The sequence below is a fragment of the Zingiber officinale genome, chromosome 4B (genome assembly GCF_018446385.1).
Source record: "Zingiber officinale cultivar Zhangliang chromosome 4B, Zo_v1.1, whole genome shotgun sequence".
NCBI lineage: Eukaryota > Viridiplantae > Streptophyta > Magnoliopsida > Zingiberales > Zingiberaceae > Zingiber > Zingiber officinale.
The window spans coordinates 37,766,120-37,838,208 of record NC_055993.1 but is presented as its reverse complement, the minus strand read 5'-3'; positions in this window follow the sequence as shown (position 1 = coordinate 37,838,208).

The following is a 72,089-nucleotide window of genomic DNA, read 5'->3' as shown; positions in this document are numbered from 1 at the left end:
TTCCTCCATCGCAGCCAATTCAGTATGGAGGCCAGCCAGCTCAGTTACATCAGATGCAGGCTGCGTTAGAGGGACCACACATCAGTCAGGGCAGACTAGAAGCTCCCTCAACCATGACCAATGCGAGGATATACTCACTGACCAGAGATGACGTAGCGAACGTCTCGACAGTTGTTACAGGTCAGATTAGTATTTTTCAGCAAATAGCAACTGTCTTATTCGATACTGGGGCAACCCATTCTTATATAGCCAGGGCATTCGCAAACAAGTTAGCAATACCTCCAGAGGTACTCAGTAGTAAGTTTCTGACGACCTTACCTTCAGGAGAAATTATGGCATCCACGCACTGGCTCAGAGCAGTGCCAGTCATTATAGCAAACAGAGAGCTCTTTTGTGATCTGATAGTGCTAAATATGACTGACTACGATGTCATCCTTGGAATGAACTTCTTGATCAGATACGGTGCCTCCATCGAGTGCCGTAAACAGAAAGTCATATTCCAACCTGAAGCAGAAGCACAGTTCAAATTCGTCAGAGAACCCAGGAGAAAGGCCAAGAAGTTTCTCTCAGCTATGAAGGCACAGAGGTTGATGGATTCAGGATGTACGGGGTTCTTAGCACACGTAGTCAGCACCAGTCAGGACAAGGACCAATAGCTAGCAGAGGTCCGAGTCGTATGTGACTATCCAACAGTCTTCCCTGAAGAGTTACCAGGCCTAGCACCAGACAGGGAGATCGAATTCGAGATAGAACTCATTCCCGGTACAAATCCTATCTCCAAAGCACCTTACCGCATGACTCCAGCAGAACTGAAGGAACTTCATGAGCAACTACAGGAGCTGCTTGACAAAGGCTTCATACGCCCTAGTCACTCACCATGGGGAGCGCCTGTATTATTCGTGAAGAAGAAGGACGGAAGCATGCGCCTATGTATAGATTACCGGGCACTGAACCAGGTCACAATCAAGAACAGGTATCCTCTTCCCAGAATAGATGACCTGTTCGATCAGCTAAAGGGAGCAGCAGTGTTCTCTAAAATAGACCTTAGATCAGGTTATCATCAGGTGAAGGTGAAAGAAGGGGATATACCCAAGACAGCATTCAGGACCAGATACGGACATTATGAGTTCGTAGTCATGCCCTTTGGCGTGATAAATGCTCTAGCTACTTTCATGGACCTCATGAACAGGGTATTCAGGGAATATTTAGATACGTTTGTTATCGTGTTCATCGACGACATCCTTATCTATTCCAGAACTTAGGAAGAACATGCAGAGCACCTGAGGACAGTATTGCAGACCCTTCAGCAGAATCAGTTGTACGCCAAGTTCACGAAATGTGAATTTTGGCTAGATCAGGTGTCCTTCCTGGTTCACATCATCTCAAAGGATGGTATCATGGTAGACCCCAGTAAGATAGAAGCTGTGAGCAATTGGAAAAGACCCAAGAACGCAGTGAGATCAGAAGCTTTCTGGGATTAGCAGGTTACTACAGGAAACTGACAGCTCTTACCAGAAAAAACAGAAAATTTCAGTGGACAGAGGACTGCGAGAACAGCTTCAGCGAGCTGAAAAGGAGATTGACCAGTACACCTATTCTGACTCTGCCAGAGAACGCAGATAGCTTTGACATATATAGTGATGCCTCGAAATTGGGACTAGGAGCAGTGCTGATGCAAGATGGCAAGGTGATCGCCTATGCCTCCAGACAACTCAAGCATTATGAGAGGAATTATCCTACCCATGACCTTGAGCTTGCAGCAGTAGTGTTCGCTCTCAAGATTTGGAGACATTACTTGTATGGAGCTCAGTGCAGGATGTATACAGATCATCAGAGTCTGAAGTATTTCTTCACTCAGAAGGATCTGAATATGTGAGAACGCAGATGGCTAGAACTGGTCAAAGACTATGACATAGATATCCTCTACCATCTTGGAAAAACAAATAGGGTAGCAGACGCCCTCAGCAGAAAGTCCAGCGTTACCCTATTATCTTTAGCAGCCATGTCACCGCCCTTACAGAAAGAGATCACAAATTTCGGTCTCGAACTCATAGTCGGACAGCTCTCTACTATGACATTAGAGTCTACCTTGCTCGGTGACATCCAGACAACTCAGGAGCAGGATCCTGAAATTCAGAGAATCAAGCAAGGTTTAGCAGAATCAAAAGGTGGAGAGTTCAGGATGTCAGATAGCGGGGTGTTGTATTTTGGTGACAGATTGTGCGTTCCAGATCAGGAGGAACTCAGAAGGAAGATTTTAGATGAGGCTCACAAGACTCCCCACGCGATGCATCCTGGCTCCACCAAAATGTATCAAGACTTGAAGAAACGCTTTTGGTGGCCTGGGATGAAAAGAGACATCGCCCGATATGTCAGCACCTGCCTGACCTGCCGAGGGTCAAGGCAGAACATCAGAGACCAGGAGGAGTTCTGCAACCTATCCAGATCCCAGAATGGAAGTGGGAGGATATTTCTATGGATTTCATAGTGGGACTACCCAAAACCACGAATGGTTTTGATACCATCTGGGTAATAGTCGACAGATTGACTAAATCAGCCCACTTCCTAGCTATCAGAATATCCTATTCCATGGAGCAGTTAGCTCAGTTGTATCTCAAGGAGATCGTCAGGCTGCATGGAGTCCCACGAACCATTATTTCAGACAGAGACAGTAGGTTCACATCACACTTCTGGGAGTGTGTACAGTCAGCTTTGGGCACGAAGTTAAAGTTTAGCACAGCCTTCCATCCTCAGACAGATGGTCAGACGGAGCGAGTAAATCAGGTACTCGAAGATATGCTCCGAGCATGTGCCCTAGACTTCAAGGGAAGTTGGTGCAAATATCTGAGCTTAGCAGAGTTTGCATACAACAACAGCTATCAGGCCACTATCGGTATGGCACCTTACGAGGCTCTCTACGGGCGGAGGTGTAGATCTCCAATCTGCTGGTATGAGAGTGGTGAACAGAAAGAACTAGAGCTTCAGACAGATCTAGTAGCAGATACCACAGCAGCTATACAGCAGATCCGCTAGAGGATAGAGACAGCTCAGAGCCGCCAGAAGAGCTATGCTGATACACGGCGCAGACCCTTAGAGTTTTCAGTCGGGGATTCAGTGTTCCTCAGAGTAGCTCCCATGAAGGGAGTAATGCGTTTTGGGAAGAAGGGCAAGCTAAGTCCCAGATATGTGGGACCATACCTTATCAGCAGAAGAGTGGGCAAGGTAGCATATGAGCTAGAGCTACCCCAGGAAATGTCGGCTGTCCACAACGTATTTCATGTCTCTATGCTGAAGAAGCATACCCCAGATGCCACCCAAGTGATTGAGCCCTAGTTGGTACAGATCCGCGAAGACCTCAGCTATGATAGTCGGCCTATTCAGATAATAGACCGAGCAATTAAGAAATTGCGGAACAAGGAAGTACCATTAGTCAAAGTCATTTGGCACAGTCACATAGAAGAAGAGGCAACTTGGGAGACAGAAGCCAGCATGAGACAGAAGTACCCAGAATTCTTCTAAGTTCGAGGATGAACTTTTTATAAGGTATGGGGGATTGTAACGCTCGAAAAATTCTCGAAACTGCATTATAAATATTCTATGATTTTTCTGGGATTTTTAGATATTTTTCCGGAATTTTCCGAGTAGCGGAAGCAGCAAAAATAATTAGAACCGCAAAATAGCTTAGGCGGGAATCGAACCCGGAACCCCTCGGATCCGATAGTGAACCCAGTAGGGCCATGCTGAAAGAAAGAGGAATCAATTATATTTATATTAGAGTTGGGTTCAATTATCCACTTAATATAAATAGAAGAGTTAGGTTGGGTTTGGTTTATTTTAGAATTTGGTTCGGCAAACTCCTCCCCTCCAAATCCTCACGCCGAACACCCTTCTTCTCTCCTTCTCTCGGCGCCAACCACAAGGAAGACCTAGGGTTCTCTCCCTAGGGCCCCAAGGACATCTTCCGGCGATAACTCCGGCACGAGGACGCTCTCCTTCGCGAGGGGAACGCTTAGACGCGAGAAGATCGTCGAGAAGTCGTCTCCACCGGAATTCTAGCGAATAGAATTGTAAGGAAATTAGCGTAAGAGGTAAGAAACCCCTCACCTGCAGTATAAGTAGCTCCGTTTGGGTTTTCTACACATTAGTTTAGCTATATGCAGATTTTTATCGACGAATAGCGTGAAATTGACCCTCCTCGCAGGTTTAGGGATTTAGTGAGCACTTCTAGATGGGCCGGACACGTAATCCCTCTTCAGTGGGGGTTTCTAGACGTTGTCGGGTGCCTAGAAGTGGTCTCCCTAATAGAGAGGAGAGTTGGGGCACACTAAGTGTTCGATAAAATAGCTAGTTAAGTAAAAATGCAAACTAGGCATTTTAATAGCTCAGCTGAATGCATTAGAAGCATCTAAATCAGTAAATCAGTTTATTCTAGCTTATATGGGACTACGGTCCAATGGGTGGGCTACCACAGTCGCCTCTGGGTTCAGACAACCTAGCTCTAGGTCCAGATACCTAGAAACAGCAATTTAGAACAGTTTAACTATATTCAGTATTTTACTTTTCAGTTGGCACTGTACCGGATTAGATATCCATTGGGTTGGACTCCCACAGTCATCCCTAGGTTCAGATAACCTAGTAAACCCTACTAAATTCAGGACTTGCAAACCCGAGTTTAGTTAGGGATGCACACACAGTAAGTACAGTTGCCGGGCCCAACAGCACATGATTATTATTTTGATCTACTATGCTATTAGTTTTCAAAACTCATAAAATCAGTTATGTTAGTTGAGTTTGATTTCAGCTTCAGGTTAGCTTCAGTTAGCTTAGTTCTCTATTATTGTTCTATGTGATTAGCCTACTATGCCATGCTTCAGCTTACATGTTCAGTTATTTCAGTTTATGCTTGCAACCAGAGTATGTCATGCCAGTACATGTTTTCAAATAACATTCTTCACTACAACAAAAACCTTCATAGACATCGGTTTTCCACCGGTGTCTATTTCATTTTCGACCGATGTCTATGAAGCCGATGTTAAAAGTCTGCCATTTTAGACATCGGGTTAAAACCGGTGTAGTATCACTTAACGACACCGGTCTTCAAATCGGTTATTAACCGGTGTAGTATCACTTAACGACACCGTTTCATCAACGGTGTAAAACCGATGTAATATTGTATGTTAATAACACCAGTTTTGGTAGCGGTAAATGACCGATGTAATATTAGTTAATAACACCGATTTTGCAGCGGTGGAAAACCGATGTAATATGTATATTTTTTCACAAATTTGATTTCCAAAACAATGAAAAACCGACAATAACAAAAAAAAATACACAAATATTCACAAATTATACAAATATTCTTCATTCAATAATATCCATAAAATACACAAATATTAACAAATTATATAAATAATCTTCTTACAACAATATCCATAAAATACCCAAACATTCTTTTTACATCAAAAGCTAGCTAATAGATATCAAAATCAAGGTAGAACATTCTTTTAACACATTAAGGTAGAACCGCACTTCAAATGTAATCTAGCATGCATTCAGCCCACTCGAACCGCACTTCATTAATTTCAACTCTGGAGTACTTGAGATTTGTAAACTGTAAAAACACATAAATCCACCATATGTCAAATAACTAAAACAAATGTGTACATGTATCAAATAAAAAATATAAGATCACAAGTGCTTGTCATAAACATGCTTACCAGCGTGTTGAAACCTATTCTGTGAATGGTGGCTTCGAATGAACTTCATGAGCAAGGCCAAAATTTGCTATCTTCACAAAGTCCTTGGTTACCAATAAGTTACCAAGGTAAGCCATTGTGGTGCTCAATCGATGATGGTTCCGTGTGTGTTTGATGCTTCAAACACGGACTAGCTAATTGATAGTATTTGTCCATTGACAGCAATACTCTCTAGATGTAAGTTGTAATGAGATCTAAAATCCAAACCAAGGCAGTGACTCCATAAATCCAAAAAACCTAATATCAGTTCATTTTTTTTTGAGGGAAAAGAAGCAAATTCTGATGGAAGTTTATTAAAACAACAATTGAATCTATGACTTCTGATCATAAAAGAAATTTGAAACCATGTGGGGAATTATTAGAAAAGGCATAGTTCTAAAAAATAGCAAGTTCAGAAATCACAAGCAGCATTTTGCCTACAATATACTTGTTCATTGGCTCCATAGAATTTGCATCAAAGGGACTTACTGTGATGGAACAAGAGGGGTATAGACAATACCCGGTTCGATAATCTCTCCGAGAACCAATATGCTTCTGCCATTATCAGATCCCTTCAAGCAATGAGAAAAGACTCTAGGTGTTGCACCTATAGAGGACAGCTACGAGATGGCCGATAATTGATGCTGCCCAAAACCAAAAATCCCATCAATTGCCCTGTCTGGCTTGGTCAAGTCCCCAGTCTGAGAGCTGCTACATCTGAGCCAAAAAAAAAAAAAAATCTCAAATCTAAGAATCTATCAACATTGAATCAACATTTTTTCAGCTTTCAAGTACGTTAGAAACTTGGTAAATATTAGGGCGCAGAAGTTGTGCAAGAACAATAGGGCACTCATGTAGCGTCTTAAACTTAGTGCATTAACTAAATCTTTATTGCGTGTTTACAAGAGACTTGGTAAACATTATGGTGTAGAAGATGTACAAGAACAATAGGACACTAATGAATTTCACAAACATGCAGATAAAAAACAAGAATATAGTGTCTTAAACTTGTCTGCATCAAAGAACAATAGACTAACCTATGGTGTCTATTGTTATTTATATTTTAACTATTTGAGGCAACAACCTAATGTTGGTTTTACCCAAAAGACTCCACAAGAGAAAAAAAAAGGAGAAAATACTCATTACAATTTTTTAATACCAAGTTCATACAAAACTAGGAAATTTTTTGGGCAATTATGAATTATAAAAAATCAAATCTTAAGAGTCAATGTTACCCAAACACAAAGGTAGCTGAGGAATTCACTCTGTTGGTTGCCTATTACTGTTTCAAAATATAATACCTAGAAATGCCACTCCCATCATCATACTGGAAAGAGTAACTGCAAGGGGAGTTTGAAGAACTAGAAGTAGAACACAACACTACCCCATTTTGAAGGGCTGAATTAAGATGTGCATTTATGATTTGCTTACATATCTTGATGAAGATACGTATGCAATGTTAGACAAGATAGTAACTATCATATACAACTACGGACTGAAGAACAAAGTTTGTCAATATGATCCTTCACAATCTATCACTCACCTGGAAAGTAATTTGACCATTCGCATCACGGCTAGTGCCACATTTCACATTAATAAATTTAACAAAACCATCCAATCACTCCCGTTCAGCCTCATAATCTTCACTAGCTTTGTTTTCCTTGGGAAAAAACTTCAAGGTAGGATAGCCACTAACTCCATACCTGAAATGCAGAAGGCATCCCGCTTAACAAACTAATTTCAGAATGGCAAAGTTGAAAATTCTGATCCTCCCACATAGGAAATGACTAAATAGTCGTTAGTATAGTGAATTTTTAGATGAAATCATTCATATCAAACCAAATTATTGCTAACACCCTATCATAGTAAGGATGATATACCAAAAAAAATGACTGAAGAGGACTTCATCATGATAATTTGAGAAATAATAATGATTAAGCACAAAATATAGTAGGTCATAATGCACATTTTTCACACAATTTTCATGTCAGATGAATGTTGGATAAGGTTGGAAGCATTTTAGCATTACACTTCTTCTCAAACATCAACGAATTCAAATATTAAATTTGTAGAAAACAAGAATTGTGAATGAATCTGATCCTCCTCTCAATCAGATGTTGATTCTGCATTTAAGGTATCAACTGACATCACACTACCACAATTCCCCAAATCTAAATCTAGTACATAGGTGATTAGAAGTACAGAACTCTCAGTTTGACAACTATTTAGCAATATGTAAGTTTCAAAATACATATAATTCAATAAATGATACCTACTTTCAACTTACTCTAAATTAACATCATATAATATTTCTCCAAAATCTAAATAGGTAGCAGAACTAATGAAGCATTCAAGGTACACAATTGACTAAATCCACATCAATGAATCAGGTTAGATCTAGTAATCTCATAATTAAAAACATGGCAAATATGACCTTAGGCTAATCTAGGTCTTAAGCCCTGTCTCAACAAAAATACTCACAGGAGCAAGATGCTTGCAGTGGCCACACCTGTTTGAAGATAAGAAACCTAGTCGTCTACAGTGGATAAGGAAAAGTATCTAATGCTACAAATGGAGAGAAAAAAAAGAACCTCAGCAAATACACTAACCATGGATCATAGAATTCAACAAGAACATCTTTATTTACATCAAGAACAATCTGATCAAATGTCTGGAGTCAATACTACTACATTAGAAGGGATAGTTGCTAGTAGTGTGCTACATTTAGACTCAATCACTACATGGCAGTATAGCACACTAGTAGTGTGCTACATTTAGATTCAAAATGATCAGAAAAGATAAAACCAAAAAAGGAATCTGAGCATGTCCTATTCAGTAAAAGAGATGATGCTTCTTGGCCTGATTTAGAACGATGCTAACCTTCCCAATCAAAACAGATTTAGCCTTTTTAAAGCTCGATCCAAGCTTTTCATATTCAGGGGCAAGCTTCTTGTAGTGTTCACACCTGCGACAAAATGGTATTAGAAGGGTTAAAATTATGCAATTAAAATACACACACATGGAGATCCTTTGCTTTAAACTGGATACTTAATGGAGTCTACATTCATCTTCTATAGTCTTGGCAAACAATCAGTTATGAGAATTGACCATATATAGTGCATTTCAAGTGTATCTTCTAAAGAGAAATACAAGTCGCGGTTTCAATTTCGACACAAGAAGAAACAATGGTGAAGAGCAAATAAGAATTTCAACATCAAAGGCACAGAAGTAGGTTTCGATTTCCAAACTATAAGCTAAGATAAATAGGCGTTTTGTCATCGACAGGCCCAAGTTTAGGCGCAAGTCCAAAATCAAACAGCTTGGGGTTGAAGTTTTCATCCAACAACACGTTTGCCGCCTTTATATCCCTGTAAATTACGGGAGGGTTTGCAACATCGTGCAAGTACGTGATCCCCTTTGCATATTCCATTTTTTGATTGGTCAGTTCACACTTCAATTTTAGGTTTTAGGTTTTAGGTTAGGCATAAGAAAAGGTGGGGCAAGGACGAAATTCTTAGAGAATAAGACAATAATCAAATTAGTTTTTTCTATGAGCAGGGGAATCAAAAGACACATAAATCACACACAGAGATACCAACTTCATACATCAAAACCTAAAATTTGTACTAGGTAAAATGTTTTCCATGGAAAAAGGAAATGCAGGAAAGACCAAAATCTCGAACCTACTTTTGCCTCCTACAAACACTAGTTCATGTTGTCACAACTTACAATCCCTGCAGCAAATGGCTTTCTAAGATGAACAGTATTGACCTCCAAACTATCTAAAACAAGACAAATTAAAGATGAACACTGCCTCAAAATAAGGAGTCCAACCTATAAAACATAATATATCGAGCGTTGTGCAGCTCCATTATTCACACCCAAAAATAAACCTTTTTCTTGAGAACACGGCGCAAAGTGCCTTAAAAGTGAATATTGAAACAATAATTACTCAAATTCCAGCCACAAATGATGAGAAACTAATACAGATGAAGATGGTTATTCACCAATGCAGCGTAAGTGCAATTTTAACCTAAAACACCAAAAGACAGATCTCGGCAGAATGGAAAATCATGCGACGAAAAAAATTTAAACAAAAAGGGAAAATAACGAATTAAATAGATTCCAAGGAGAAGAAGAAAAATCAACTACCTCTTTGAGAAGGGGCCCTCTGAGGTCACAGTGATCTTGCTCCCCTGATAACCATCCTTCTTAAGCTGCTTGATGGCCACAATCTGGTTTCCGAGTTCCGGTGTTCAGACGAAGCCGCAAGATGGCAGAAGCAAGGAGGAGGGGAGAAGGAGTGAGCAACTTGCCTGGTCTGAATCGAGTCACCCTTTGTAGACTCTCCCGAAGCCGCCTTCTCCGATTAGATTCGACTCCCTAAAGTTGTGAGTGGTCATGGCGAGATCTCTAAAGGTGAATTTTCTCACGGATTTGTTCCTCTCGCCACCATCGGATGGAGCCGGCTTCTCATTCTCTAGCGCAAAGGAAAAAAAATGTGTTTTGAAGAGAGATCGAATTGCGCCGACCAAAAGAAGAGATTTTAGGGTTTAGAGATGGCGGCCACCAGGAGGATCGGCGGTGAAATGCGAATGGGGCCTAAACGACCGCTGTCTTCGATTCTACGCCTCGCTTCTTTCCGGCGAGGGCTGAGACAGGGAAAACAGCTTAAGTGAGTAAAAGCTCCGCTGTTGTCGCCAACATGCCCTTTTAACTGTGAGCATTTCTATAAAATGAAGGGCTCCTCTTCTCAACCTAAGGGTGGAGTTGGAGGAGATGCGGTGTGGTTGGACGGAGAAGTAAGGGCATCGTATCTTGATCTTGATCGGGAGAGGAAGGGGCGTCGATCTAGGAAGGAGAAGAGGGAGATGAGGTTGAGAGAGATGGTCGAAGGTTTAGGTTTAGGCTTAGGCGAGAGAGATGGTCGCGCGGAGGAAGGGGTGCGATATAGATTTAGGTTTGGAGGGAACTTCACGGTGTTGAAAATTTTGGTTGTGGGAATATTAAAATATTTTATTTTGGTTCTTTAACATCGGATTTTAAAACCCGCGGTTAAAATCGGTGTCTATTAACGAAAAAAGGGCGCTCATAGACATCGCCTAAAAAACCGATGTCTATGAGCTAAAATCTGCGCTCATAGACATCGGTTTTTGGAAAAACCGGTGTAAAATACTCAAAGACATCAGTTTTTGCTTAAAACCGTTGTTGTTCCACTGATGTCTATGAGGGTTTTTGTTGTAGTGCTTTAAAAGCATGTTTGCATCGTTGCATGTTTTAGTGAGGTAGTTGGTTTCTTACTAAGCTTAAAGCTTACAAATACTTTTTCCTTATACTGCAGATAAAGGTAAAGGGAAAATGGATTAGCAGAGGAAGCTGAAGGTCAATGCAGTGATGGTGTGTGTGGCAGGAACCTGGAATGAAGATCCTTAGGGAGTTTAGCAAATTAAGAACTTAGTTTCTTTTCTCGAGTACCTTTATGCACTTTTAGACCTTAGAATGTTTAAACCATGGAAGATTTGTTTAAGTTGTTAGTAATTATGTTGGAATGCTAGTTAATAGATGTTAGAACTTATTTCAATTGATTTTAGAACTTTTATATGAGTTTTGGCACGAACTAGTGCTGAAATCAGAGTTTCAGTATGAAATCAGAAACCCAGATCGATCTACGGATCGATCAGAAATGGGGTAGTGCCACTGGATCGGTCAGCTGACCGATCCAGGCGCGAACAGAGAGTTTATGGATCGGTCAGCCGACCGATCCAGAGGCGAACAGTGTGTGCAAAAGCTCACTGATCGGTCAGCCGACCGATCAGTGTACTCCTGGATCGGTCGGTAGACCGATCCAGCCACATACAGAAGGATCAGTATACTCCTGGATCGGTCGGTAGACCGATCCAGCCGCATATAGAAGCGATACAGCTTCTGGATCGGTCAGCCGACCGGTCCAGAGCCTTCTTCCGTGCCAGTATCAAGCTGGATTGATCACGGGATCAATCTAGATTTCCCGCAATAGTCATTTAGCACAGCATTACGTAACGATCGGCCTCGTAGCCTAGTCAGTAGGAGGTGGGTCGTTACAAATTCACTAGGAAGCTTTAACAAGTATGTTCCAATGGCGACTGCAGCAACCTTTGCTCCATTCCCAACTCGCAGACTTGTTTCTCCCTTGACGAGTCTTCTGCTATTCCTTAGCCCCTGTATGTCATTACATATATATGAGCCACACCTAGTATCTAATATCCAAGTGTCTGAGGAAATAGCATGACAATCAATAATAAAAATACTTGAAGAGTATGGGGCATCGGATGCCTAATTCTTCTTCATAGACTTAAGATAGATCTTGCAGTTTCTTTGCCAGTATCCTATCTTGCCATAATGATGGCATGAGCCCTTTTGTGTCGGTTCTACTATCTTGACCTTTTTGCTCTTCCCTTTAGCATGATGTTTTGACTTCCTCTTAGAACCTTTCTTGGAGGAGTCTACTAACATCACAATTTTCTATTCACCCTTAATAGAAGGTTTCATAGTCTTGAGCATATTTATCATCTCGGGGATGGTCGATTCCAAGTTGTTCATCCAATAGTTCATCACAAATTGTGAATGCCTTTTTGGTAAACTATGTAGAATTAAGTCAATACTTAACTCATGATCCATCATAAAATTGTTGTACTGCAGATGAACCCTCCTGCATCTTTGAGCAAAAGAGAAGCTTGGAGACCTCGAACCTTTCGAATCTTGCTTGCTCATCAAATAGCTCATAAAGATGATAGACAATATCATAAGCTTCCAAATGCTCATGTTGTTTCTGTAATTCAGGAGTCATAGTGGCTAACATGATGTAACCAGTAAGTATAAAATCATCCTTATATTTCTTAAGGGCCAATAGTTGGTCTGCAGTTGCATCGACATCAAGACTAGTGGGAAAGGCTGATCAAGGACAAAAGCTAGCTTCTAAGCTTTGAGAACAATTTTTAAATTTTAAAACTAGTCCAAGAAGTTTGGCCCAGTCAGTTTGTTCAAGTCCAAAATCAAACGCAGATTAACAGAAGTCATAATTAAATGATTAACCTAGAAATACAAAAATGAGAATGTATAAGAGACATGATTTTATTTATGCAAATAATTTACATAAAAGCCCACTTATTTATCAAATTTAAATACCCTTATTTTGAATTCAGGAGATGGTAGGTTTTCTCCAAGTGGGTTGATATCCACCATAGATAAGAATAACTTTGACTTTGGCCAACAAACCATTCTTAGCTATAGCGGTAGATAACATGTTTATCGATTGCATATCATTTATATGCAACTATCACATTATGCTAGCAACTAATTGATCTTCACATAAACATCGGGTTGTTAACACATTAACAAATATACATCAAATGCACATCACCCAACTTCACCTCTATCCACATTGATAATGACTTTGACACAACAAATCAACGCTTCAAGTTTAAAACCAACCCGTTAATCATGAGATTGTATCTCAATGGTTTGAACATGTTTAATTTCAAGATGAGCTTGACTTTGGCCAACAACTCAAACAAGAACTTAAACTTTGGTTTTTATCATATTAACGAAAGGTGTAGGTTTTAATATTAAGTAAGGGATGTAGGTCTCATCTGTTAGAGTGTATACTAAAATCCTAGCTTTTGTAAACATTTGTTTTGAAATAAAGAATCACATTGGTCAAAATATCTACATTTATGCTAAGTGTAGTTGTTCAATTAATTTATATTGTAGATAACATGGTATGTGGTGTCACACACAGAAGATCATGTTATCGGTTCTTTATAAATTATAAACAGTAGCTCGCAACTAAGATGGAAAGGAACAAACCATTGGAATAGTTGTAGTGTAATTAGCTTTAGTTTATCTTGGCTAATAAATTACACTAGTACACTCTAAGTGTATTAAGTAGGACCATTTAAGGTAAGTTCTTTTTATACTGACTTAATAAAAGAACAAGACCTTAGTTATTATGGAAGTGTGTGTGTAACAACCCAAATTTCCTCATTACGAGTCCTAATAGTAATTATAGATATTTAGAAATGCTTTAGAAATATTCTAGAGATTTTTAGAAATTTTTAGAGTATTTTTATATAATTTTCGGAGTTCGTTTGGTATTTTTACCAAAAGAAACAAAGTTGAGGCAAAAAGAGGTCGGGCCGAGGATCGAACTGGAAACCTCTAGTTAAGTAAAGTCTTAAGTTATTTTGAATGACCAAGAACCCAGCAGGGTCGTGCTAATCAAATAACGAGCGAAAGTAAACTTAAGCGGTAGTAGATAACAGTAATATCTTAAGTATAAAGAGGGATAAGTTAAGAGAGAAGTTTAGGTTTTATTCTCCCGTGACTTAAACTTCTCCTCCCCCGATTTCGTGCGGCATCCCCTGCTTGGGCGAAAACCAAAGAGGAAGCTAGGGCTTCTCTCCGGCGACCGGCCCAGGGTGATCTCCGAGAGCCTTCCACACCATCGCGATCACCTTGTCAAGGAGAACGCATAGACGTGAAGAAGTTGCCGAAATTTGCAAGTCTCCGAAACCCTAGAAGCTGATTTTCGGTTGTAAGTCCAAGAACAAAGGTAAGTGCTTCTCACCTGCAGTAGGAGTAGCTCTCGAATTCTTGTTTTCTTCTTGTTTTCCGAAGCATGCTGTAAGGAGCGATGATTTTGAAGTTTGTTGCCATGAATCTCAAAGAAAGAAAATAAATTGTATAGATTAGGCATGTGCTTTAGATTTCTTCAGCCTTATAATTAGCATTTCAGACTTTGATTTAGGTTTCCTTTTGTTACCTTAATGGGCATGATCGGTTTATATAGAGCCTTGCAAGTTTCAGATTTTTGTTGCTAGGCAATGGACATAGAATGGTTTAGATTAATTTTTGAGCATGTAGTTTAGTTTCATTATTACTGCTTGGTTTCGGTTTGTGCTATGAAATGGGCACGAACAGCCCTTACTGTTGGTTTCGGTTTATGCTATACAATGAATATGAATAGCCCTTTTGGGCTCACTGTTTAATTCCTGAGGTATTCTTTTATTAGAAGTATTAACAAGTAACAAGTATTTTACTCGAAGAGGCTAGTAGCCGACTTCCGAGGTTGTCGTTAAACAAATCCAGGTGACCGGTTCCGAGGTCTCGACCCTGGTAAGACCAAGGTCTTCACCCTCGTAGGACTGGTGGTACGCCACCCCAGTCCCTATTAGGGAGCGCGCTTTGGTACTAAGCCTGGGCCCAAGAGGAAAATTATCATTATTTTGAAGTATAAAAGTATAAGCTTTGAACAAATGAAACTAGCTCTACATAGATTTTAAACTTCAACAGGTTTTAGTTTTGCTTGTGTAATATAGCATTCCAGTTACAGATTTTCTTGTAAATTTTGAGCATGAACAACTCTAATTCAAGTGTGCAATCCAGATCTTCTTATTTTGTATTTTCCACGAGCAAGAATAGCCACCAATTGCATGTCAACTTTAGATCCTTTACTGGGTTATAAACAGGCCTGGAAAGTTTATTTTGGTAGCAGTGCTGTTTTGGTTCGGTTGTTGGCTTGAATGAGGGGAACAGCTTTATAAGTTGGTTTTTTTTGCAGTTTTCGGTTTTTCCTTAAAGCTTACTGGACTGAACAACCTTGTTTTTTGCTTTCCAGTTCAGATTTTTATTGAATATTTCAGCTTCAGATATTTCTTTAAGCATTTCAGTTTGTTTAGTTTCTTTATAGATCTATATATGCACTTTGAGTTTTTATGAGTTAGATAGCGCTTACTAAGCATCCGCTTATAGTTGCATTTCCTCTTACTGCAGATAAAGGAAAAGGAAAGCTATAGTGAAGGAAGGCGACAAGGAGGTGTGGGATGGATGTGTGATGTCTTGACTATGGAAGCCTTGGGACCTTGCTAATGAATTTATTAAGATTTTGTATCTAGACTGTTAGTGAAATTTAGGTGGATTAAGTCCTTCATGCATTGTTGGAATTATTCTTGCGTGTTGCTGGTTGGTTCATAGAATGTTTTTATGTTTTTAGAATTCTTTCACTTAAATTGCTATGCACATTAGTCCCACTATTTGAGTTGTATCACCGTTGCATGCATGTGTAAATTGATATATTTTAATTGAGAACAAATGCTTGAGTGGAAATGTTGAGATGAGTCATTTATGTTTTCAGCTGCTACTTAATTACATGTTTCGAGTTTCTAAGAGGTTTAAGTATTACTATCAACATGTGAGCAACACTAGTTAAGTAGAGTTTATAGTTAAGTAACGGCGACACTGGTCACTGACTAGTAAGAGGAGGGTGGGGTCGTTACAAGTTGGTATCAGAGCAGTCCTCATTCTCCAGCATCACATACACATCAGCATCAGCCTTGCCGTCTTCAAGTAAGAAAGTACTTAAATTTTTTATTTATTATGCCTTTCCTTATTAATTGCAGTATAGATAAATCCTTAGAAGTATTTGCTTATATGTGTTTAAGTAAGATAAAAGTTCTTGTTTTTGTTTTCTTTCTATGTTTATATATATATATATATATATATATATATATATATATGTCTAGAGAGTATAGGGACGATTTCAAGTTTTCTCTCTCTGCATGACTAGATGGCAAGAAGAGGGCGCCCCCATACCGCTCGTACTGAGGACCGAGCTCATGAGAACGAAGAGCCCAGAACAACTGAGCCTAATCTCTCTTAAGTTGTTGCTCAACTCTAGAAACAAGTAGCAGAGTAGCAACAAGTAATCGCCAATCTGATGGCAAATCAGCAGCCAGTTCCTCCCCCTCCCCCTACTATCAATGTGGAGACCCCGGTGGTGACTGAGGTTCCACCAGCTGCCCTGGAAGTCACCATAGCACCTAAATGACAAGAAGCATACCTGATACAGTGGTTGAAGTTGAAGACAGAAAGTTTCTCAGGCATGACTGAGCCCTTGGATGCCCAGGCGTGGTTCAAGACACTGGAGACACAATGGAGCTTCTTGATTGGCCAGAAGTCGAGAAAGTCAAGTGTGCCTCCTTCTACCTATCTGGAGATGCTCGTATGTGGTGGGAGAGAGTTAAGAGCAAGAGAGCAGCTAACCAGATGAGCTGAGCTGACTTTGAGATAGAGTTTTACGAAGAATTATTCCACCAGTGGATCACCAATAAACATTATGAGGAGTTTATAAAATTCAGACAAGGTGACCTGCCAGTAGAAGAAGTAGTCAAAAGATTCAACAGGCTAGCTCGGCTCTGCCCAGAGTTAGTGAGTGCAGAGAAGGAACGAGTCAGACTGATGCTCCGAATGCTGAGGCCAGAAATAGCACTTAATGTGAGTAGTGGAACTCACCGGCCACAGACTGGTGAAGAGCTGGTCAGCAGGGCATTAGTCACTGAGCACTATCTGAATAGCATCAAGGCACAACAAATGCAACTCAAGCTAGTCAAGATAGAGGACAAGACAGCAGGGAGTCAGAAACCCCAAGCAAATAAGCAGAACTGGAAGGGCAAGGATAGCAAGAGGAAACGATGGAATACAGGAGGCAGCCAAAAGGGAGGTCCAGTAGACAAGAAGGCCAAGTTCCCTCCCCTCCCTAAATGTGGGAGACTACATCCAGGAGCCTGTCTTTTGGGTATGACTGGATGTTATTCATGTGGTCAAGAAGGACACCTGGCTAAGGCATGTTATAACAAGCTCAAAGCACCTCAGCAACAGGCAGCGCCATACGGGAGCAAGCCTCAGTTACACTACATGCCTGCAACTCTGGACGGACCTCAGCTCAGTCAAGGAAGGTTGGAAGCCCCACCAGTTCCAGTCAGTGCCAGGGTATTCTCCCTCACTAAAGAGGAAGCTGCTAGTGCCTCCACGGTCGTAACAGGTCAAGTAGTTATTTTTCAGCATTTAGATACTGTACTATTTAATATTGGGGTGACCCATTCTTTTATATCAGTGCCCTTTGCCAAGGAATTTCAGGTGCCTACAGAGAGCATGAACTCCAAGTTCTTGACAACCCTACCTTCTGGAGAAGTCATGGAGTCTAACGAATGGCTCCAGGCTGTACCAGTCATAATTTCAGACCGAGAGCTATATGTCGATCTAGTAGTCCTTGCGATGTAAGATTTCGATATCATTCTGGGTATGGATTTCCTCAGCAAGTATAGTGCCTCGGTGGACTGCCGCAGAAGGAAAGTGATTTTCAGTCCAGAAGGTGAACCATCCTTTGAGTTCACGGGAGTCCCAAAGAGGAAGACCCAGAAATTCCTCTCTTCTCTAACAGCTCACCAGATGTTAGCTAAAGGGTGTGCTAGCTTTCTTGCGTACATTGTGAATACAGAAGGACAAAAAGGACCCAAGCAGGAAGATGTTCGGATAGTCTGTGAGTATCCAGAGTTATTTCCAGAAGAGCTACCTGGACTACCTCCCAACAGAGAAGTGGAGTTTGAAATTGAGTTGGTTCCTGGCACCGGTCTAATTTCAAAAGCTCTGTACCGAATGTCTCCAGCAGAACTAAAAGAGTTACAAGAACAACTTCAGGAGCTACTTGACAAGGGTTTCATCCGCCCTAGTCGTTCACCCTGGGGAGCTCTAGTGTTGTTCGTTAAGAAGAAAGACGGATCTATGCGGATGTGCATAGATTATAGAGCGCTGAACAAAGTAACAGTTAAGAACAAGTACCCTCTTCCCAGAATAGATGATCTATTTGATCAGTTAAAGGGGGCAATAGTGTTCTCTAAGATAGACCTGTGCTCTGGGTACCATCAATTGAAAGTGAAAGAAAGTGATATACCCAGAACAGCTTTCAGGACCAGATATGGACATTACAAGTTTATAGTCATGCCTTTTGGTGTGACTAATGCACCTGCGGTCTTCATGGACTTAATGAATAGAGTGTTCAGAGAATACCTTGACAAATTCGTCATCGTTTTCATCGACGACATTTTGATCTATTCAAGAACCCCAGAGGAGCATGACACACACTTGAGAATAGTACTACAGACCCTTCAGCAAAAATAGCTTTATGCCAAATTCTCAAAGTGCGAGTTCTGGTTGGAGTAGGTGGCGTTTCTAGGTCACATCATTTCTAAAGAAGGTATCCAAGTGGATCCTGCCAAAATAGAGGCGGTCAACCACTGGTGTAGACCCAAGAACGCCAGGGAGATCAGAAGCTTCCTTGGTTTAGCTGGGTATTACAGGAAATTCGTGGAGGACTTTTCCAAGATAGCCTCTCCACTAACAACCCTAACTAGGAAGAACAAGAAGTTTGAATGGTCAGACAAATGTGAGCAAAGTTTCCAAGCATTGAAGAAAAGACTGACCAGTGCTCCCATTCTGACTGTTCCAGAGAGTGACAAGAGTTTTGACATATACAGTGATGCTTCCAAGATGGGCCTTGGAGCTGATCTCATGCAAGAGGAGAAGGTTATAGCTTATGCTTCCAGACAACTCAAAGACTATGAGAAGAACTACCCCACTCATGATCTTGAGCTGGCAGTTGTGGTCTTTGCACTAAAACTCTGGCGACATTATTTGTATGGAGTTCAGTGCAAAATCTTCACCGACCATCAGAGCTTGAAGTATTTCTTTACCCAAAAAGACTTAAATATGAGACAGCGCAGGTGGCTAGAGTTGGTTAAAGATTATGACTGTGAAATCCTCTACCACCCAGGTAAAGCTAACAAAGTGGCGTATGCACTAAGCCGAAAATCCAGTGCAACCCTGATGCCCTTGTCATCATTAGCACTGCCACTGCAGAAGGAATTGTCAGACTTTGGAGTTGAAATTATTTATGGGCAACTCTCTGCATTGACCTTAGAGTCAACCTTGCTTGAGGATATACAGAGTAAGCAAAGTGAAGATCCAGACATCTAGAAGATCAAGCAAGGGATACAAAAAGAAAAAAATTTAGAGTTTCGGGTATCAAACAGTGGAATCCTCTATCAGGGGAGCCGCCTTTGTGTCCCCAATGATGAGGAATTGAGAAAGAAGATTCTAGAAGAAGCTCATAGTACACCGTACTCCATGCACCCTAGTTCCACCAAGATGTATCAGGATTTGAAGCAGAGATTCTGGTGGTCCGGACTCAAGAGAGATGTTGCAAAATATGTCAGTACCTGCCTGACATGCCAGAGAGTCAAAGAAGAGCACCAGAGACTAGGAGGAGTCCTATAACCTCTCCCAATACTAAAGTGGAAGTGGGAAGAAATATCCATGGACTTTATAACAGGTCTTCCAAGGACCACTATTGGGTACGATGCGATATGGGTGATAGTGGACAGGTTGACAAAGTTTGCCCACTTTCTAGCCATCAAGGTGTCCCACTCTATAGAGCAGTTGACATAGCTATATGTTAAGGAAGTGATCAGACTTCATGGAGTTCCGAAGTCGATTGTTTCTAATAGGGATGGGCGCTTCACCTCTCATTTTTGGGAGTGTGTCCAGAATGCACTAGGCACCAAACTCAAGTTCAGCACAGCCTTCCATCACTAGACTGATGGACAGCCAGAATGAGTAAATTAGATTTTAGAAGACATGCTCTGAGCTTGTGCATTAGATTTTAAGGGCAGTTGGTGCAAGTATCTGTACTTAGCTGAATTCGCCTACAACAATAGCTACCAGGCCACTATCAAGATGGCACCTTACGATGCACTGTATGGCCGAAAGTGCAGATCACCCATATGTTGGCTGGAGGCTGGAGAAAGAAAAGAGATGGAATCAGAACTAGGCAGGCAGACTGAGATGATAGATGAAACCACTCAGGCGATCCAGAAGATCAGACAGAGAATTGAGACTGCCCAGAGTAGGCAGAAAAGTTTTGCTGAAGCACGTCATAGGTCGCTTGAGTTCCAAGGAGGGGATTCAGTCTTCCTCAAAGTTGCTCCTATGAAGGGAGTGATGAGATTTGGCAAAAAGGGCAAGTTAAGTCCCCGCTACGTAGGACCCTACCTGATCACAGAGAGGATTGGGAAAGTAGCTTACAAGCTGGACTTACCACAAGACATGTCAGCAATACACAATGTATTTCATGTCGCCATGCTAAAGAAGTGCCTCCACGACCCTAGCTAAGTGATTCAGTCTCAGTCAGTGCAGATCCAGGAGGATCTTAACTATGAGAGCAGACCTACACAGATAGTGGACAGAGAAATTAAGAGACTAAGGAACAAAGAAATACCACTAGTGAAGGACATCTAGCAAAATCAGAAGCGCGAGGAAACTACTTGGGAGCGTGAGGACAGTATGAGACAGAGATATCCAGAATTATTCTAAGTTCGAGGATGAACTTTTTATAAGGTATGGGGAATTGAAACAACCTAAATTTCCTCATTACGAGTCCTAATAGTAATTATAAATATTTAGAAATGCTTCAGCAATATTCTTGAGATTTTTAGAAATTTTTAGAGTATTTTTATGTAATTTTTAGAGTTCGTTTGATATTTTTACCAAAAGAAACAAAGTTGAGGCAAAAAGAGGTCGGACCGAGGATCGAACCGGAAACCTCTAGTTAAGCAAAATCTTAAGTTATTTCGGATGACCAAGAACCTAGCAGGGTCGTGCTAATCAAATAACGGGCGAAAGTAAACTTAAGCGGTAGTAGATAATAGAAATATCTTAAGTATAAAGAGGGATAAGTTAAGAGAGAAGTTTAGGTTTTATTCTCCCGTGACTTAAACTTCTCCTCCCCCGATTTCGTGCGGCGTCCCCTGCTTGGGCGAAAACCAAAAAGGAAGCTAGGGCTTTTCTCCGGCGACCGACCCAGGGTGATCTCCGAGAGCCTTCCACATCATCGCGATCACCTTGTCGAGGAGAACGCGTAGACGTGAAGAAGTTGCCGAAATTTACAAGTCTCCGAAACCCTAGAAGCCGATTTTTGGTTGTAAGTCCAAGAACAAAGGTAAGTGCTTCTCATTTGCAGTAGGAGTAGCTCTCGGATTCTTGTTTTCCGAAGCATGCTGTAAGGAGCAATGATTTTGAAGTTTGCTGCCGTGAATCTCAAAGAAAGAAAATAAATTTTATAGATTAGGCATGTGCTTTAGATTTCTTCAGCCTTATAATTAGCATTTCAGACTTTGATTTAGGTTTCCTTTTGTTACCTTAATGGGCATGATCGGTTCATATAGAGCCTTGCAAGTTTCGGATTTTTGTTGCTAGGCAATGGACATAGAATGGTTTAGATTAATTTTTGAGCATGTAGTTTAGTTTCATTGTTACTGCTTGGTTTCGGTTTGTGCTATGAAATGGGCACGAACATCCCTTACTGTTGGTTTCAGTTTATGCTATACAATGAATATGAATACCCCTTTTGGGCTCACTGTTTAATTCCCGAGGTATTCTTTTATTAGAAGTATTAACAAGTAACAAGTATTTTACTCGAAGAGGCTAGTACCCGACTTCCGAGGTTGTCGTTAAACAAATCCAGGTGACCACTTCCGAGGTCTCGGCCTTGGTAAGACCAAGGTCTTCACCCTCGTAGGACTGGTGGTTCGCCACCCAGTCCCTATTAGGGAGCGCGCTTTGGTACTACGCCTGGGCCCAAGAGGAAAATTATCATTATTTTGAAGTATAAAAGTATAAGCTTTGAACAAATGAAACTAGCTCTACATAGATTTTAAACTTCAACAGGTTTTAGTTTTGCTTGTGTAATATAGCATTCCAGTTACAGATTTTCTTGTAAATTTTGAGCATGAACAACTCTAATTCAAGTGTGCAATCCAGATCTTCTTATTTTGTATTTTCCACGAGCAAGAATAGCCACCAATTGCATGTCAACTTTAGATCCTTTACTGGGTTATAAACAGGCCTGGAAAGTTTATTTTGGTAGCAGTGCTGTTTTGGTTCGGTTGTTGGCTTGAATGAGGGGAACGACTTTATAAGTTGGTTTTTTTTACAGTTTTCGGTTTTTCTGTGAAGCTTATTGGACCGAACAACCATGTGTTTTGCTTTCCAGTTCAAATTTTTATTGAATATTTCAGCTTCAGATATTTCTTTAAGCATTTCAGTTTGTTTAGTTTCGTTATAGATCTATATATGCACTTTGAGTTTTTGTGAGTTAGATAGCGCTTACTAAGCATCTGCTTATAGTTGCATTTCCTCTTACTGCAAATAAAGGAAAAGGAAAGCTATAGTGAAGGAAGGCGATGAGGTGTGGGATGGATGTGTGATGTCTGGACTATGGAAGCCTTGGCACCTTGCTAAAGAATTTATTAAGATTTTGTATCTAGACTGTTAGTGAAATTTAGGTGGATTAAGTCCTTCATGCATTGTTGGAATTATTCTTTCGTGTTGCTGGTTGGTTCATAGAATGTTTTTATGTTTTTAGAATTCTTTCACTTAAATTGCTATGCACATTAGTCCCACTATTTGAGTTGTATCACCGTTGCATGCATGTGCAGATTGATATATTTTAATTGAGAACAAATGCTTGAGTGGAAATGTTGAGATGAGTCATTTATGTTTTCAGTTGCTACTTAATTACATGTTTCGAGTTTTTGAGAGGTTTAAATATTACTATCAACATGTGAGCAACACTAGTTAAGTAGAGTTTATAGTTAAGTAACGGCAACACCGGTCACAGACTAGTAAGAGGAGGGTGGGGTCGTTACAGTGTGCTCTTAATCCTAATATAATAACAAGCACATATATTTAGTATTTATTTCTTTGACTCATCAAAGGGTGAGATTGAGCTTGATAAATCAATAGGCCCGATAAGTTGGGAAATTATATTACTTATAGTGTGTATTGTTGATTATAGAAGGAAACTGTGTCCTAGTAATTTAGGTTGATAATGTCCCCAAGAGGAGCTCATAAGGATTGCCATGTTAAACTCTGCAGGTGGACTTAGTCCGACATGATGATAAGGTTGAGTGGTACTACTCTTGGACTAAGATATTAATTAAAGAGAGTTGTCAGTAACTCATTTAATTAATGGGCATTCGACATCTTAAACACAGGGAGACTAACACACTCATAATAAGAAGGAGCCCAAAATGTAATTTGGGATTGGTACGGTAGTTCAATAATAATTCTTTAGTGGTATGAATTATTATTGATGAAATTAAGTTGGGTGTTCGGGGCGAACACGGGAAGCCTAATTTCATCGGGAAACCAAAACCAATTCCTCCTCTCGGTCCCTATCGTAGCCTCTTGTATATAGAAATTTATACCCACCACATACCCACTTCTTACCCACCACATACCCACTTCTTACCCACCTTTATACCCATCCTAAATGGGGTCGGCCAAGCAAGCTTGGAACTCAAGCTTGGGTCAGCCAAGTAAAGAGGATGAGTTAAGTGGTGTGGCCGACCCTAGCTTGAACTCAAGCTTGGTGTGGCCGGCCACATCATATTAAAAGGATTTTAATTTTTTAAAATCTTTTCTTATGTGGATATCATGGTTTTAAAAGAGAGAGTTTAAAATTTAAATCTTTCCTTTTATAGTTTTCTACAAAAGATTAAGTGAAAGATTTAATATCTTTCCTTATTTGTAGTTAAAAGGAAGATTTTAATTTTTGATAGAACTTTCCTTTTTTGTAACCATGTTCATGTTTTAAAAAGAGAGTTTTAAAATTATATATTTTCTTTTATAAGTTTCTACAAAAGATTAAGAAAAGATTTGATATCTTTCCTTATTTGTAGATTAAGAGGAAGATTTTAATTTTAAAAGATAACTTTCCTTTTTGGAAATCATCCACACGTTTTAATAGAGAGATTTTAATTTATAAAATTCCTTTTATAACCAACCATGAAGGGAAAAATTATTAGAGAAATTTTTATTTTAAAATTTACGGAAACAAATTAGAAAGTTTTAATTTTTGTGTTAAAACTTTCCTTGCTTGGAGCAATGAGGTGGTCGACCATGATATTTAAGAAAAGGAAATTGATTTTAATCAATTAAATTTTCCTTTTCATGGCAAAGATAATAAGGAAGGTTTTATTTAATTTTTCCTTATTTGTCAAGACCAAGGATTATAAAAGACGGGGTAGGGGTGCCTTCATGGCCAACAAACTCTATTCTATTTTTCTCTCTTTTCTTCCTTGGTGTGGCCGGCCATCCTCTTCTCTTCTTCTCTTCCTTTTGGTGGCCGAACCTCATCACTCTCAAGGAGACTCTTGTGGTGGCCGGATCCTACTTGGAGAAGAAGAAGAGGAAGGAGTTTCTTGCTTCCCTTGGAGCTTTGTGGTGGTGGCCGAACCTCTACATCCTTGGAGGAGTTTTGGTGGCCAGAACTTGGTAAAGAAGAAAGAAGGGCTTAGGTGGTTCCCATCTCGGTAGATCGTTGCCCACACAACGTCCGAGATAAGAAGAGGAATACGGTAGAAGATCAAGAGGTTATTGCTTACAAAGAAAGGTATAACTAGTAATTGTTTTCCGCATCATACTAGTTTTTCTTTGTATGAATTCCAAATGCAAGAAGCATATAATTCTAGGTTTCGAATTTGTGATTCAATTGTTCTTTTTGGTTAAACCTAGAGTTATATAAGGAAATTAAATATTAGATTTCGTTAAAAGGCTTTGTCTAGGAAGTGGTGGTTGCTCCCATATCCAAGAAGGCCTGTGCCTCGCCATGTTTAACCTGGAAGCCGATTTATGAAATTAATATTTAATTGAATTTATAACGTAGGTGGATTTGGATCAATAATGTTAAGCATCATTTGCGATCCAAGTCTAAACCATTAAGAACAGATAAGTTAAATTTGAAATCAATAATGTTAAGTTCCCTTTGCGATTCCTAATTTAATTTCTAAAGAACACAATAGGTTGTTAGGAAAGGTTCGACACTTGTATAAAATTTTTGTACAGTGGAACCGGTACGATCTTCCTAGGACCAACCAACATCATCTACATCATGCAAAATTCTATCTACGTGACATTACATGCATGACATAAATGATAGCATAACACGTCGCATGTATGACATAAATGATGACATGACACATCACACGTATGGCATAGCATGACACATCATACATATGATAAGATCTAATTGCATCACACGCATGGTAAAAACTAATCATGTCATAATTAATGCATCTACATGGCATACAATACGGTATGTTCATGGTATAAATTTACATATGTTATAATTCTACGATGGAAATAAAAATATGTTATAAATCTAATTTTAATAAATCAAGATTTATCTAATAAAATTACCAATTTTCAAATTTAATTAACATATCTCATCTCAATCAAGAATCTTTAATTATTTTGGAAATAAATTTCCAAATTAATTTCCTAACCATTTAAGAAATAAATAATTAATATTTCTTAATTTATTACAAAATAATTCAAATATAATTTTTTATGATTTTTCAAATCTTTCCAAATTTGGTATTTCCTCACAATTTAGGAAACTTTTCAAAAATGGAATATTTTAATAAATCTAAAAATTCTAGAAAATAGTAATTCTATAATTTAATTTAGAATATCTCAAATCTAGATTTTTTATGATTTTTAAAATCTTTCCAAATTTGATATTTCCTAACAATTTAGGAAACTTTCTAAAATTGAAATATTTTAATAAATTTAAAATTTCTAGAAAAGATTAATTCCATAATTTAATTTAGAATATGGATTTTTTTTAAAAAAAAATAGAATCTTTCCATATTTGGTATTACTTAACAAATTAGGAAAATTTTCAAAAATAGAATATTTATTAAAATTTTAAAAAATTTCAGAAATAATAATTTCTAAATTAATAGAATATTTCTAAATTTAATTTTCAAAAATTATATCAGAAACTTTTCAAAAATAGAATTTCCTAACAATTTAAGAAACTTTCTAAAAATAGAAAAATCTTAATAATTTCAGAAAAAAATACAAAATTAATTATAACACAAAGTACAAATCGTAAAATAATTTTATGATCATGTCGAAGCACAATCAGGCTCTGATACTACTATTGGGATATGCCCGATGCGGGGTGTGCTAAAACACGTTTTGTAAACATGCACAGCAGAAAATAAAATAATAATAATTCCTAATTTATTACATCACATGCAAAACACACATACAAGGATACAACATGTCAATAGGATCGCATAATTAAATTTTTACGGAAAGTAAATTTACACTAGGTATATCTTACGGATGATCTATAACGAGAAGGGTATCAACTGTAGTGACGTTGTCAAACCTCGCCTCTATTCATATCCACGTCGAACTCCTCAAGACAACTCCTTGAGTATAAGCCTCTCCTTCGAAAGTTACTAGCCACGAGCAAAGAAGAGGGATCAAGAGGAAGAGGAAGAGAAGTACACAAGCGAGAGTTTCTCCCTTCTGGTGGTCATGGCAACAAGGGGAAAGGCTTCCCCTTGTTGGCGGGGCAAAGAGAGAGAGGAGAGGGAGAGGCAAAGAGAAATTGGGTTAAGGTTTTCCAAAAACCTTATAAGCTAATTAATCATCTCATGTGTATAATCTTCTCTCAACCATATCAATATATAGCCCTCATTAATGAATTGGATTAGAAAGCCCAAATCCAACCCATTATCTCTTAATAAAAAATTAGCTCATTAATCCCTTGGTTTGGTTCACAACTAAATCAAGTTGGTTCATGACTAATTCATGATTAAACCAAATATGATCCAACTATTCCATAAGAGATGTGGCTCATCGGCACTTCCATTGAGACAAATATTTTAATATCTATCTTATGTATGGTCCAACAAGCATTTATCTCTTGATCTAAGAATTCTATTTTTTAACTTGTTTTACATCTTTTAGAGACTCGTTAGTACGTGTTCCCCAATAGGTTCCCGATTTATCTTGGTCGTCCATAATTAACTACTTAATTATAGAACGATCATGAGTGACACCTAGTAGTACATCATGATTCCCAATTAGTTGGAAAATCATAGTTGATCTTAGAATTAATTTTAAACCCTACAGCAGCTACAGTGAGTCATGTCTCATTCCTTTCACTCGTCTTATACCCACTTGGTTCCGGACATAATTTATGTGTCTTGTCACCACTAGGCTGACTACGTCACACCTAGCCCAAGTAATAGTTCTTCATTCTGTGGATTCAAATTACTCATACATGTGTACAAGAGTCTCGCACTCTAAACATGTGATGCTTTGGCCAAAGACTTTGAGTAATAATCCTAACAAGTGGCCATAGGATCTACGTCTCCTCTCAAGGAGCGGTGATTCACCTCTATGGGCTATCCAAATACCTTTGGGCACTTCAACTTATACCCAATCATCCCGGATCCACACATCATGAGATGCTTGCTTAAGATGTCAGAGTATAAGTCTCCATGACCAAGATGACTCGTATATCTCAAGACGAAGGCAACTTGCACTCGTGCTGCAGTAAGAATTTCACAGGCATATCTATATATATGTAGAGAACCATATGAAGTCTTACAGTGAGTCACTCCAATGAACTAGTTACCATAACCAGCATCCACGTTTAACTCTCGACATCCCAATGTCTCCAGCCTGTGAGAAAATAGCTGCTTGGCCAAACCAAGGAGTATAATCCGTGCTAGTCTTACAGAATTGATGAGGTCTGAATACATCAATTTGACGACTAGGAAAATTTTAATATATTCGTAATTGTACATGTAGAGATAATCACTAGTTGTGATTCAATCAAAAACTCTCTCATGCTATGAATTATATTACGGACATTCAGTAAATGAGTTTAAGATAATCAAACATATAATATGCACTCAAATAGTAAATCTATACTTATCAAATAAATAGAAAAAATCGTAAGATGATTACCTTAGGACATTCCTCAAATTCTAACACATCCTACATGAGTTTAGAGGATGTCAACCCTAATTGGAAGGGTAGTTAACCTAATCATGAAAAAGTTGGCATCTTAGGGCATTTTTAAAGGTATTATGCCACTTTTTTAAATGAAACTTTTGTTTTACTCTTGAAGAGTAAATGTGTCAATTAAAATATGAGGAATTGATCTTAATTAAATTGACACAACTAGGATAGAAGGCAAAATGTACTAGGTTGGAATTTTGACACATTTAATGAAAAAGGGGGCTTTTAGGTCAAATTAGGTTCTACTTAGCAAAAATAGATTAAGGACAAAACTTAGATGAAAATTTAGGTATTCTTATTTATGCTAAATTGTCATACTTTGTTTGCCCTATCACATGCCATGTTATCATGACATCATATTTGATATTCATATTTCATTATGCAAAATGCCATGATATTTTTGATACATCTCATACATGCATCATTGCATTTATGATATATTTAATTTGTATATTTAGAAAGTAAGCATATGATGTATGTCATGATCATTTCCATGCATCATTTTAATTTTTTGTAATTAAGGACAATGACATAAATTATCAAATGACATCTTAGGTGGATGATCAAAATTTAAAATGTCTAAATAGATATGCATGATCCCTTAGTTTTAGGAAAAATCTATTGTACATCTCACAATAATCATAGGCTTGACTTATATGTATTTTTGAGACATGTTAGATACAAGTGAGATGTTAGGAGAATGAACAAAACTCAAGGTATTGATTTAGTGCATCTTTTTGAGTTTAAGTTTCATCTTAACAATAGATTATGAGAAGTCAAATCATTGAGAAAGCTAGTGTATAAGTCATGTGCATTTAGTCCAAGGAACATGATTGGAAATTATGTTTTGATAATACTTTTAAAATTAATTTGAAAAACCTTGGTGAAGTTTATCTTTTGATAGGAGTTACCATTGATTAGTTGGACATAAAGTAGAGTGAAATATTGAAGTTTTTCAATGGTTTCCAATTTTATGTTAATCTTTGAAAATTGGGGTTATTTTAATATAAAACTACTTTTTTCATGATAGTATATGACGTAAATAGTTTCTACATAAAAATTTGTGATTTTTCGATAATTGTAGAATTATTTAGGGATTTCTAAATTTTGATCTAAATATGAAATAAAAAAACCAGAAATTCCAATTGATTAAGTAATCGGTGAATCGATTAAAGGGCCATTTTCCATGAGCAAAGACTCGAGGAATTGATCGATTGAGGCATGGCTTAATCGATCAGGTGATCAATTAAGATTATTTTCCTGAGCACAAAGGCTCATGGAATTGATCAGTCGATTGATTGAAAGGTTGTAATCACTTGAAACCCAACTTCAATCGATTAAGAGACGCCTAAATCAATTGGTAGTTGAAACCAATCGATTAGGAAGTCTTATTTTGCCTAAAATGGTATGATTTTAGTTCATTAAATCTCGTTTAGTCATGTTAACCATCCCAAACCCTAAGAAATGCATTTATAAATGTTTAAAGGTAGAATTCTTGATGATAACAAAAAAGGAATGGTTAAAGAAGACTAACTTGGAATTTAGAAGGAGGTTTAGTTTCAAAGTTAAATTTTGAACCTCAAAACTTTAAATTTTGGGTTTCCTAAAGATTTAGGAATTCCAAGTCATTGTTGGTGCAATGATAGAAGTTTGGGACACATTTTAAGGGGGAGTTTCTCCTTAAAAGACATGCTTTAATTTTTTTTTTCCAAACAAGGAAACAATGGAAGGTTGGGAACCTGCATTGTTATGAGTGCTCAAGGATGAGTATTGAAGGATAATGAAGGGTATAAGACCTTCATTATGATATTGTGAATAACAAGTGAGTTTGTGAACTTGAGAAAAGATTTTTAATGTGTGCCAAAGGGGAAAATGTAGGGTTTAAGTTAGGAAATTCTCCATATTTAAAAGGGAAGAAGGTGAAATCCTCATGTTAAGGGGGAAATATAGAAAGCCCTCATTCATTCTTTGGCATGAAGAAGAAATTGGGACTAGATGAAACTAACTTAAACATATTGTCAACCATTAAAAATAGGGAGATTGTTGGTGCAATTGTCCCTAGGTCAAAGTTGACCAGTTTGACTCAAGTTTGAGTTTTGATTTTTGACAATATATAGAAATTTTAGTGTAATTGTCCATTAGGGAGAATATTGGTGCAAGTCTCCTCTAGTCAAAGGTTGACGAGTTTGAAGTGAGAAAGTAGTCAAGCAGGTCAAGGTTGATCGAATACTTGACTAAGAAAGTGATAACTAGAAGTTAGGAAAAGGTAAGATTAACGGGATGGTTGGCAGAAGAAGAAAAACCAAGTGAGTCAATATTGACAAGACACTTTGTGTGAAAAGTCCCTATAAGTGAAGCCAGACAATTGAGAAAAGTCCTGGAGAGTAAAGCTGGGCAGATGAAAAGTCCTAATGGGTAAAGCCAGGTACTTAGAAAGTTCTAGTGAGTGAAGCTAGGTGTTGAGGAAATCATGCTGAGTGAAGCCAAGTGAGAAAATCCTAGTAAGTGAAGCTAGGTGGTGGAAATCCTAGTGAGTGAAGGCGGGTGGTGGAAATCCTGGTGAGCGAAGTCAAGTGGGAAAATTTTAGTTCGTGAAGCTAGGTGGTGAAAATTCATGGTGAATGAGCTAGACATTAGAAAATTTAGGTGAGTCAAAGGTTGACCAGACACCTAGTGTTTGGAAGTCCAAGTGAATTATGGAGGGCTGCAAGTTGGCAAGGTAAAGTCCTAACTGCGGTTAGGCAAGAGAAAAATCCAAGTGCGTTAAGGAGGACCATACTTGGTGATCAAAAGTCCAATAAAAAGTTGGAAAGTTCAAGTAGGTCAAAAGATTGACCATACATATGGTGGAGAAGTCTAGAGGTTGGACAAGGGGACCCTAGACTTATGTTAAGCAAGTTAGGGTTGGGCAATCGATCAAGTAGTGTTGTGTCAATTGATTAATTAACCGTATTTCTCCACAATTCAGAGAAGTTCCCAATCGATCAGGTGATCGACCGGGCTATGTTGATTGATTGGGTGTGTTTTCTTCGCGATGCACAGAGGCATTCCCAAGCAATCAATTGATCGATTGGGCTACACCAATCGATTGGGAGGAGAAAATCGTGATGCACAGTGAGAGCATAGAGATGATCTAGATTGATTGAGTGATCGATCCAAAAGCATTTAATCCATCAGGTGATCGATTGATAGAAAGGAAAAAAAAGATCTGTTGTGAGGTTTGGATAGCTGGATACAATTGGATCTGACATGACAATCGATTGGGGGTAAGACCAATCGATTGGGAGCCCTAATCCACGGGATATAAAGGGGACAATGAAGATTCAAATGACAGTTCTTCTCTCTGATTCTCATCACCGGTTCTTGGAAGATTCAAGGTAAAGTGTTGTAGCATTTTTGAGTCTACAAGAGGCATCTACAAGCTACAAGAGATCAAGAAAGGTGTTCATTGTATTGTTCATTCATTTCCTTGTTGTATTTTCTTATTGAGAGCTTGTATGATGTTTATCCACCTCTAGAGTGTTTTCAAGAAGGAGTATTTTTATAGTGGAGAGCATACTCTATATGGATCCTTAGATTAGTCATCTCATTGAGGTGAATATTAAGTAAATCCTCGTGTTACCATTAGAGAGTTGTTCGCTTCGAGTATTCCGCTGCAAGATCGTCTTCGTTGAAGTGAGTGAGCTATTCACCCCTCCCTCCTCTAGCAACCTGTTTTCCTAACAATCCTATGGCGGCTTATCAGGATTATTATTCAAAGTCTTTGCAAAGCATCATATATTAAGAGTATGAGACTCTTAGACATATGTAGGAGTAAGTTGAATCCATAGGATGAGGAAGTATTGCAACGACCACCCTTCTTACTACTACTACTCTCTAAGGATGACCGTTACTTAACCACTAACTCTACTTAACTGGTATGATTAAAAATCACATGGAAACCCTACCGAAAAATTTCGAAAGAATCTCCCCTGTACCGGTGACCATATTCAACAATACATGCAATATATACTCAGCCACAAGCGGCTGGAACACATATCAATCAACCACGCAGTTAAATAAGTGTCAAACACACAAATATCTACTTACCAAACTGAACTCATCCTACATGCAATCTAAACAGAATAATCTCAAATGACATGAACTTAAAATACAACTCAAATGTTTACAATAACTAAAATGCGGAAACTAAAATTTAAAATTTCTTTCCTAGTCCCAAGGCTTCCATAGTCCTGGCATCACACATCCTTCGAACACCTCCTTGTCGCCTTCCTTTCTATATCTTTTCATTTCCTGTATCTGTAGTAAGAGGAAGTGCAATCTATAAGCAAAATTTGCTTAGTAAGCGCTATCTAACTCACAAAATCATGAATGTGCATGTACATATATCTATAACATGATCTAACTGATTACTTACTGAAGACTACTTATGCTCATCTACTAATAAAAGAACAAGACATGCTGAAATGCTAAACATGTAAAGCTACTCATGCTCAGAAAATAGCAAAAACAGTAAGCTAATCTAAATAACATGCTAGCATAAAAGAAAACTCAACTTGCTGATTTTAAAACAAAGTGAAACTTAATTCATCTGTTCTAAAATTATTCTTTTATCTCACTTGTTTAAAACTTATTCTTTAATACTTTATACTCATGTAAAACTTGCTTTACTTATTCAAAAATTTATACTTATAATACTTCAAAATAATAATCAACTTCTTCTTGGGCCCGGCAACTGTACTTGCTATGCGCGCATCCCTAACTAGACCCGAGATAGCTGGTCCCAAATCTAGTAGGGTTTACTAGGTTATCTAAACCTAGGGACCGACTATGGGAGCCCAGCCCAAGGACTACTGAGAGTCTTGCATACTAGGTTATCTAAACCTAGGGACCGACTATGGGAGCCCAGCCCAAGGACAACTGAGAGTCCAGTACAGTGCCCCTGATCAAAGTAAAATACTTGATATCTTTTAATACTTATATAATATATAAAGTCTCAGCATTTTCTTTAGCACCTTGTGTGCCAAAATCCCTAAAGTCTTGACTTTGGGATCTACTTAAGGCCTTGGCCTTTTCTTTCTTTTCTTTATCTTTCTTATACTTTTCTTGAACCCAAAATACTATTAGGGTACTTTTCCATATGCATCTATAAGTGAAATTAACAAGGTAACACACAATCATGCATATTTAAGGGAAATCTAAAGCCTTGTACTACAATGCTTTCCATAAACTATCTAATAGCAAAGGAAAACCAGAAATGTGCTCGTGCTCTTAATAAAAATCTGCACTCAATGGAAAGAACTAGAAACTGCACTTAAAATTCTGCACTGCTATTTGCTAAAATAAACAAAACTAAATACTTAAAGCAAATCTGCACTACAATGCTTAACAAAAATCTGCACTAAGGCTTAAGAGAAATCTGCACTATTGCTTAACAAAAATTCTGCACTAATGCTTAACAAAAATTCTACTCTATTGCTTAACGCAAGAACATTGACCTTAATCTTGTTTTACCTACATTACGCATTACAGCAAAGAAAGTCTAAACTCCACAGGAACATAAGAAGTAGTAGAACACTACCAATCTAAGCTTAACTCATCTTAAGTTTAGATTCTGTTGAATGTATTCCAAATCAATTTACTGCTTCCGGATCATGGGTCAAAACAAGATTTCATTATAATGTACGTTAATAAACCAGTGAGCTGCAAGGATTGCAGTTTGGTCAAAAGATCCAGTTCAACCAGGTGTTTCCTACCTTGTCAAGGACAGCTTCAGAAAGTAATGAATTGAAGCAAAATTTGATTGTCCTTAACCGATGAGCTAACAAATTTGCAATTTTCTTCTAGTTGACCATTAGAAATCTAATGCAATTAGGAGTTTTCTAATGTTCAATTGGCCAGCTTCCTGTTATTGGACTAATCTGATCTAGTCTTGAAACATTTGATGCTACACTAAAAGTTCCAACAGCCCTAATTCTGCATAGCATAATCCGGAAACCCCAAGAGAAACCATATCCCTTAGCAACCACACTTCTTAACAGTATGTTTTAAAGGCCAAAAGGAAACCAAAACTAAACCCGAAACTGAATGCCACGGCAGAAATTCATAAAGAACAGGATGCTCAACGTGCTCAACATACTTAACCCCTTTCTTGTTCTTTCTTTGAGTCTCATGGCAGCAAGCCCTAAACAACAATCTCCATAACAAAATTCTAAAGCAAGAAGAAACTAAATCCCTAGAAATTCCGAAATTCTTTACAACAAATCCGAAAGCCTAAAAGGGAAGAACAATCTTCTTTATAAAACTTACGGAAACCTCAAACTGAACCTATACAAATTCTCATCCTTTCCTTAGGGTTCATGGCAGTAAGCATCAAAAACAAAACCCCTTAAAACATGCTTCGAAATCCAAAAGGAAACAAGAATCGGAAACCTCAACATATGGCAGAAAACTAAAAGAAATCCTGGAACTACTCTTACCGCAGGTGAGTAAGCAACTTACCTTGCTGTTCTTGAACTCACAGCCGGCAAAAATCCCTTCTAGGGTTCGGAGGAGCCCACGATCTCGGCCTTCCTTCTGTGCCCGCGTGTTCTCTTCGACGAGAGGAGCTCGGATCCGTGAAGATCTCACGGAAAGACCCCTTGGCCGGCGCCGGAGATGAGCCCTAAACTCGCCTCTGTTTTCCGCTCAAGGGGAGTCGCCGACGCGAGAGAGGAGAAGAGGAAAAGAGAGAAAAGATAAAAATAACTTAACCCCTCTCTTACTCATCCTTTTATAACCTAGGGTTATGGCTTAAGACCAATTCGTGATTGATTTGTTCACGAAACATCAGCGAGCGTGCTTGGTCCGCTGGAAAGTCGGATTCCCGAAGGTCTCGGGTTCGAGCCGCCCTCGGCTCCTTTTTAAACGGAAATTTTATTTCGTTTCTTAAGATCGCTTAACTATATTTAATTCCCATAAATTATAACAAAACAACCGTGGATCAGCTGGTTGTCTGAGTTCGGTTAAGACTTGGATCTGGGTCTGAGATCTTGGGTTCAAAACCCGACTTCAACATATTCTCTTTTTTTTTTTAACTTCTTCCTTTTGGTAAAAATACCAAACTAACTCCAAAAATTACATAAAAATACTCTAAAAATTTCTAAAAATCCCTAGAATATTTCTATGGCATTTCCAAATATTTTTAAAAACTTTTAAAACTCCTAATGAGGAAAATTGGGTCGTTACAAGTATTACTTGGGCTATGTGTGATGTAGTCAGTCAAGACTCATAGACCATGTCTTGAACTAAGTGGGTATAAGACGACTGAAAGGAATAAGACATGACTCACTGTAGCTATTGAAGGGTCCAGAACTAGTTCTGGTATTTGTTGGAGTAATTTATGTGCCCTAGATTTTGATGTTTGGGAAAAGGTTTGTATTTGATATGCATTATGAGTGTGCAGGATATAGGTACAACAAGGAAAGTCCAAGTGTGATCTTAGCAAAGGAGAAAAGTCCAAGAGGAGTCTTGGCGATGTAAGTCCAAAGTCTTGGCTACGTAAGGTCAAATGTGACTTGGCAATGGTTGAAGTCCCAGAGGTAAGGAGCCTCTTGGCAAAGGAAGACCTGACAAGTAGGACAAGGCCAAAGGAAGCTCTAGAAGGCAAGGCATGAAGGATGGGGAGACATCCAAGAGACACAAGGTTGATGGAGGAGGCTAGAAGATTAGGTCTAGATTGATCGGGCAAGGACGAGTGATGAGTAAATGTACTCGGGAGTCAAAACCCTAGGGTTAGAGTTTTACCAATCAGCTGGTAACTAGACCAATAGACTGGGCCAGGGCATAGAATATTTCTATGTCCAACGGTTGTAAAAATAGTAACCCGGTACTATAGCAGTTACTGTTGTAGGACCCTTGGTAGTCGGCTAGAGGGAGGTGAATATCCTTGGAAAACAAAGTGAACCTTCCTTGATCTTTATAACTTTATCAAAATTAACACTTGCATAAAAATAATTAAAAGATGAAAATTAAAAACAAGAGGCACAAAGGATTTACTTGGTTACAACTGGGGAGGTTGTTAATCCAAGGAAGTTGAAAGTGCACTAAACACTCTTTCAGGCGGAGAAGCCTCTTACAGCAGTTGAAGTATTTAAAATATGAAGCTAGATAAAAGAAATTGTTTACAACTATTCTCAAGTATTCTATCTAAGTTTTTGGGACTAGAACTGTATTTATAGCCCTAGTCAGGGCACCTGGAAGGGATCCAAGCACTTGGGAGGGGATAAACTTTTTTCCCTTCTCAACGAAATGTGCCACATCGGACCAAGCGCCCGAAGCCAAAAAGTCAACATCCTATTGACTTTTTGGTTTGGGTCTTCCATTCTGGTTCCACTTGCCTTGGTCCGGATCTTCCGCTCCAGCTCCGCTCGCTTGGGTGATCTCGGCCATCCAGAATAGGGCTCACCCAAACCCAACTTTCGGCCTTCTTGAGCAAACTTCTACTCCGACTTCTCATCCCTCAGAAACACACGTACCTCCTTCTCGTCCACCTGCTTACTCTTCCGCAACACCCCATCCCTCAAACGCACCGAGCCCGTCAGCTCTCTCTCGTGTCGTCCTTCTCACTAGCTGCATCTTTTGCTCGATTTCTTATACTCCTAAGTTCCTACACACTTAGACACAGGGTTAACAACCAATAAGACCTAACCTAACTTGGTTGATCACATCAAAACTACCTTGAGCTACTAACAATCTCTCCCTTTTTGATATGATCAAACTCAAGTTAAGTTAGGGTAAACCATAAACAAATAGCAGTTATAATTTTTTACAAAAAAAATTTGCAAGTACAAAAATTAAGTACATAAATAAAAAAAATTAAAATTGTACTACCCTCCCCCTATACTTAATCTTTATTACTCCCACTTTTGATCACATTAGAAGTGGGGTACGTTAAACATATTACTTGGTAAGTCTAAAAAGTCTAAGGGGAAAACAAAACAAATATGAAAAGTTAATTTTCAAAAACTTGGATTTTATAAAAAAATCCTTTAATAATAAAAACTTTAGCAAGGGTTGAACAGAAAAAATTTCACAGAATGTTGAATTTTTAGCAAAATTAAAAAATTTGCATGTTGATTACTAGTTCATAAAAAAATTCTAATTGAAAAAATATCAAAAGACTATTTAGATTAACATTTTAAAAAATTGACTTAAACAAATTTTAATGATTAGATTTTATAAATTTTTCTAACAAAAATGTAAAGCATTAGTCAGATGCTTCACAATAAGTCAATTAAATATTCAATTCAGTAATAGACTTCCAGACTATGGTGAGGCACTAGACCTTCTTGGTTATTGGAGCATCAACCACTTCTAGACAAAGCCCCTTAAAGAATTTAAACATTTAATTTTCTTTCTAAAAACCCTAAGTCCAGAAATACAGTTAACTTAGATATGATTTTGGAACATAGTACAAGTTCCTATCTACTAGATTCATTAAAAATTTGGGAGGTACATAACTTCTGAGGACTTTTCTAATTTTTTTCTTGGTGTTTTCTAATGTACTAGTTTAGCCTTCCATACTTTCTAAATTTTAGTTTTTGAAAGTTATTCAATTTCAAACATGCATGTTCATTTTTCAAACTTTCGATTTGTATTTTTAATTTATCATTTTCTAATTTAAATTATCAAACAAATCTAAGGGGCATGCATTAGCTAATTGTCTTTTCAAGTCTATATTTTATTTTTCTAATTTTACTAAATCCTTGGAAAGAATCTTAATAAATTTAAATGACTTTTCAGGAGATAAGGCACGTACCTAACTTACCTCGTATTCTGATGCTCCCCTTCATTGTAGCTTTCCTATGATGATCCTCCCCCTTCATCTATGCTCATCTCTGAGCTGCTTTCGTCTTCTTTTTGATGGTTTGCCATTAGGGCTAGTCCAGCGTAGACTTCGACTTCGGATTCGGATGACTTCGAATTTGGATGACGTGCCATCTCACGTCGCCTTTAGATTATACTTGGGGTAGGTTGGCTTCTTGTTCTTTTCCTTGTCTTTGTTCTTTAATTTTGGGCAGTTATCTTTGACATGTCCTTCTTCATTAAAGTTGTAACACCGGACCTTCCTTTTACTCCGTGTTTGTTTCTTGGCTTGCAACTTATTAAATTTATTAGTTTTAATAAATTTATTGAATTTTCTTACCATTAGGGCTGCTTCATCTTCATTGATTGATGTTTCGAAGTTAGAATCTTCCTTCTTGGCTTTCAAGGCAAGATTATTGTTCGACTTTTTGATTTCTTTAGGATTTGCACATCGAGTTTTGTGAAGTTCAAAAGTAGAAAACGAATTCTCTAGTGTACTTACCTCAAAGTCCTTAAAGATATAGTATGCATCTACTAAGGATGACTATTCTAGAGTTCTTGGGAAGGCGTTAAGCTCGTACTGGATTGAATCTCGGTTCGTTATCGATTCTCCGAGATTGTTGAGCTGAGTGATGAGTTCTTTGATCCGTGCTTGGAGTTGCACTACCTTTTCTCCATTGTTCATCTGCAGGTTTACTAGCTGGGTTCGGAAGATGTCTTGCCTTGCTAACTTTGCTTCCAAAGTACCTTCATGGAGTTCTAGAAATTTCTCCTAGAGCTCTTTAGAGGAGTTGTAGCTATCGATTCGATTGACCTCTTGGGGTGGAAGGACACTCAACAAATGGAACTCTGCTTTACCATTCACCACGAAGTCGGCTTGTTCTTTCTTCATCCATAAACACTCTTCCTTTCTAGCTCCATGTTGATCCTTAGGAGCTACAAAACTATATTTCATAATTAACAGAATCTCAAAATCCATTTTAAAAAATACCTCCATCTGATGTTTCCATTTCACAAAGTCTCCCTTGAACTTTGGTGGATGAATGCTTGCACCGACCATCGTCTCGTTACTTCAGTCGACAATTAGTCCTTCTGAGACATCCTTGCTCTGATACCAATTGTAGGACCCTTAGCGGCCGACTAGAGGGAGGTGAATATCCCTGCAAAACAAAGTGAACCTTCCTCGATCTTTATAGTTTTATCAAAATTAACACTTGCATAAAAATAATTAAAAGATGAAAATTAAAAACAAGAGGTACAAAGGATTTACTTGGTTACAATCTGGGGGTTGTTAATCCAAGGAAGTTGAAAGTACACTAAACACTCCTTCAGGCGGAGAAGCCTCTTATAGCAGTTGAAGTACTTAAAATATGAAGCTAAACAAAAGAAAGCGTTTACAAGTATTCTATCTAAGCTTTTGGGACCAAGGCTATATTTATAGCCCTAGTCGGGGTGCCTAGAAGGGTTCTAGGTGCCTAGGAGGGGATAAACTTTTCCCCATTGCAACGGAACGCACCACGTCGCATTCTAGATAATTTTCTACTCTGGGCGCCTGGAGCCACAAAGTCAACATCCCGTTGACTTTTTGGTTCGGGTTTTCCTCTCTGGTTCCGTTCGCCTTGGTCCAGGTCTTCCGCTCCGGCTCCGCTCGCTTGGGTGATCTTGGCCATTCGGAATAGGGCTCACCCGAACCCAACTTCTGGCTTTCTCGAGCAAACTTTCGTTCTGGCTTCTCATCCCTCGGAAACGCTGCACACCTCCTTCTCGTCCGCCCACGTACTCTTTTACAGCACCTCATCCCTTAGACGCACCAAGCTCGTCGACTCTCTCCCGTATCGTCCTTCTCGCTAGCTGCGTCTTTTGCTCGATTTCCTGTGCTCCTATGTTCCTACACACTTAGACACAAGATTAACAACCAACAGGACCTAACTTGACTTGGTTGATCATATCAAAACTACATTGGGGTACTAATGACTGTAGCAATCAATTAGTGCACTGTAGTAGTTGACTGGTAAAGAGTCATTGGCAGAAGCGCGGATTCTATGGAGTACGGTTGGCTAGCACTAGTCGACTGATGAAAGGATTAGTCGACTGGTAATGGTAAAATCAGCTTACTGATTTCCCTAAGCTCTGTATAATTGAGCTTAGAGAGGCTGACCTTGGTGACGAAGTTAGTAGTGGTTTACCCTAATTAGAGTCTCCAAGTGCTCAAGTGATCTAGTGTGGTCTTGTGCGAGTTGTGGTGAGGTTTGCCCACCCACAAGGAGCTACGTGAGCTACTCGGAGTTTGTCGGGGATTGATCCACTGATGGATTAAGGTTTTGTCCACCTTACGGGCATGCCTTGAAGTAGGAGCCCTAATCTCCAAACCACACTAAATGAACATGTATTGGTTTGCTTCTTGTTTATCATTTTCTAGGATTAGCTTTCCTTTTGTTTGTTAGTATTTTTGTTTTCGCTGCAACTAACAATTATAGGAAGCTATTCACCCCCTCTAGTAGGCATCGAGGTCCCAACAATTGGTATTAGAACTAGGTCACTCTTCGTTGGACTAATCACAAAGGAGCAAGTGCTAGGGGAAGAAGATGGAGTCGGAAGGTCAGCTAGGATGGGATATCTGAATCCCACCTCCCTACGATCGAGAATACTTTGAGTATTGGAGGAAGCGATTAGAGACTTAGTTCCAAATGGATTGGGACCATTCGACCTCATTAGAAGTTCAGTTCGAATCTCCCATGGACAAGAAGGGAAAGCATCTCTAACCTCGACATTGAACCAAGGAGCAAAGGGAGCAATCGGAGACGAATAAGGTGTTGGAGTGTATACTAAAAGCCTAGCTTTTGTATAAACATTTATAAGAATCACATTGGTCAAGTGTCTACACTTATATATACCAAATGTAGATGTTCAATTAATTTATATTCTAGATAACATAGTGTGTGGTGTCACACACAGAAGATCGTGTTATCGGTTCTTTATAAATTATAAACAGTAGCTCACGACTGAGATGTAAAGGAACAAACCATCGAAAAAGTCATAGTGTAATTAGATATTAGTTTATCTTGACTAATAAATTACACTAGTACACTCTAAGTGTATTGAGCAGGACCATTTAAGGAAAGTTCTTTTTATACTGACTTAATAAAAGAACAAGTCCTTAGTTATTATGGAAGTGTGTGCTCTTAATCCTAATATAATAACAAACACATATATTTAATATTTATTTCTTTAACTTATCAAAGGGTGAGATTTAGCTTGATAAATCAATAAGCCCGATAAGTTGGGAAATGATATTACTTATAGTGTGTGTTGTTGATTATAGAAGGAAACTGTGTCCTAGTAATCTACGTTGATAATATCCCCAAGAGGAGCTCATAAGGTTTGTCATGTTAAACCCTGCAGGTGGACTTAGTCTGACATGACGATAAGGTTGAGTGGTACTACTCTTGGACTGAGATATTAATTAAAATGAGTTGTTAGTAACTCAATTAATTAGTGGGCATCCGATATCTTAAACACAGGGAGACTAACACACTCATAATAAGAAGGAGCCCAAAATGTAATTTGGGATTGGTGTGGTAGTTCAATAATAATTCTTTAGTGGTATGAATTATTATTGATGAAGTTAAGTTGTGTGTTCGGGGTGAACACGGGAAGCTTAATTTCATCGGGAGACCAAAACCAATTCCTCCTCTCTGTCCCTATCGTAGCCTCTTGTATATAGAGAATTATACCCACCTTCTTACCCATCCTAATGGGGCCGGCCAAGCTAGCTTGAAACCCAAGCTAGGTCCGGCCAAGATCAAAAGGATTGAGCCATGTTAATTGGCCGACCATGGCTTGGAGTCTAAGCTTGATTAGCTGGCCATATTAAAAGGAATTTTATTTTTATTTAAATTTTTTCTTAATGTGGATATCATGGTTTTAAAAGAGAGTTTAAAATTTAAATCTTTCCTTTTATAGATTTCTACAAAAGATTAAGAAAAGATTTGAAATCTTTCCTTATTAATAGATTTAAAGATGGATTTTAATTTTAAGAAAACTTTCCTTTTTTAACCATGTTCATGATTTAAAAGAGAGTTTAAAAAATTAAATATTCCCTTTTATAAGTTTCTACAAAAGATTAAGAAAAGATTTGATATCTTTCCTTATTTGTAGATTGAAAGAAGATTTTAATTTTTAGAGATAACTTTTCTTTTTGGAAATCATCCACATGTTTAAAAGAAATATTTTAATTTATAAAATTTCCTTTTTACAAACCACCATGAAGGAAAAAATTATTGGAGAAATTTTTTATAAATTTCCGGAGATAAATTAGGAAGTTTTAATTCTTATTATAATTAAAACTCTCCTTGTTTATAGCTTATAGATGTGGCCGGCCATGTAATGTGAGAAGAGGAAATTATTTTTAATTAAATAAATTTTCCTTTTCATGGCAAAAGAATTAAAGAAGTTTTTTATTTAAATTTCCTTATTTTCCAAGACCAAGGATTATAAAAGAGGGGGTAGAGGTGTCTTCATGGGTAACGACTCTATTCTATTCTTCCTCTCTTTTCCTCTTTGGTGGTCGGCTCTAGCTTCTCCCTCATCTCTTATTTTTGTGGCCAGCGGCAACTTCTATAGGAGCTTGGTTGGTGGCCGGATTTTACTTAAGGAAGAAGAAGAAGGAGGAAGAGGTTTTGTTTCCAAGCATCCCTTGGAGATTGGTTGGAGGTCTAAAGTTCTTCATCCCTTGAAGAAAAGAAGGTGGCCGAAACTTGGAAGAAAGGTGAAGGCTTGGGTGATTCTCATCTCGGTAGATCGTTGCCCACACAACGTCCGGGATAAGAAGAGGAATACGGTAGAAGATCAAGAGGTTATTTACTTACAAAGAAAGGTATAACTAGTAATTATTTTCCACATCATACTAGTTTTCTTTGTATAGTTATTTTTGGAAATATGAAACACAAGAGGCATATGATTCTAGAGTTTTTGGAATTGTTTCGAAGTTGTTTTCTTTTCTTTTATTTTTCAAATTTGTGATTCGATTGTTCTTTTTGGTTAAACCTAGAGTTATTTGAGGAAATTAAATATTAGCTTTCCTTAAAAGGCTTTGTCTAGGCGGTGGTGGTTGCTCCCATATCCAAGAAGGCCATGTGCCTCGCCATGCAGTCCTGGAAGCCAATTTTAGAAATTAATATTTAATGTAATTAATAACATAGGTAGATTTGAATCAATAGTGTTAAGTTTCGCTTGCGATTCAAATCTAAACCATCAAGAATAGATAAGTTAAATTTGGAATCAATGATGTTAAGTTCCATCTGTGATTCCTAATTTAACTTCTAAAGAACACAATAGGTTATTTAGGAAAGGTTTGACACTTGTACAAAATTTTTATACAGTGGAACCGGTACGGTCTTCCTAGACTAACCAACAATTGGTATCAGAGCTAGGGTTTGCCTCTGTGTGTTTGGTTTTCAAATTGATTATGCACATGTCATACATAATTTAGGCAGGATAATAGTAGGATGTGCTAACTCTTTAGTTGTAGGCTCCAACTATTATGGCATATATATATTATGTGTGATTGGACCCTTGGACATGTCAAGGGCATTATTTTGTGTGCATAATTGTATGTATCAAATACAGCAGGAGCTGTGTTATTTTTAGAATTTTATTTTTGTTTGATCTAGAATACATGTACATTCCTTTATGGAATATAGGATTGATGTATGTAAAATTCTATATTTGTCGCAGATCGTATCTTTGCGAGATGTGGTGCTATCGAAGGACCAGAGGCACAACGGAATAAGAAGCAAGATAGATGCGACAACTCAACCTGATGGCGGTGGCTAAAGATGGCAGCAGTTAGGGTTGGAGCACACGGAGGACAGTGATGAAAATGCCATAATAGTTGGAAAATTAATTTCTAAATTTATTGCTTTTATTTACTGTGTGTGTGCATGTGTTATATGCTAGCATAGGTTAAAATTTCTCATTTTAAATAACTAAGTGGGAGAGGGATTAGTATACAAATCCCACGGTCTCTATTACTGGTTTGTAAGTGATGCAACAAGCTTGCGTGTTGGCTCTGAGTGCCTCCCTCCACAACGGATGAGTTTGTTTGTGGATCACTAGATCAAACTTCCTTAATGGATGGTTATAGGAAATTATTTAGGATGTGTGTGATCTTCTCCAACTGAAGGGGCACAATTCTATTTAATGGACTTAGTATCAAAGTAATGGTATACACTTAGATGCATCTAATAGTATCCTCCCCAACGGAGTCACTGCTATTACTTGTGTGACCAAAAGGAAACCAACTATTAATTTGTCATAAAACTAGGTTGACAAGATAATAAAATTAATGGTTAAAACTCCTCTTACAAATGATTGATTTTGTATATGTCCACACGAACGTGGCATACAAAATTAACGGTGTTTGAGATAATTTTATTTGTCATAAAGTTAGGTTGACAAGATAATTAATGGGTAAAACCCTCCTCGTACAAATGTTGATTTTGTATATGTCCACACTAACGTGGCATGTAAAATTCACGGTGTTTTGAGGTGTTGGTAAATTTAAATAGTATTGTTAGAGGAATCAATATTATTTTAAATTTAGAGTCTTGACCCAATATTTGATTAAAAATAGACCAACTATTAATTTTATTTGTCATAAGTTGACAAGATAATAAAATTAATGGATAAAATCTCCTTTTAGAATTTGTATACGTCCACACTATCATGGCTTACAAAATTCACGGGGATTTTGAGATGTTGGTCTTGACCATATATTTTTATGATTCTTAATTTTTTCAAATGTTAGTCAATCCCCTAGTTGTTATACTATAGAAAAGACTTAGTAGTCCCAATTATAATGATTGGAAATAGGACTTGGACATTAAGGTAGTCTGTCTTCTTAGAACTAAGAATAATTTAGGTGTATTTTATTCATTAGTTGTAACATGTTTAGTGGAGTTATCTACCGGTACCTGGCGTGTAGATACGGGAACCACTGATCATGCTTGTAATTTATTGCAGGGTTCCAGGAAACTCGACAACTATATGAAAAGGAAAACACCGTCTACATGGGTACTACTGTAAAAGTAGCAGCTATTGTTGTGGGAGATATTTATCCTCTGATAGGAATAAAATATGGATTTTCAAAAATTGTCTTTACGTACTAAGTTTAGAAAGAACCTGATTTCGGTTTCTAAACTATTAAATAATAGATATTCTGTCTATTTTGATAACAAACTTGTTATCAAGAAAAATAGGGAAGTTATCTGTTCTGGTACGTTGGTTGACAATTTATAATCTGATAACTCCCACGATGCAATAAATGGAAATTAATAACATATTTTCTAAATAAGAGAAAGTAACCTTCGAAAATGAACCAGTCATATTTTTGGCATCTAAGGCTAGGTTATATTAACTTGAGTAGGATTCACAGGATAATAACCAATGAACTCATGGGTTCATTGGTAGTGGAAATCTTTCCAACATGCGAGTCTTACTTGGAAGGAAAAATAACCAAGAAGCTTTTAAGTCTAAGGGGTATAGAGCCAAAGATATGTTGGAATTGGTTCATTCTGATTTGTGTAGACCTTTGACTATCCAGGCAAGAGGTTGTTTCGAATATTTCATCTTTTTATAGATGACTATTCGAGATAAGGATACATTTACTTAACGCGCCACAAGTCTAAGTGCTTTGATTAGTTCAAAGAGTACTAGGCTGATGTGGAGTAACGTCAAAGTAAAAGTATCAAGATACTACGGTGAAATCTTAGTAACAAGTACCTCTTAGGAGAATTTAGGATTCACTTATCAGAAGACGAGATTTAATCCCAACTAACTGCACCTGGTACACCCCAACAGAATGGTATAGTAGAAAGAAGGTATAAGGCTCTTATGGTATAATTAGATCGAAGATGAGTTATTCAGAAAATTATCAAATTCGTTTTAAGGATATACACTGGAAACGGAAGTGAACATAGTACCTTCTAAGTTAGAACTTTCTACTCCCATAGAATTACAGAATGGGCGTAAGCCTAGTCTGAAGCATATTCGGATTTGGGTGGTCTAGCACATGAGAGACACTGATAAGTTGGACATGAGTTCACTTGTTTGTGAGTTATCCTAGAAAAACGAAAAGAGGTTTATAGTCCTTAAAATCGGAAGGTCATTGTTGGCACCAATGCCCGATTTTAGAAAAGGACTATACTATGAACCACTAGCCCATGAGTAAAAAATTATTCTTAAAGGACACGTCTAATCTAGTACCAACTGTACAAAATGAAATATCACAAGAAACTGCAACACGTATCACAAATGATACACAATTACAGAAAGTGTCTCGTCGTAGTGGGAGGGTTGTTAGGCAACCTAAAAGATTCATGTTTTGGAAGAGTCTTTGGACTTGATCTCTGGTAGACATGAACCTGATCCCCGGACATATGACAAAGCACTCCAAAGATGCAGCATCTTTGCAAATAATATAGAATTAGAATATATGTATTCTACTAGAGTCTGGGAGCTTATAAAATCACCAAATGGTGTAAAAGTCATTGGGTGAAAATAAGTCTACAATAGGAAAAGAGGGATAGACAGGAAGGTAGAAACTTTCAAAGCAAGGCTTGTTGAAAAAGGAAACTTTTTTACCGGTAGTCATGCTTAAGTCTATCCGGATTCTTTTATCTATGAGATTTAGTAAGTGGATGTCAAGATAGCTTTCCTTAATGGAAGTCTTGAAGAAAATATCCATATAAAGCAACTAGAAGGGTTCATTGCAAAGAGCAAAGGGCATCTTGTGTGTAAGCTCAATCAGTTTATGGACTGAAGTAAAGCTTCAAGGTCTTGGTACATTCGGTTTAATAAAGTAATCCAGACCTATGGATTTATTTTATAACCGAATGAGTTTTGTGTATACAAGAAGTGTGATGGAAACGTGATGGTATTTCTTGTACTATACGTACATAACATTTTTGGTAGTTAGAAATAATATCAAAGTGTTGTCAGAAGTAAGGGTATGGTTGTCCAAACAATTCGATATGAAAGACTTGGGAGAATGCATATATTCTTGGGATCAAAGGGATCACAAGAAAAGAATATATTTTACTTATCCCAAGCTTCATATATCGAAACAATCCTTGCTCGTTTTAAGCATGCAAAACTCCAAGAAAGATTTCTTACCTTTTCAGCATGGAGTAGTTTTATCTAAAGAGATGTCTCCGAAGATATCAAAGGAGATAGAGGAACTGAAGGCAGTTCCTTATGCTTCGGCTGTCGGAAGCCTAATATATACTATGCATGAGATCAGAAATCTATTTTTCCAAGGGCATAGTTAGCAGATATCAAAGTAACCCTGGACAAGGACATTGGACTGTGGTAAAGCATATATAAAAGTACCTTAGAGGCACTAGAGATTATATGCTAACTTACAAGGCAGATAATTTGCTCCCTGTGGGTTGTACGAATTTTAACTTCCAATCGGATAGGGATAATAGTAAGTCAACCTCGGGGTTTTTGTGTTTACTTTAGGAGGTAAAGTCAAAACTATGGAAGAGTGATAAGCAAAAGTGCTTTTTCGGACTCCACCATAGAAGCTGAGTAAGTGGCAGCCTCTGAGGCAGTCATAGAAGCTGTATGGCTCAAATACTTCATGATGGATTTAGACATGTTTTATGGTTTGCCCAAAAATTATTACAATTTATTGTAATAATAGTGGTGCAGTAGCAAACTCGAAGAAACCATAAGTCCATAAAGCAAGTAAACACAATAGAGCGCAAGTACCACCCAATACGAGACATCGTATAAACGAGGAGAAGTTGTTGCTGCCTAGATTGCATCAAGTGATAACCTGTAGATCTTTTCACTAAGGTCCTTAAGGCAAGAGCTTTTAATGGACATGTTGAAGGGTTGGGAATCAGATGTATGGCAACTTTAATGGCAGCATAGTCTTTTAGTATAAGTGGGAGATTGTTGGAGTGTATACTAAAAGCCTAGCTTTTGTATAAACATTTATAAGAATCACATTGGTCAAGTGTCTACATTTATATATACCAAATGTAGATGTTCAATTAATTTATATTCTAGATAACATAGTGTGTGGTGTCACACACAGAAGATCGTGTTATCGGTTCTTTATAAATTATAAACAGTAGCTCACGACTGAGATGTAAAGGAACAAACCATCGAAAAAGTCGTAGTGTAATTAGATATTAGTTTATCTTGACTAATAAATTACACTAGTACACTCTAAGTGTATTGAGTAGGACAATTTAAGGAAAGTTCTTTTTATACTGACTTAATAAAAGAACAAGTCCTTAGTTATTATGGAAGTGTGTGCTCTTAATCCTAATATAATAACAAGCACATATATTTAATATTTATTTCTTTAACTTATCAAAGGGTGAGATTTAGCTTGATAAATCAATAAACCCGATAAGTTGGGAAATGATATTACTTATAGTGTGTGTTGTTGATTATAGAAGGAAACTGTGTCCTAGTAATCTAGGTTGATAGTGTCCCCAAAAGGAGCTCATAAGGTTTGTCATGTTAAACCCTGCAGGTGAACTTAGTCTGACATAACGATAAGGTTGAATGGTACTACTCTTGGACTGAGATATTAATTAAAATGAGTTGTCAGTAACTCAATTAATTAGTGGACATCCGACATCTTAAACACAGGGAGACAAACACGCTCATAATAAAAAGGAGCCCAAAATGTAATTTGGGATTGGTGCGTTAGTTCAATAATAATTCTTTAGTGGTATGAATTATTATTGATGAAGTTAAGTTGTGTGTTCGGGGCGAACACGGGAAGCTTAATTTCATCGGGAGACCAAAACCAATTCCTCCTCTCGGTCCCTATCGTAGCCTCTTGTATATAGAGAATTATACCCACCTATACCCACCTTCTTACCCATCCTAATGGGGTCGGCCAAGCTAGCTTGAAACCCAAGCTAGGGTCAGCCAAGATCAAAAGGATTGAGCCAAGTTAGTCGGCCATGGCTTGGAGTCTAAGCTTGATTAGCCGGTCATATTAAAAGGAATTTTATTTTTATTTAAATTTTTTATTTATGTGGATATTATGGTTTTAAAAGAGAGTTTAAAATTTAAATCTTTCATTTATAGCTTTCTACAAAAGATTAAGAAAAGATTTGAAATCTTTCCTTATTTGTAGATTGAAAGATGGATTTTAATTTTAAGAAAACTTTCCTTTTTTAACCATGTTCATGATTTAAAAGAGAGTTTAAAAAATTAAATATTCCCTTTTATAAGTTTCTACAAAAGATTAAGAAAAGATTTGATATCTTTCCTTATTTGTAGATTGAAATAAGATTTTAATTTTTAGAGATAACTTTCCTTGTTGGAAATCATCCACATGTTTAAAAGAAATATTTAAATTTATAAAATTTCCTTTTTACAAACCACCATGAAGGGAAAAATTATTAGAGAAATTTTTTATAAATTTCTGGAGACAAATTAGGAAGTTTTAATTCTTATTATAATTAAAACTCTCCCTGTTTATAGATTATAGATGTGGCCGACCATGTAATGTGAGAATAGGAAATTATTTTTAATTAAACAAATTTTCCTTTTCATGGAAAAAGAATTAAGGAAGTTTTTTATTTAAATTTCCTTATTTACCAAGACAAAGGATTATAAAAGAGGGGGTAGAGGTGCCTTCATGGGTAACGACTCTATTCTATTCTTCCTCTCTTTTCCTCTTTGGTGGCCGGCTCTAGCTTCTCCCTCTTCTCTTCTTTTTGTGGCCGGCGGCAACTTCTCTAGGAGCTTGGTTGGTGGCCGGATTTTACTTAAGGAAGAAGAAGAAGGAGGAGGTTTTGTTTCCTAGCATCCCTTGGAGATTGGTTGGAGGTCTAAAGTTCTTCATCCCTTGAAGAAAAGAAGGTGGCCGAAACTTGGAAGAAAGGTGAAGGCTTGGGTGATTCTCATCTCGGTAGATCGTTGCCCACACAACGTCCGGGATAAGAAGAGGAATACGGTAGAAGATCAAGAGGTTATTTACTTACAAAGAAAGGTATAACTAGTAATTATTTTCCACATCATACTAGTTTTCTTTGTATAGTTATTTTTGGAAATACAAAACACAAGAGGCATATGATTCTAGAGTTTTCGGAATTATTTCGAAGTTGTGTTTCTTTTCTTTTATTTTTCAAATTTGTGATTCGATTGTTCTTTTTGGTTAAACCTAGAGTTATTTGAGGAAATTAAATATTAGCTTTCCTTAAAAGGCTTTGTCTAGGCGGTGGTGGTTGCTCCCATATCCAAGAAGGCCATGTGCCTCGCCATGTAGTCCTGGAAGCCAATTTTGAAAATTAATATTTAATGTAATTAATAACATAGGTAGATTTGAATCAATAGTGTTAAGTTCCGCTTGCGACTCAAATCTAAACCATCAAGAACAGATAAGTTAAATTTGGAATCAATGATGTTAAGTTCCGTCTGCGATTCCTAATTTAACTTCTAAAGAACACAATAGGTTATTTAGGAAAGGTTTGACACTTGTACAAAATTTTTATACAGTGGAACCGGTACGGTCTTCCTAGGACTAACCAACATAAGGAGGTAACTAAAATTGTATTAAATTTATTACCTTCTAATATTGTGTCACGTGTAGGTGAGTACAAGTGTGCTCATGACCTATGGAGCAAGGTGGTTGCTCTATATGAAAATCGTACACAAGTCCAAGGAGTGGAGGAGCCCAAAGAGAATGGCTCATTGGTCCAAGAGGAGAAGGACCAATTGGATGTTGACACGTGTTCAACATTCGAGGAGGAGAAGGAAGATGAAGAGGTATCATTCACATCTTCAAGGGAGGAAGAAGTGGATCCGTCCATATGTTCAAGTGAAGAGGAAGAAGAGCAATCCAAGGAAGAGGAGATCTTGGAAGCTCAACCATCCACCTCAACTACCAAGAAGAGCACAAAGGACCACATCATGCTTTGAGTGTGGTAAGATGGGCACTACAAGAGTAGGTATCCTTCACTCAAAAAGGTAAAGGTGGTAATCCCTAAACTCGGTAAAGTTACTTTAAGAACTAACGTGGGTTGTAGGGATGGAGTCAAGGAGAAGAAGCACATTAGGTGTTTCACATGTGGAGTGGGGACACTACCAAACGAAGTGCTCAAGGAGAGGAGAGTTCAAGAAATTTGCGCCCTTGAAGAAATGGGAAAAATAAGAGGAGCTCAAGTCAAGTAGATTCTTCAAAGGTAAAAGAGAAGGTAATCCCTATTTGAAGTTTAATCCAAGTTCAAATTCCTTTATGCTTGTTAAAAATATTGCAAATTATGTACCCCCTGCATAATTATGGATTTAGGTGTAATGATAGGAATAGGGTTAACATGATAGATAACCCTAGGAAATCATGCACTAAGGTTAGACCTAAAAAAGAAACAACGCACCTTGCCTATGGAGAGGAAGGTGGTTGAAAACCTAGGCATTAATCCTAAGAAGGAGAGACATATTCCTAGGCAAGATAGGTCTAGAGATGTCCAATGTGGACATGTTGATTCTAGAGTTAGAACCATAGAATTGGAAAATCAAGCCTTGAAAGCAAGGCTCAATAAAATGGAGAAAGTCCTAGATAGATTCATTATTATACCTAGAGTACTTGATATGTGTTTGGGTGGTCAAAAATCCAAAAATATCAAATTGGGTCCCTCAAAGATCAAAAGGAGGTCAAGTGTTAGGGTGACACATGACATTGGTAAGGGAGGAGTGACCAAGGACAAGAGAGTGTCATCTAAAGTCAATGTGAAGAAATATGCTAGGGTTGCATATAATTATGGTAAGGATGAGGTGTCCAAGATTAAGGACAAGAAGAAATTAACCAAAGATAAGGTATCTAAGGTTAATAAAGTTAAGTATGTAGGCCAAGTGTCACCCGAGGTACACCGAAGTGGCATAACCATAGTGGATGAGTCACCTAGGGAGGTGGCTAAATCTAAGAGCTCTAAGGGGAGCTCAAAAAGTCTTTGGGACATATGGTAAATGAATCTCAAGTGGAGCATGCTTGAGACTCAAGATAGGTAATCAAATGTGTCAAAATAGTTTGAAGATGGATTTGAGTCTAAAATCTAAGAAATTAACACAATTAGGTTGAGTTTCATGCATGGAAATATGAATTGGGTTCACATTGCATGAAAATTAGTTTTTGATGTATATATGTTATATAAACTAATTCTAGAGATGTATTATGGTTTAGTACGACCAAATACATCAAGAGGAAGCCAAAACTAGGACTTTAGATAAGAGTTCAATTAAACTATTTAGATAGTTTTAAGTTTTGTGTCAATCTTGGGATCCATGATAAATATATTTTTGTATATATTTTCCCAAGTAGACATTGGTAAAATAAACTTTTTTACAAAATTTGAAAATTTTTAGAAGTCTATGGAATTTTTGGTATATTTTTTAAGTTGGGTCAAAAGTGCTATTTTTGGCTGAAACAGTATACTAGTCGAATGATACAGTTATCAGTCGATTGGTAGCATTGTTCATGAGCACAAAATGTCTTTGTGACCTCGTTTTGAAGAGGGAAGTTGATTAGGGTTAATGGCAGTCAACTGATACAGTCTAAAATGTGTTTTAGCAATAGGAAATGACCAAAAGGATGATGAAAATATATGTAATATTATAGGGGATTAATACATGATGTTTATGGTCATTAGAGGTTTAAAAGTCTAATAATTAGGATATTGTTGAAACTCTTTTTGATGTATGACAAAGGGAGAGAAGTGTTCGTTTTAAGTGGGAAACCTACATACCCTTGCAAGAAAACTTAGCTCAAGGGGGAGCTTAGGTGAAGGGGAAGCAATTGCTCACTTGTTGGAAAAGGGGGAGAAGTTTAACTTTGCAGGAAATTCTACCTCAAGGGGGAGCTTAGGTGAAGGGGGAGCCTAGGGTTAGGTTCCATGACTTATGCATGAGTAGATATGCATGTTTATTTGTATTGTTATTGCATTCATGTTTTCCTAACTTAAACAGTTGCCAAACATCAAAAAGGGGATATTATTGGAGAAATCTAGGTGCCTTAGGTTTTGATATTTGGGAAAAGGTTTAAGTTAGGTTTATTGTTGTATTTGATATGCATTGTGAGCGTGCATGATATAGGTACAACAAGAAAAGTTCAAGTGCGATCTTGGTAAAGGAGAAAAGTCCAAGAAGAGTCTTGGTGGTGTAAGTCCAAGTATGTAGTTTTGGCAACGTAAGTCCAAGTGTGACTTGGCAATGGTTGAAGTCCTGGAGGTGAGGAGCCTCTTGGCAAAGGAAGACCCAACAACTAAGACAAGGGCGAAGGAAACTCCAGAATGCAAGGCATGAAAGATGGGAGGTATCCGAGGGATGTCAGGCTAATGGAGGAGGCTAGAAGGCTAGGTCTAGGTTGGTCGAGCAAGGATGAAGGATGAGTACTAAGTGAATGTACTCGGGGGGGGGGGGGGGGGGGTCAAAACCCTAGAGTTAGGGTTTTACCAGTCAAATAGTAACTGGACCAGTCGACTAGGCCAGGGCACAGAATATTTCTGTGTCAGACGGCTGCAAAATAAGTATTGTAGCAGCTACTGTAACAGTCAACTAGTGCACTATAGCAGTCAATTGGTAAAGAGCCATTGGTAGAATTACAGATTCTGTGGAGTACCGTTGGCCAGCACCAGTCGACTGGTGAAAGGATCAGTCGACTGGTAACGGTAAAATTAGCTTGCTAATTTCCCTAAGCTCTATATAATGAAGCTTAGGGTGGCTAACCTTAGTGATGAAGTTAGTGGTGGTTAACCATAATTAAAGTCTTCAAGTACTCAAGTGATCTAGTATGACCTTGTGCGAGTTGTGGTAGGGTTTCTCCATTCACAAGGAGCTATGCGAGTTAGCCGGAGTTTGCTGGGGATTGATCCACCGACATATTGAGCTTTCCTTTTGTTTGTTAATATTTTTATTTCCGCTATGACTTACAATTGTAGGAATCTATTCACCCCCCTGATAGATCGTTTGAACCGATAGAGGGGGGGGGGTGAATATCGCGCTTTTTAAAACTATTCTTTTCGTATTTTGAAACCAAAGTTGTGCAGCGGAAATAAGAAAAAGAGACAATGTATTTACTTCGTTCGGAGCCTAGCTCGACTCCTACTCGAAAGCCCGCGGTCCTTGACCGCACCGATGGGCAAAGCACTAAAACTCTTCTCTCCAAAGTCCTCGGAGAGAAGCAGATCGTACAAGTACAATGGAATAAGATAGTAACAAGCCTACTATCTTATTTAAAATTTAGTGCAATATAAAATAAGTATACCGACAATAGTATGCGTAGAATGTAGCTTGGTCGGTACTTCCGGACGGAGTGACTTGCTGAGCTGTTGAAGATGTGTAGCACAATCCGTACATGAAGAAGAACTTTTGAGATGATCAGAAGAGTTGTTACTGGCCTCTGACCTCGAGCCTTAATTTATAGGTGCACTGAGGTTCGGTCGACCGATCCCTCTGTTCGGTCGACCGAACCAGCTCCGATCACCCACAACTGGAGTCTGACGTTGGCTCGTAAATTCTGCATTAACTGGCCTTCAATGGTTCGATCGACCGAACCCTTTTATCGGTCGACCGAACAAGCTTTTACCTTGTTCGTCGAAGTCTGCCAGAATCTTGAATTAATGCGCGTTTAATGTTGATTGGATCGGTCGACCGATCCTCTTGTTCGGTCGACCGATCAGCCCTTCTTTCCTTTTGCTTGCTGATCGTGTTTGATGCACTGGCTATGCTGAGTCACCAAGGTTCGGTCGACCGATCTTATTGTTCGGTCGACCGATCAAGCTTTGATCGGCCTTAGTCTATTTTGGTCTGATCTGAAACACTGCTTTTATAAATTTTGTTTCGGTCGACCGAACCTCTGGTTCGGTAGACCAATCAACCCTGACCTGCAAAACAGTGTTAGAACAAAAACATCCTACAACATAAAGGTTAGCACAATAATGCATGAGTAATATAAAAGACAGTAGAACTGTCTTGATCTCAACTTTTAAACCTTCCCGATTTCTTCAGTTGGATCAGCGACCTTAGGTTGTTCCCTTTGGGAACCCGACCTCACTGTCGCTCCTCCAGTTGTTTACCTCAACTTACCTGCCAAACATGCTCCTCCAGACATGTTTGGACTTTTTCCTGCTCAGTGTCTGATCGCCTGATTCACTAAGACTTTTCCTGCAATACTACATTAGCCAACAGTAATAATACAATGGTAAACCTAAACCTAGATTTACCGAGATCGGCTGGTTTGGTCGACCGCGCGCGGTCGGCCGGAAACCATCCGATCAACCTTGCTTGGAGTTCACTCCTCCAAGACTTCTCGTTACCTAAGGTTATCACCCCCTAGGGTTTTCTCCACTTGGCTTCACTCACCAAGACTCAGTATTCGGCTACCCAGGGATCAAGTCCTCCAGACCTATCAACCTGGCTTCCACGACATACCGAGATTTCTCTTACCTAGCCTACAACTAGGACTCAGTATTCGGCTACCCAGGGATCAAGTCCTCCAGACCTATACACCTGGCTTCCACGATATACCAAGATTTTCCTCCTTGCCTAGCCTCCAACTAGGACTTCCCTTGCCTAGCCTACAACTAGGACTTCCCTAGATCAAGCTTCATACATACTTAAGCATACTTAAACATATTTGTTTGACATTAAAACCTTGGAGGTCGATTGCACCAACAATCTCCCCCTTTTTGATGTTTGACAAATATGTTTAAGTTAGGTCAATTCAAAAAGATTTCAATTTCTAACTTAAACTCTTCTTCTCCCCCTTTTGTCATACAACAAAAAGAACTGTTCATAAATGTCTTTAATTGCTTAGGATTCCTAAGTTTTGCACCAACAATGATGGAATACTTTTAAATATTGTCAGGATATGCCTAAGGTATTCCCTCACCCATTAGATATATAATAGAGTTTTCAAAAATGAGTCATAGAGATTTTGAAAAAGCCTTATTCCATTAAAAAATTGAGCAAATTTGCAGTATCTTTTTCAAAATAATTTTGAAGAATGCACTAAGTAAAATCTCTCAAGAATATGTTTCAAAAAGTATTCCATGACTTAAAGTATTTTTGCAAAAACATGATATAGAAGTTTGAATGCTAAAAAAATTTCTTAGAATTTCTTTCTAAAATACTTTTCTTATGCACTAAGTATATATATATATATATATATTTTGCAAAGAATATTTCAAAGAATGAAACATAAAGTTGTAGAGGAATTTTCAAAGTATTTTTCAAGCTATGATTTTTCAAAAAGTATGAGTTTGAAAAATATGATTTTAAAAAAAAATATGATTTTGAATAATTTTGTAAAAATAATAATTTTCATTAAAAAAAATTGATTAAGAGATTTTAAGATTAAAAAAGTTTTATCAAGCAATTTTCAAATAGTGTTTCAAAATATGTTTTCAGAAAATATGTCCTACAATCAAGTCTCTCCCCCTTAACTAGACACTATTTTTAGATATCCTTGTTACCCACAAGGAAGACTTTTCTATGTGTGTCTAAGGGTCACGATTGACTTAAGATTCTAAAGACTTAGGCAGTGAATAACAATAATTTATATATAAAATACACCCAATCAATCATCAATCAAAATTTGAAAATAATTCTTAAGAAAATAGATATATAAGTTTTCAAAACATGTTTAAAATAATTTTAAATTTTAATTCTCTTAGCATCTCACCCATTCTAAATTTTCAAGTATGGTAATCCTATAATTGTGTGAGATGGCTTTATTGATTTTGAATTTGGTGAAACTTAAATTTTAGTTAAACTTTGATTATTGTAAGTTAAATAGATGGTAACATTTATTTTGTGAATTAATTGAGTTAATGTTTAGTTTAGAAATTGTAAAGTTATTAAGTGGATTTGACTAAGAATTGTTTTTAATAGCTATGGTTATAGGTTGATTGCTAGATTATTGATTGATTTAAACATAATTAGTTTCAATTTAATTTAGTATTATTATTAATTAGAGTAAGAATTAATTCTAATTGTTGATTAAAGTTTCATTATTAATAGTTACGAATTAATTGATTATGAATTATTATTAATTTCTTAGGAATTAGGTAAAGATTTTAGGATTAGTTATAAACATTTAATTTTGTTTAAGGTTAAAGTACTTTATTTGTTGATTAAAGTTAAGATTTCAAGTTGAGATTTATTAAGAATTAATTAATGTATTAAGTTTTAAAATAAGTTTAAAATAAATTTAATAAGTTAAAAAATTTTAATTAAGTTTTAAAATAATTTTAATTAAGTTTTTAAAATAATTTTAATTAAGTTTTAAAATAATTTTAATTAAGTTTTAAAATAATTTTAATTAAGTTTTAAAATAATTTTAATTAAGTTTTTTTAAAATAATTTTATTTAAGTTTTTAAAATAATTTTAATTAAGTTTTAAAATAATTTTAATTAAGTTTTTAAAATAATTTTAATTAAGTTTTAAAATAATTTTAATTAAATAATTAAGTTTTAAATAATTTTAATTATGTTTTAAAATAATTTTAATTAAGTTTTAAAATAATTTTAATTAAATAATTAAGTTTTAAAATGATTAAGTTTTATTAAGTTTTTTAAAATAATTAAAATTTTATTTTTAATTAAATTAGGTTTGAATTAAGTTAGGTTTGAATTAAGTTTGAATTAAGTTAGGTTTGAATTATGTTTGAATTAAGTTGGGTTTGAATTAGGTTTGAATTAAGTTTGGTTTGAATTAGGTTTGAATTAAATTAGGTTTGAATTAGGTTTGAATTAAGTTTGAGTTAATTAGAATTGAAAAGGTTATTATACTCATGTTAGATTCAAACTTAGCTTTGGGTTAATCAAGCATGCGTCCTAAGGATAAGTTTCAGTTTAGTGGCGAGGCATATGACATACTTGAATATCATTAGACCATTTGCTGAAGACTTTCCAAACTGTTCATGCCCATAAAACTTAATACTAAATTTTGGTCTAACTAGCCCATGTTTGACTGGGGTAGCTTCGGTCAGATCCACTAAGTCTAGTGCACCAGGTAGAATTCCATATTCAGCCTAGACATCCTTCAACAAAATTTCCTTGACGTACTATCATCCCAATCCATTCCGGTGCTATGTTGTAGGGTTTGGTAAACCTTTTTAATCTAACCATTCTAAACTAGTAGCATAAAAAAAAAGATGCATGACATGTTAAATAATAGATAAATATGCATGGCAAGTCATACAATTCAAACAAGTCATACATAATTTAGTTGTTTATTTATTATGTTATTGTTGTTTTATTGATTTATTATTGTCTTATTATTATTATTATTATTATTATTATTATTAATTTGTTTCATAATTAAGGGGTACATGATTATAATTAGGTTTTGATTTATAATCTAGATTTTGTGAGTTGATAAAATTTTTAATAATGTTTTCTAGTTTAACAAGTTTATTTTGCAAAACATTATTTTATTTTTCTAATTTTCTAAACTTTGATTTATAGTTTAGTTTCTTATTTTTATTTAAATTTTTTGTTAAATTATGTTTATTTAATTCTAGATAATTATTATTTTGATTTAAATTCAAATTATTTTGAATAAATAAACTTTGAATAACTGAATTGGGGGCTTGATTAAGATTTGAGTTGATTTGATCAATTTTAATTATTTTTGAATTAATTAAGTTTTTATTAGTTAGATTATTTTTTTAAGTAATTTTCATGCATTTTTAATTTTATATTACCATTCAAGCAAGAAGGATCTAAAGTATGCAAATTTTCATATAATTTAAAATTATTTACCATACTCGCTCCCCCTGAATCCTTGAGTCTTTTCTCCGGGCATTGAGATTTGTAGTGTCCCATCTTTTTACACATGAAACATTCGATGTGGTCCTTCCTTTTCCAGACTCTAGGCTTCAGCTCCTCCTTTGCCTCCGGTTGTGCAGATCGACTCATCGGGCATTTATTTTTGTAGTGCCCCTTTTCACTGCAATTAAAACACGTTATGTGTTCTTTAAATTTTGTATTTAAAATATTACCTTTTGAATCCTCATTAGGATTCTCCCCCTTGACCATTGCCGTTTCGGATTCAGGCTCAAGTGTTCGGTCAGACTCGGGTTCAGATCCATTAGCCTCCTCCTCAGCCACTAGAGCGATGAAGCTGATTTGGTCTAGATCTTCTAGATCTTGTTCAGAGGATAGCTCTTCGGATTCGGATTCGGAATAACTTTCGCCTTGATCTTCTAGCCTCGACAGGGTCTCGTGAAGCTTGATCAATTTGGTCCACATCTCGAATGCATTCTTGTAACCTTCTAGTTGACACAAAACTTCATTAGGCAAAATATCTATTAACATATTCATTACCTTTTTGTTCGATTCTGAGTTTCGAGAAGGTTGTCTTAGTGCGATCCAGTTGTCGAAATTGTTACTTCCAACGAAGCATTCCATCATTTGCCTCCAGGAACTGGAGTATACATGATCATACGGAGGAGGGTCATAGATACTTCGTCCTTCTTGATATGATATCGACATTCTTGCAAGAAAAGATTTTAAAAAATATTTCCAAGACTTTTGTCTTGGGATTAGTAGTGCTTGAAAGATAAATATATGAAGAAAAAAATATACTAAAAGAAAAGAAAAAAGTTTTAAAATGCTTTGAAAATCGGTTAAGAAATTTAAGAGCTAACCCGCTCTGATACCAATTGATAGATCGTTTGAAGCGATAGAGGGGGGGGGGTGAATATCGCGCTTTTTAAAACTATTCTTTTCGTATTTTGAAACCAAAGTTGTGCAGCGGAAATAAGAAAAAGAGACAATGTATTTACTTCGTTCGGAGCCTAGCTCGACTCCTACTCGAAGGCCCGCGGTCCTTGACCGCACCGATGGGCAAAGCACTAAAACTCTTCTCTCTGAAGTCCTCGGAGAGAAGCAGATCGTACAAGTACAATGGAATAATATAGTAACAAGCCTACTATCTTATTTACAATTAAGTGCAATATAAAATAAGTATACCGACAATAGTATGCGTAGAATGTAGCTTGGTCGGTACTTCCGGACGGAGTGACTTGCTGAGCTGTTGAAGATGTGTAGCACAATCCGTACGTGAAGAAGAACTTTTGAGATGATCAGAGGAGTTGTTACTGGCCTCTGACCTCGAGCCTTAATTTATAGGTGCACTGAGGTTCGGTCGACCGATCCCTCTGTTCGGTCGACCGAACCAGCTCCGATCACCCATAGTTGGAGTCTGACGCTGGCTCGTAAATTCTGCATTAACTGGCCTTCAATGGTTCGGTCGACCGAACCCTTTTATCGGTCGACCGAACAAGCTTTTACCTTGTTCGTCGAAGTCTGCCAGAATCTTGAATTAATGCACGTTTAATGTTGATTGGATCGGTCGACCGATCCTCTTGTTCGGTCGACCGATCAGCCCTTCTTTCCTTTTGCTTGCTTATCGTGTCTGATGCACTGGCTGTGCTGAGTCACCAAGGTTCAGTCGACCGATCTTATTGTTCGGTCGACCGATCAAGCTTTGATCGGCCTTAGTCTATTTTGGTCTGATCTTAAACACTGCTTTGATAACTTATGTTTCGGTCGACTGATCCTCTGGTTCGGTCGACCAATCAAGCCTGACCTGCAAAACAGTGTTAGAACAAAAACATCCTACAACATAAAGGTTAGCACAATAATGCATGAGTAATATAAAAGACAGTAGAACTGTCTTGATCTCAACTTTTAAACCTTCCCGATTTCTTCAGTTGGATCAACGACCTTAGGTTGTTCCCTTTGGGAACCCGACCTCACTGTCGCTCCTCCAGTTGTTTACCTCAACTTACCTGCCAAACATGCTCCTCCAGACATGTTTGGACTTTTGCCTGCTCAGTGTCTGATCGCCTGATTCACTAAGACTTTTCCTGCAATACTACATTAGCCAACAGCAATAATACAATGGTAAACCTAAACCTAGATTTACCGAGATCCGCTGGTCCGGTCGACCGGAAACCATCTGATCAACCTTGCTTGGAGTTCACTCCTCCAAGACTTCTCGTTACCTAAGGTTATCACCTCCTAGGGTTTTCTCCACTTGGCTTCACTCACCAAGACTCAGTATTCGGCTACCCAGGGATCAAGTCCTCCAGACCTATCCACCTGGCTTCCACGACATACCGAGATTTCTCTTACCTAGCCTACAACTAGTACTCAGTATTCGACTACCCAGGGATCAAGTCCTCCAGACCTATCCACCTGGCTTCCACGATATACCAAGATTTCCCTCCTTGTCTAGCCTCCAACTAGGACTTCCCTTGCCTAGCCTACAACTAGGACTTCCCTAGATCAAGCTCCATACATACTTAAGTATACTTAAACATATTTGTCTGACATTAAAACCTTGGAGGTCGATTACACCAACCCCCCCCCCCCCCTCTAGCAGCATTAAGGTCCTAACAGAATTAACTATGATTTTTTTGATTAATTGGGGATCATGATGTACTACTAGATGTCACTCATGATCAATCCATAATGAAATAGTTAATTATAGATGACCAAGATAAATTGGGAACTCATTAGGTCACACACTATGAGTATCTAAAAGGCATAAAATAAGTTTGAAAATTTAATTTTTAGATCAAGAGATAAGATGTTTGGTTAGACTAGACAAAGGGAAAATATGGAAGATATTTTATTGGAATGAAAGCACGGATGTGCCACATCTCTTATGGAAGAGTTAGACCATATTTGGTTTAGTAGTGAACCAAATTGGTTTGGTTTAAACCATGTTGATTTGTTTATGAACCAAACCAAGAGGTTAATGGATCAAATTTTGGTTAAGCAATTTGGGCCGGGTTTGGACTTTTTAATCCAACTCATCAAGAGAAATTATATATTGATATAGTAGGGAAAATTTTATAAATGAATTTCATTAGTCATTTGTTTAGGTTTTTAGAAAACCTAGCCTCCCTCTTTCTCTCCTCTCCTCTCTCTACCACTGCCCATCACAAGCAAGAGGAAGAATTTTTCTTCCTCAAGCTTTTACTTCTTCTTCCTTTTCTTAGATCGTATCGCCTCCATGCTTGGCTAGTACCAATCTGAGGCGAATCTTGTTGCACACCGAAGTTTTCTTGAAGAACTCGACGTGGATACGAATAGAGGCGAGGTTCGCGTACGTTGTCTAAAGTTGACGCCCTTTCCTTTACGCATCATTCGTAAGGTACACCTAGAATAATTATTATTCTTAAATTTTTATTTTACGATTATGTCTGCATGAGTTGTATCCTGCATACATGTGGTGTGTGCTGTAATAAAATAGTTTTATTATCAATTTTTTACTTTCACTACATATTTTGAGAAACGTATTAAGCACACTCCGCATCGGGCATACCCAACATGTATGACATGACATATAACATTTCCATAAAAATATGAATATAAAAAATATGCTGTCATGGCATGTGCTAGGGCACATAATCATAGTAGTTTTAACATAAATAAAATACTTATATTCTTCTTTCTAAATATCATTAACTTATTGCTAAGTCCAAAAATAAACTAAGTTGTCCTTATCTCCCTAAGGAAATGTCAAAATCCCAACTTGATATTTCTTTGACCACTAACCTATTTGTGCAAATTTGATCATCAATTCCTCAAATTTATTGGAACACTTTTACTCTTCAAGAGTAAAAATCAACTTTTCATTTTCAAAGTATCACACTACCTTGAAAATATCCCAAAATTACCAACTTCATCACAGTTGGATTAACCATCCTTCCGATTAGAATTGACACATTCTAAACCCCGCTAGGGTATAGAGAACATATTCTTAGAAATCTAAAATCTATTGGTACTCCTTGGGTATTTTAGGTATTCATTAGGGATAACTTCCCTTGATATCTTCCTGATAACTTTCCTAGGCTTCTTAGAAGCCTTATTCACACTAGTCTCCTTAAGGTCAATTCTAGGGATAACTTCCATTGTAATTTTGACTTGACTCTTAAACCTAGTGTTAGTTCTATAACCATATGAAACTCTATGATACGAGGTCACATTCTTCTTAGCTTTTGTTTTATATCCCAAACCTCTCTTGTCATTGAATAACTCTTGTCTATTTTGGCCTATATTTTACTTCTTTGGCCCTAAGACTTCATTTGCCATTTTCTTAAAGATCTTCTCTAATTTATCAAGTCTTGACCTCAAGACTTGCTTATCTATCCTTAAATACTCAAATATGATTTTTTCTTAATTTCCTTGGATATTCTTCTTTTTTGACACATAATCTAAAATCCTTAGGGTTCTTGCCTAAATTATTTTCTACCTTCTATCCTTAGATGAGGTAGTCCTAGCATGAAAAGACTTGTAATTTCCTTAGGATTTCCATGTTTTTTTATTTCATGATAAATAGTATTAAAATAATAAAAATTATTTCTAGCATGCTTTTAATTATAATTGAAATAAGTTCCATTAACTAATGGTACCTTAGTTTTTCTCCTGGAAGCTCCCTTTTGATTTGAGCTTTCTCCATTGTTAAGTCTTCCCTTTGGACATTGATTTCGACAATGTCCCTTTTGATTACATATGAAGCACATAATATGCTCCTTTCCTTTGCGTATCATGAGTAATGTCTCTTTTGGCTTTTCCTTACCCTTGGGTGTCACTCGGGTCTTCTTCTTGGCTAATTTTGGATACTTGCTCTTATAGTATTCATTTTCCCTACACTCAAAGCATATGATATGATTTTTATTTTTACAAATTAAAATTGTTATATCTTCTTTACTCCTTGGAGTGACACATGATTCTTCATTTGATCTGAATGTAGACACCTCTTCTTATTCTGGTGTCAATGTCCTCTCCCCCTCAATCCTTGAGGTGAATGCTTCTTTAACTTCTCCTTCAGAACATCTTTCAACTTCTGAATCCTCTTCCTCTTGATCCAATGAGTCTCCCTCTTTGAATTTGTCTTAATTTGGAAAAGTGGAGATGTAACGCCCGAAAATTCTCAAACTTATTTTATAAATATTCTATAATTTTTCTGGGATTTTAGGATATTTTTACAGAATTTTTAGAGTAGCGGAAGTAGCAAAAATAAATAGAAAACCAAAATAGCCTACGCGGGAATTGAACCCGAGACCTATTGAGCCCTATGACTTATGGTGAACCATGGTAACCAAGTGAACCCAGCAGGGCCGTGCTGAAAGGAAAGGGAAGCAATTAAATTTATATTCAAGTTGGGCCGAGATTACCACTTAATATAAATAGGGAGGAATTAAGTGAAGAGTTATTTTTCTTTTAACGTGACTTTTATCCTCCTCACCCTAGGTTCCGCCGACCCCTCTCCCTTCCTCTTCTTCTCTCGGCGCCAACCACAAGCAAGGCTAGGGTTCCGCCCAAGGGTACTTTCCGGCGACGACTTCGACACGAGGACGCTCCCCTCCGCGAGAGGAACGCTTAGACGCGAGAAGATCATCGAAAGGATCGTCTCCTCCGGAAATCTAACGATTAGAATCGTAAGAAAATCCGAACAGGAGGTAAGAAACCCCTCACCTGCAGTATAAGTAGCTCTCGTGTGAATTTCATGTATTAGTTTAGTAATATGTAGACTACCGACACAAAGGATGCGAATTAGCGCATACCAAGTGTTCGATTTAAATTGTTTAGCACAGAAAAATGCAACTTAGGCATTTTAATGGCTTAGATAAATGCAATAGAAGCATTTTATAGCTTATTGAGTCTTGCTCCAGCTTTTACAGGACCAGATGTCCAATGGGTGGGCTCCCACAGTCACCTCTAGGTTCAGATAACCTAGTTCTGGGTTTAGACAACCTAGTAGAAGCAAGCCGATAGTTATTAGCTTATGTTCAGTATTTTACTTTCTCAGTGGCACTGTACTGGATTAGATATCTATTGGGTTGTACTCCCACAGTTGTTCCTAGGTTCAGCTAACCTAGTAAACCCTACTAGATTCGGAATTTGCAACCCCGGGTTTAGTTAGGGATGCGCGCACAGCAAGTATAATTGCCGGACCCAAACAACAGCATGAATATTATTTTAATCTATTATAAATATAGTTTTCAAACATCACAAAATAGTTATGTGAATTCAGTACAGCTTTAGTATCAGTTTAGTATTAGCTAAGCTCAGCTTTTGTATCAATTTAGTTTCAATTGATACAACATGATAGATTATGATTAGCATTTATTGCCATGATCAGTTTCAATTTCCATGTGTTGTATGCCATGCCATGTTAGCATATTCAGTATGTTCTTTTCAAATAGCATTCTTTCAAAAGCATATTGCATCGAATGCATGTTTTAGTGAGGTAGATGGTTTCTTACTAAGCTCTCAAGCTTACATATACTATTTTTCCTTATACTGCAGATAAAGGTAAAGGGAAGATGGACTAGCGGAGGCTGGAGGGCAATGCTACGAAGATGTGTGTGGGCAGGAACTTGGAATAAAGATCTTAGAGAATTCAGCAAACTTTGTGTTAAACATTAAAACCTTTTAGCATTTCATTATTTTGCACCTTGGTATGTAAAATGCTATGGATTAGTAAATCATGCACCCTATCATGCTTAGAATCTTAGTTGTGTGAGATTAGAATGCTTTCCAATTGTTTTAGAACTCATATATGTAATCCTGGCACGAAATAGTGTTGAAATCAGAGTGTTGGTGCGAAATCAGAAACCCCAATCGATCGGCCGATCGATTGGAGGCTTCTCAATCGATCAGCCGATCGATTGGAGGCTTCTCAATCGATCAGCCGATCGATCGGGAAGTTCGTACCGCGAACAGTAGGCGTCTGGATCGATCAGCCGATCGATCCAGCAAATTCTGTCGCGAACAGAAGGCTCTGGGATCGATCACTGGATCGATTGGTTAACCTGGATCGATCAGCCGATCGATCCAGAATATTGTCCCGAGCACATTAGCGTGCTGGATCGATCACTGGATCGATCCAACCCAAGTCCCGCATACAGTAGCCGGCTGAGTCGATCACTGGATCGATTCAACCATTCCAATCGATCTGTGGATCGATTGGAAGGTCTGATAACAGCTGGAAAATGTTTATTTCAGTTCCATGACCATAGGGGATGTAGTATATGTTAAGTACACTTTAGTTACACCCCTTAGTACATGTAGAACCAAGAAATGTTGACAGTTTGGTAAAATTTTAATTAGTACAGCTTCCACACTTAGATTTGATGATGGTCTTGGAATAGTTAGCACAGCATAATGTGACGGTCCGGCCTTACAGCTTAGTTAGTAGAAGGCGGGTCGTTACAGGAGAGATCTTCATGGAGTTGTTGGTTGCTACTCGAAATACCGTTCTAGTCCCCCTGTATAAAAATTTGTACAAGCATAGAACTATCCTAGCTACCCATGTGCTCTACTAAAGTTAAATTTGGATTGCAAACGATGCTTAACATTATTAATCCAAATTGTCCTTCAAAAGTTAAACTTGGATTAGAAACGATACTTAACATTTTTACTCCAAGTTTAACCGATGTGTTCTTCATAAGTTAAATCATATTACAGAAGTTAATTAAAATATCTATTTCAAAAATCAGCTTCCAGGTTAAACATGGCGAGGCACTAGGCCTTCTTGGGTATGGGATCATCCACCACTTCCTAGACAAAACCTTTCAAAGAAATAGGATATATAACTTCTTACAGTAAACTAGCTTTAACTACAGAGACCTCAATAGAAACACAATATCGAAACATGAAATCGAAACACAAAATCGATAACAAAAATGATAGCCTAAAACCGATAGCCTCTTGTGTTTGATTTTTCAAGATCTATACAAAGAAAATGAACTAGTTATGATGCAGAAACAAATAACTAGTTATACCTTTCTTAGTAGCTTATAGACCTCTTGATCTTCTGTTGTATTTCTCTCCTTCTCTTGGACGTCGTGTGGGCGACGATCTACCAAGATGAAATCCACCCAAGCCTCTTCCTTTGCTTCCAAGTTTTGGCAACCAACTAACCTCCAAGGGATGCTAGACAAGAGAGCTTCCTTCTCTTCTTCTTCTCCTTCAAGCAACCGACCACCAAGAGAAAACCAAGCTTGATGCCGCCGGCCTCCAAGAAAGAAAACAAAAGGAGCAGAGAGAAGGAAGAGGGTCGGCCACCAAGGGAATAGAAGAGAGGATTTCAGCCACAATAGAGAGGATGCAAGGCTTAGGTTGTTCTCCATGAGGCACCCTCTCCCTCTCTTTTATAATCCTTGTTGAATCCAAAAAAGGAAAGTTTTAAAACAAAAATTAAAACTTCCTTTTATTCCTTTACATGACCGGCCACCTACTTGTGCATCAAATAAGGAAAAATTTTAAACAAAAAAATTAAAATCTCTCTTTTAAAATCCCTTTTGTGGTTAGCTATAAAAGGCATGTTTTATAAAATTAAAATCTTCTCTTTTAAATCCTTTTGTGAATGTCTATAAAAGAAAAGATTTAAAATAAAACTCTTTTTATATCATGGTTACAAAAAGGAAAGTTTAAAATTAAAATATTCCTTTTAAACATTATAGATAACTACAAATAAGGAAAGATTTCAAATCTCTCTTTTAATCCTGTGTAGAAAGCTATAAAAGGAAAGATTTTAAAATTTAAAACACTCTTTTAAAACCATGTGGAAAGCATCATAAAAGGAATGTTTTTAACAAAATAAAAACTCCCTTTTATTTCCTTTTGTGACCGATCTAAAAAAGAAAAATTTTATAATTAAAATCATCCTTTTAAATCCTTTTAATGGATCTCTATAAAAGGAAAGATTTTATAAAAAATAAAACTTCCTTTTCTATGTTTGGTGGTCGACCCCTTGCTTGAGCACCAAGCAAAGCTTGGCCAGCCCTAGCTTGAGCTCCAAGCTTCGCTTGGTCGGCCCCTTGCTTGGGCTCCGAGCAAGGATGTGGCCGACCCTTAAGCTTGATAAAAAGCTGGGCTTTGGGTAGATATAAGGCTTTATAAATAAGAGGCTACAACAGGAACCGAGAGGAGGAATTGGTTTTGGTCTCCCGATGAGCTTGAGCTTCCCGTGTTCGCCCCGAACATCCAACTCAAGTTCATCAATAATAACTCATACCACTAAAGAGTTATTATTGCACTACCGCACCAATCCCATATTACAATATAGCCTCCTTCTTATCATGAGTGAGTTAGTCTCCCTGTGTTTAAGATATCGAATACCCACTAATTAAATGAGTTACTGACAACTCACTTAATTAATATTTAGCTCCAAGAGTAGTACCACTCAACCTTATTGTCATGTCAGACTAAGTCCACCTGCAGGGTTTACATGACAATCCTTATGAGTTCCTCAAGGGGACATCATCAACCTAGATCACTAGGACACAATTTCATTCTATAATCAACAACACACCATATAAATAATATCGTTTCTCAACTTATCAGGCCTTTTGATTCAACGAATTAAATCTCACCCTTTGATAAATTAAAGAAATAAATATTAAATATACGTGCTTGTTATTATATCATGATTAAGAGTACACATTTTCATAATAACAAAGGTTCTGTTCTTTTTTACAGTCAGTATAAAAAGAACAACCTCAAATGGTCTTGCTCAATACACTCAGAGTGTACTAGTGTAATTTTATAGTCAAGATAAACTAATATCAAATTACACTACAACCATTCCAATGGTTTGCCCATTCCATCTTGGTTGTAAGAAACTATTTATAATTTATAAGGAACTGATAACATGATCTTCTATGTGACACCACATACCATGTTATCTTCAATATAAATTAAATGAACAACTACATTTAGTATATAAATGTAGATATTTGATCAATATGATTCTTATTTTAAAATAAATGTTTATACAAAAAGCTAGACTTTTAGTATACATTATAACAGGAGCTTGGCCAATTTCCTCCATAACTCATTTGCATCCTTGTATTCTCTAAGTTTGCACAATATGGTGCTTGATAATAAATTAACTAATAATTTGATTATCTTATCATTTGCATTACACCTCTTGATTTACTCCTCATTCCATTTGATCTTTGAACCTCTTGGAGGTTTAAAACCCTCCATTAGAGCAAATCATTGCTCTTGTCTATCATCAAGAAGCTCTCTATTCTCGATTTCCATATGTTGAAGCTTCCCATTTGGAATAATGGAGGTGCTCAGATATCAAATCTAAACCCATCTTGGAAATTCATTTTGAAGTTAAGCTCCTTTGATGATAAATCCTTTGACTTGTTGAAATTTAGGGCTTTAAAACTTCTTCTTCCTCCTCTAGCTCGTTACTCTTTCAACAATTGGTCCAAGAAGAGTGGTCTTGCTCTGATACCTATTAGGACACTTTGAGATCTAAGGGGTGAATAACTTCTTTTGCTTCATCTTGTTGATGTTGTAGCAGATAACTCGAAGCAATACTAACACATTCATTTACTTGGTATCCACCTTCTTAAGGTGACTAATCTTGAAGTGGAATTTCGTTCTGTTTAAATTTCCCATACAAAAAAAAGTGTACAAGTACAGAACTATTCCTAGCAACCCGCATGTTCGATCAGACATGTGTTTGATCAAACAAGCAAGTTCTTGAATGATCAAAGCACACCTTGATTAAAGTACAAGATCACTGGCCTCTTGTGTTGGTATTCAAAATCGATATTCAAAATCGACACGAAGAAAACAAAACCAATCACACAGTGGAATTAAAGAACTAGTTGTACCTTTCTTCATAGCTAAAGACCTCTTGATCTTCTGCCGTATTCCTCTCCTCTTCTTGGACGTCGTGTGGGCGATAATCTACCAAGACAACACCACCCTTCTTTTCTTCTCTTCCAAACCGTCGGCCATAAAAGGAGTCTCTAGGATGGGGCAACTTCTAATCTTCTTCCTTCTCTTCCTCTTCTTCTTCTCCCTCTTCTTCTTCTCTTCCTCCTCTTCTTCAAGCCACCGGCCACCAATGGATGGGAAGAGGCGCCGGTCACCAAGGGAGAAGGGGAATCACCGGCCCTAGCCAAGGTGGAGGAGGAAACCGCCGACCCTTTGCAAGGGAGTGGTTGGCGTCGGCCTTAGGTGGGGAAGAAGGTGGAGCCGACCACAAGGGGAGAAGAGAATTGGTTGTGTTGCTGGCCCTAGCAAGGGAAGAGGGGGTGGCAACCACAAGGAGAGAAGGGAGTTGTGGAGAATTAGGAAGTTAGGTTTTAGGGGCCACATCCTACTCCTTTTTATAGACTTGTCGTCGGTTAAAAGAAAAGAAAAATTAACAAAAATTTGTTTAGAAAAAATCTAAACAAACTATGTTAAACCAAACCAAGTTAAGTTAAACCAAACCAAGTTAAGTTAGACCAAACCAAGTTAAGTTAGACCAAACCAAGTTAAGTTAAATCAAACCAAGTTAAGTTAAATCAAACTAAGTTAAGTTAAATCAAACCAAGTTAAACCAAACCGGATTATGGATGGGTGGATACGAGACTTTATATATAGAGAGGCTATAATAGGGACCTAGAGGAGGAATTGGTTTAGGACTCCTAATGAGCTTGGGTTTCCCGTGTTCACCCCGAACACCCAACTCAAGTCCATGAATAATAGCCCATGCCACTAAAGGGTTATTATTGAACTACTGCACCAATCCCATATTACAATATGGGCTCCTTCTTATTATGAGTGCGTTAATCTCCCCGTGTTTAAGATATCGTATGTCCATTAATTAAATGAGTTACTGATAACTCAGTTAATTAACATCTGATTCCAAGAGTAGTACCACTCAACTTTATTATCATGTCGGACTAAGTCCACCTGCAGGTTTACATGATAATCATTATGAGCTACTCAAGGGGGCATCATCAGCCTAAATAATTAGGACATAGATTCCTTCTATAATCAACAACACACCATATAAATAATACTATCTCCCAACTTATCGGGCCTATTGATTTAATGGATAAATCTCACCTATTGATAAGTCAAAGAAATAAATACTAAGTCACTACAAGAAAACCCCTTATAGACATCGGTGGAACAACATCGATTTTAAGCAAAAACCGATGTCTTTGAGTATTTTACACCGATTTTTCCAAAAATCAGTGTCTATGAGAGCAGATTTTCACTCATAGACATCGGTTTTTTAGGCGATGTCTATGAGCATCTTTTTTCATTAATAAACACCGATTTTAACAGCGGTTTTTAAAACCCGGTGTTAATGAACCAAAATAAAATAATTTAATTTTTTCACCAATACATAGCCAAAATTTGCAACACTTCACTCTTCCCTCCAAACCTAAACCTAGAGCGTTGTCCACCGTATACACTTCACTCTTCCCTCCAACACTTCACTCTTCACTCTGCCTCACCTCCCTCTTCTCCTCTCCAAGCTCTCTGCGGAGACAGATCTGAGAGTTCCCGAGATCCAGTCGTTGTCGGATCTTCCTGTCGATGAGGTAAACTTCCTTCCTCGACCCGGGATCTAGGCGATTTCTTCGCCGCAATGTACCTCTCTTGCGTTTTCTGTCAAGATCCAAGGACCTACGATTCTGGATCTACTATTTTTATCTTCAGATTCTTGCTTAAAGTTACTGTGTTTGAGTTTTTTTCATTATCTTGTTGGTCCAATGGTGCCTCAGATCGAGCTGCCTTTCCAATCTTGTTGTTCCGTCTGGTAATTTCTCTTTTCTACTTCCAGATCTGTATGATTTCTCTGCTGCATTTAGTTTAATTTCTCCTCGGATCCATCTTGTATTAGCTTTGCAGGTTGTGACCTATTGTTTTCACATGCGGAAG